The sequence below is a fragment of the Temnothorax americanus genome, unplaced genomic scaffold (genome assembly GCF_048541705.1).
Source record: "Temnothorax americanus isolate GAGA-0224 unplaced genomic scaffold, ASM4854170v1 Scaffold35, whole genome shotgun sequence".
Classification (NCBI taxonomy): Eukaryota; Metazoa; Arthropoda; class Insecta; order Hymenoptera; family Formicidae; genus Temnothorax; species Temnothorax americanus.
In genome coordinates this window covers 2,041,717-2,113,805 of record NW_027509496.1, presented here as the reverse complement: position 1 = coordinate 2,113,805, position 72,089 = coordinate 2,041,717, and the positions used below count along the sequence as shown (strand labels likewise).

The window sequence follows — 72,089 nt, the reverse complement described above, 5'->3', positions numbered from 1 at the left end:
GAAACAAAGTATAAATAAAACCAGTAATACATATAAAGAAAAATGTTATTTATTTTAAAATATTTTTAGTTTCAACGTGGAAACCTTGAAATGACATTATATTGCGTTAAACTTATTGAGCTCTTTGTACAGTGCAACCAAGTAAAAAACGTTGGAATTACTTGAAATTCTTATCAGAAAAATGTAGCAATATGTCATTTCAAGGTTTTCACGCTGAAAGATCAAGAATTACAACACAATATAGGGGCACGCTTCCGCCACGCAGCTCGGTATACACTTGTAACAGCTGATACATAAAAAAAAAGGATTTGATTTTAAAATATCTTTAGTTTCAACGTTGGAACCTTGAAATGAGATTATATTGCGTACTTGAGCTCTTTGTACAGTGCAACCAAGTAATAAATTTTGAAATTACTCGAAATTCTTATCAGAAAAATGTAGCAATATGTCATTTCAAGGTTTCCACGCTGAAAATAAAGATCAAGAATTATAATGCAATATAAAGGCACAATACCGCCACGCAGCTCGGTATACACTTGTAACAGCTGATACATAAAAAAAAGGATTTTATTTTAAAATATCTTTAGTTTCAACGTGGAAACCTTGAAATGAGATTATATTGCGTACTTGAGCTCTTTGTACAGTGCAACCAAGTAAAAAACGTTGGAATTACTTGAAATTCTTATCAGAAAAATCGAGCAATATGTCATTTCAAGGTTTCCACGCTGAAACCAAAGATCAAGAATTACAATGCAATATAAAGGCACGCTTCCGCCACGCAGCTCGGTATACACTTGTAACAGCTGATACATAAAAAAAAAAGATTTCTTTTTAAAATATCTTTAGTTTCAACGTGGAAACCTTGAAATGAGATTATATTGCGTACTTGAGCTCTTTGTACAGTGTTTGAGATCGCAAACGCAGCATCGCGACAAAGTAGCATCGCGTTCGGCTGCATGTCAGCACTTGCACGCTTGCAATAAATTTCGTGCTCATATTTTATACGGTGAAAGTAACTAATGTTCGCGTGAAATCGTCGCATGAAATTTGGCAAGGAAACGTTCGGTATAGCATGGATCTTTCGAGATTCGCTTTTCAGAAACTTTAACATTGCCATCAATAATAAAGTCAAACAACAACGCTAGAACAAAGGAAAGATCCATGCTATACACAAAGCACTCGAAAACAGGTGACGACCCCGTCGGGTCGCCACGTGAAATCGGTGACGTCGGCCCCATGACGCGGGCCTCCGACGGCCAATCACCCTCCCGAAATTCTAGGAAACCCGCAGGGAGGGAGTTTCGCCTCGGAGATGTTAAAAGGACCGTCCTCGCGCCGCGGAATCGATTTCGCTCGCAGATCATAGAAAACCCGCTTTCGCACTCCGCTTTGCACACCGCTGTTCCGCGTTTCGAACGTTTTCGCCGCATCGCTAACCGTTGCTTCTGTGCGCGCTCCACGGCTTCCTTTGAAAAAAAGGGAAAAACTGTATAGACCTGTACATATTAGACTTTATTAAATATATTTGTTTATTTTGCTATTCGATACTTGTGCCTTGTTTTTGTGGTCGTCTCGTTACCTCGCGCTATCTCGCGCAACCGCGTGCTCTCGAACATTTCTGGTCCTTCGAGCCGGATAATACCGGCAACCGCGACTTCGGGAGTGCATCCTCGACGAGTGACCGCCAAGATGAGCATGGATCAGAGCGCCTTGCTGAACAGCCAGTACGACATCCACGGCCGCATCTCCCGCGCCATGGACAACCTCCGAAAGCTGGGTGCAGACAAGCTCAACCTCGGCACGGTGAGCACTCGCATCCGCATTCTCGACGACCTGTGGGCCAAATTTGAGTCAAATCACGACCTCATTCGGGCATGCTACGGGCAACTCTACAGCGAGAGTGAGTACGCAAAAAATGACTTTGTCGACACCGTTGAAAACACTTACGCGCATCAACGCGGTTTGCTTCTCGGGCTCGAAAGCAAACTCAAACCCGCGTCGCTTAGAGTGCCGGTTGGAACGGAGCAAAGCAGCGATCACGCTCCCAAAACGTCACTGCCGCGTATTCAGTTGCGGAACTTTTCGGGCGCGTATGAGGAGTGGCCGTCGTTTCGAGACCTCTTCAAGTCGGTCATCGGTGAGAATTCGTCGATTTCGAACGTTGAGCGGCTCCATTACCTCCGATCGTGTCTGCGAGGGCCCGCTGAAAAATTAGTGAGCTCATTAACGGTGACCGGGGACAATTACGACCGCGCGTGGGCTATTCTTAATAAACATTTTGAGAACAAGCGGGAGTTGATACGCTCCAACTTCGCCACGTTTACCGCCGTGGCGAAAATGAAAGGAGAAACCGCTGACGAGCTGAGCCGCATCCATAACGCCGTCACCACCGCAGTCAATGCGCAGGAGAGCATCGGGAGGCCCATAAAGTCCCACGGAATGGACCTCTTCAACCACCTGGTTGTTGAGCTCTTCGATCAGCGTACGCGACTCGAGTGGGAATCGTTTGTCTCGGACTCCGTCGAGCCGCCGGAACACGAGAAGCTCACGGACTTCATGTCGAAGCGCATCCTCACGCTAAACGCCGCGAGACCGAAACCCGCCGCGAAAGCTTCCGATTCCACTCGGTCCGCGAAGACCCACGTCGCGAAACAAGGGTCGAAAGACAGCTCCGATCCGCAGTGCGCCCTGTGCAAGGGGAAACACTCGCTGATGACGTGCAGCGATTTCAAAGCCAAGTCCGCAACCGAGCGAAAGACGGTTGTAGAGTCCAGTCGGCTGTGTTTTAATTGCCTTGGCAACCACACCGTCGCGAAGTGCCAATCGTCGAAAAACTGCTTCACGTGTAAGGCTCGGCATCACACGATGCTTCACGAAGCCTACGTTCCCGCGTCGCCGTCTACCGAGGTCAGCGCGCTGTCCGCCGTGCGCTCTGCTGACGACCGCAAGGCGATCCTCCTCGCAACCGCGCGAGTGACCATCGCCGACCGCCATGGAGACCCTCACCCTGTGCGAGCCCTCATCGACCAAGGGTCTGAGGTCTCAATTGTCGCCGAATCTCTCGTGCAGCGCTTGCACCTGCAACGATCTCGCTCCGCCGTGTCGATTTTCGGAATCGGTGGGTCGAAATCCGGGTCAACCCGCGGGAAGGTGACGGTGAGCCTTACGTCCGTGACGACCGGAGCCACGATTACCGCCGTCGCGTTCGTGCTGCCCCGTCTTTCTCTCTACCAAGGCTCGGCGACGAAGAGCCCCGCCACGTGGCCCCATCTCAAAGGGCTGCCTCTAGCCGATGCGCAGTTTTCGGCTGGAGACCCGGTCGAGCTACTTCTCGGAGCAGAAGTGTGCTCCACCATCCTCGAAGAGGGCATTCGAAAGGGCGGACCGCACGCTCCGATCGCGCAGAAGACGGCCTTCGGGTGGATTCTCTCCGGTGGCTGCGGTGCCTCAGCCCTCCACACGCGCGGCAGCTTCCTTGCGACGGCCGACCACGAGTTGGCCGATCTCGTGCGCCGCTTCTGGGAGCAAGAAGCGGAGCCTTCCGCTCCCGCCGCCCTCACGCCTGACGAACAGAAGTGCGAGGACTTCTACGGGAAAACGCACTCTCGCACGGAGACGGGGAGGTACGTGGTTCGATTGCCGTTCTCCAAGGAGCCGACAAAGTTGTCGGAGACACGCCGGCCAGCTGAACGCCTGCTCACCGCAATGGAGCGGAAATGCGAGAGGGACCCCCGGTTCGGCGAGCTCTACCGCCAGTTCATGCGGGAATACGAGGAGCTGAAACACATGGAGTTAGCTTCCGGTTCTCCAGACTGCAAAATCATGCCCGAGTGCTACCTACCTCACCATGGTGTGCTCCGAGAATCGAGCACCTCCACCAAGCTCAGGGTGGTATTCAACGGGTCGCAGCTGACGACGTCCGGCGAGTCGCTAAACCAACACCTCCTCGTGGGCGCCAACCTGCTGCCCGTTCTAGCCGATGTCCTGATGCGCTGGCGGTGGCACCGCTACGCCTTCGTCACGGACATCGAAAAGATGTACCGGCAGATCCTCATCCACCCGGACGACAGGAAATACCAGAGCATACTCTGGCGTTGCACCCTCCGCGACCGCGTGTGCGTGTTCTGGCTCCTGACGGTGACGTACGGTCTCGCGTGCGCGCCCTTCTTGGCCATCCGAACGCTAAAACAGCTGGCCCACGACGAACAATCGCGCTATCCGCAGGGAGCAATCACTTTGCGCGAGGACACTTACGTGGACGACGTTGTCTCGGGCGCGAACACTTTGTCACTCGCGGTCGCGAAACAAACCGAGCTCCGCGGGTTGTGCACGGCGGGCGGGTTCCCGCTTCGAAAGTGGGCCGCGAACGACGAGGAAGTGCTGTCGGGAATTCCTCCCGAGCACCGACTTCGCCATGAACCGCACTCGTGGGAAAGCGAAAGTTTTTCTACCCTCGGACTGTTGTGGCACCCGACCGAAGACACATTCGCGTTCGCGATTCACCCGCGCACTGTCACGTCGTTCACAAAAAGACGCGTTCTCTCGGAGACGGCACGTCTCTTCGATCCTCTGGGATGGCTGGCTCCCGTTGTGATTCGCGCGAAAATTTTGATTCAGTCCGCGTGGTTACAGCGGCTGGATTGGGACGATCCACTTCCCGCCGCCGACGCGGACTGCTGGAGGCTCTTCCTCGAGGAACTGCCTCTCCTATCTCAACTGCGCGTGAACCGCTGGCTTGGCAGCGGAGACGAGAGCGCGCTGGTTGAGCTGCACGGCTTTGCCGACGCGTCCGAGCGAGGATACGCCGCGGCCGTGTATCTCCGAATCACTCGAGGCGGCTCCGTGGCACTCCACTTGCTGGCCGCGAAAAACAAGGTGGCACCGGTCAAGCTGGTGACACTACCACGCCTCGAACTCACTGCCGCCGCCTTGCTCACTTCTCTCGCGTGTCACACTCGATCAACGTTACGTTTGTTCGCAGCACCCATTTTTCTCTGGTCAGATTCGAAGGTGACACTGCACTGGATCCGGGGGCACGCCTCCCGCTGGAAGACTTACGTGGCGAACCGCGTGGCCCACATCCAGCAGAAGCTGCCGGATGCTCAATGGCAACATGTCCCCGGGCGGGACAACCCTGCGGACTGCGCCTCCAGAGGGATCACTCCAGGTGAACTGCTGGACCACCCCCTGTGGTGGACCGGACCCGCCTGGCTTCGCGAGGACCGATCTCTGTGGCCGAGCGAGGACCCTGCGATGCCCGACGCCGATCTGCCCGAACAGAGAGTCGCGGCACACGTCGCCACCGAGAAAATCGAGGAAGAACCCGAGATGCTTCTCAGATTTTCCTCGCTGCACCGGCTTCTACGAGTCACAGCTTGGTGCTCCCGCTGGCGACGCACCGCTTCCCGCACCACCACACTCACGTTGCGATCGGACGAGATCGACGACGCACTGATTCTCTGGCTCCGTGTCGTGCAGGCACGGCACTTCGCCTCCGAGATCACGGCACTTTCGGCAAACCGCACAGTGTCACACCGAAGTTCATTGACGAGCCTGAGTCCGTTCCTGGATGACAACGGGGTTCTGAGAGTCGGAGGCCGCCTCAAGCATGCCATGCTTTCAACCGATGAGCGACATCCGATGATCGCACCTCCGTCCTCGTGGCTCACTCGGCTGCTCGTTGAGTCGTGCCACCGTCGAACTCTGCACGGAGGAGTGCAGCTCACCCTCGGCTTGCTCCGCCTCCGCTTCTGGATCCCTCGAGGCCGCTCAGTTGTCAAACAGCGGCTGCATCGCTGCATCACCTGCACCCGCTGGCGAGCCGCGGCACCGCAACCGCCGATGGGCGACCTCCCGAGGGGCCGAGTCACTCCGGCGCGCCCATTCCTCCGAACCGGCTTGGACTACGCCGGCCCGATCCTCATCCGCACGAGCAAAGGCCGCGGACACCGAGCGCACAAGGCGTTCATAGCCGTGTTCGTGTGCCTCTGCACCAAGGCGGTGCATCTGGACGTCGTCTCGGACTACACGACGGAAGCCTTCCTCGCCGCCTTCCGTCGCTTCATCTCCCGTCGGGGCCTCTGCGAGGAGCTGTACTCGGATTGCGGCACCAATTTCGTGGGAGCCGACCGAGTCCTGCGAGAGCTCTTCCGAGCATCATCCGCCGACGGCCGCCGCCTTGCCCACGTCGCTGCCACGGAAGGCGTCAAATGGCATTTTAACCCGCCGGCTGCACCACACTTCGGCGGATTGTGGGAGGCTGCCGTCAAGTCGACGAAGTTCCATCTCCGTCGGGTCATTGGGGAGACCACGCTCACCTTTGAGGAAATGAGCACCCTCCTCGCTCAGGTCGAAGCCTGCCTGAATTCCAGGCCGCTGCAGGCTTTGTCCGACGATCCGGACGACATATCCGCCCTCACGCCAGGGCACTTCCTGATCGGCGCTCCTCTTCTGGCCGTGCCCGAGCCCGCCTTGAATGACGTCGCCGGGAGCTCACTCTCACGGTGGCAACACCTCCAAAAGATGCGCGATCACTTTTGGTCACGGTGGTCGCACGAGTACATCAACGGGATGACATCTCGCCCAAAATGGACCAAACCCGAGGACGCACCTGCCGTCGGCTCTCTGTGCTTGGTACGCGCCGAGAGCACACCACCGAGTCGATGGCCACTGGCCCGCATCATTCGAGTGCACCCCGGCGACGATGGCATTGTTCGCGTGGCGACAATCCGCACCTCAACGTCAGAGCTCGTGCGACCACTGTGCAAACTCGTGCTTCTCCCCGGGACGGAGGACCAGCCGCCGCCGACGGATGCGTGAGCTCGCCGACACTCGCTGTCACTTTATTGTTTTATCGGCCTTCAGCCTTCAATTCTTCACATTTATGTCACGTATTCGTCCGTTTCGGCCCTCTGCCCAAGTTAAATCACGCAAGCGCTCATTTCTGTTCTCCGACTCGACTCGACGATTTGTGCAACACACGAAATCACTTTCGCGCATCACTTCACTTCACTTCGCGTTTCGCACGTTACCGAATTCGCGTTACGCACATATCGCGACTGTTTATGTGTCTCGCTCGGGATCGACGCGCGTTGTGACACTGCGCAGGCGCACCACGCCGCCGGCGCTCGCCTGCACCACGTGCCAGAATCGCGTGCGAGCAAATCGACCGCATATCGATTTTCAACCGCGACGTCGGGCGCCTCATCGAGCGAGCCATCGACCATACCGGCCTGTTTCGTCAGGCATGACGAGGCGGGCGGGATGTTTGAGATCGCAAACGCAGCATCGCGACAAAGTAGCATCGCGTTCGGCTGCATGTCAGCACTTGCACGCTTGCAATAAATTTCGTGCTCATATTTTATACGGTGAAAGTAACTAATGTTCGCGTGAAATCGTCGCATGAAATTTGGCAAGGAAACGTTCGGTATAGCATGGATCTTTCGAGATTCGCTTTTCAGAAACTTTAACATTGCCATCAATAATAAAGTCAAACAACAACGCTAGAACAAAGGAAAGATCCATGCTATACACAAAGCACTCGAAAACAGGTGACGACCCCGTCGGGTCGCCACGTGAAATCGGTGACGTCGGCCCCATGACGCGGGCCTCCGACGGCCAATCACCCTCCCGAAATTCTAGGAAACCCGCAGGGAGGGAGTTTCGCCTCGGAGATGTTAAAAGGACCGTCCTCGCGCCGCGGAATCGATTTCGCTCGCAGATCATAGAAAACCCGCTTTCGCACTCCGCTTTGCACACCGCTGTTCCGCGTTTCGAACGTTTTCGCCGCATCGCTAACCGTTGCTTCTGTGCGCGCTCCACGGCTTCCTTTGAAAAAAGGGGAAAAACTGTATAGACCTGTACATATTAGACTTTATTAAATATATTTGTTTATTTTGCTATTCGATACTTGTGCCTTGTTTTTGTGGTCGTCTCGTTACCTCGCGCTATCTCGCGCAACCGCGTGCTCTCGAACATACAGTGCAACCAAGTAAAAAACGTTGGAATTACTTGAAATTCTTATCAGAAAAATCGAGCAATATGTCATTTCAAGGTTTCCACGCTGAAAGATCAAGAATTACAACACAATATAGGGGCACGCTTCCGCCACGCAGCTCGGTATACACTTGTAACAGCTGATACATAAAAAAAAAAAGATTTGATTTTAAAATATCTTGTTTCAACGTGGAAACCTTGAAATGAGATTATAATGCGTACTTGAGCTCTTTGTACAGTGCAACCAAGTAATAAATTTTGAAATTACTCAAAATTCTTATCAGAAAAATCGAGCAATATGTCATTTCAAGGTTTCCACGCTGAAACTAAAGATCAAGAATTATAATGCAATATAAAGGCACAATACCGCCACGCAGCTCGGTATACACTTATAACAACTGATACATATAAAAAAAGGATTCGATTTTAAAATATCTTTAGTTTCAACGTGGAAACCTTGAAATGAAATTATAATGCGTACTTGAGCTCTTTGTACAGTGCAACCAAGTAATAAATTTTGAAATTACTCGAAATTCTTATCAGAAAAATCGAGCAATATAATTTCATTTCAAGGTTTCCACGCTGAAACTAAAGATCAAGAATTACAACGTATAGGGGCATACTCCTGGCACGAATGTCGGTATATTTCCTGTCGTGTTCATGTATCCCGGTGGCGTGTATCCCGGTGGTGTGTATCCCGGAAGGGTGTATCCCAGGTGCGAGTATCCCGGGTGCGTGTATCCCGGGTGCGTGTATCCCGGGTGCGTGTATCCCGGGTGCGTGTATTCTGGATGTGTGTATACCGGCAGCGTGTACGCTATCGGGGGCATGTGCACTGGTGGCACAGGCGGTGGCGTATATATATTATATGTTGGTGGCGGCGGCGGTGGTGCGTACGCTGGCGGCGGCGGCGGCGGCGGTGGTGTGTACGTTGGTGGTGGCGGCGGCGGTGGTGCGTACGTTGGTGGCGGCGGCGATGTTGTGTACGTTGGTGACGGCGGCGGTGGTGCGTACGCTGGTGGCGGCGGCGGTGATGTGTACGCTGATGGCTGCTGCGGCGTGTACCTCGGGTCTTTCCTCCCCCTCCGCTCCCTCTGCATCGCCCGACGCACCACACTATTTACCAACTGAAAAATAAAAATACATATAAATATATAAATATAAAATACGCGCGTAAAATAAGAAATATACAATATACTCGCGTATATTGTATACTCCTTTGTGGAAAGAATACTCAAACATTGAGGGCAAACGATCGCGCGGATAAAGGTCGATTCAGACATAACCGTGCCGTACCCGCACCGTGCACGGACAGAACAATTAGACAAGGATGGAGACAATAGGAATCCTTGTCTAATTTTTCTGTCCGTGCACGGTACGGGTACGGCACGGTTATGTCTGAATCGACCTTTACTCGGCGATCGAACGGGCAAACGAGCGCGCGGACAACCCGGCGATCGACGGGCGCGCGGATAATCCGGCGATCGAACTGGCAAACAAGCGCGTGGATAACCTGGCGAACGAATATCGCTTACCTTGCGTAGCGGCGGCGGCATCCCCAATGTTGACGACGGCCCTTGCGACGGCCTCATCGCCGTTGCTGTCGGCCCTGCCGATGTTGACGACGGCATGGTCATTGCCGTCGCCATCCCTGCCCATATTGACGACGGTATCATCGCCGTCGCTATCGGCATCCCTGCCGATATTGATGACGGTATCATCGCCGTCGCTGTCGGCGTCCCTGCCGAAATTGACGACGGCGTCATCGTCGTCGCTGTCGGGATCCCTGCCGAAGTTGACGACGGCGCCATCGCCGTCGCCATCCCTGCCGATATCGACGACGGCGTCCCTGCCGAAGTTGACGACGGCGTCATCGCCGTCGCTGTCGGCATCCTTGATATTGACGGCGACGGCGACGATACCGTCGTCAAGATCGGCAGGGATGTCGTCGCCGTCGTTATAGCACCTTCGCTTCTTGCTGTAACAAAAAAAATACGATTTACTTTTCTGTAATGTTCTGTAATTATATATATATATGGTTTATATGTGAATTATAATTTTCTTACCTTTCTTACGTGTATATCGGCTCGACCAGGCTCGACATTGCGTCCGTCCGTCCGTCCGTCCATCCGTGCCGGCGATCACTGCACAACTACGAACTACGAACATATCACTATCGCCTTCTCCACGTGCTTGGCCGCTTGGAAACAGGCAGCGTCTCGATACTCGAAACAAAAAGCGAAATCTACCGTCCTACCCACATGTCGGTTGAAAACAAATAAATATCTCGAAATTTTTTTTAAAACGTATTCTTTATTCTCTTATAATGAAACGAGATAGTATTTATAAGAAATGATATAAATAATAAAGAATAAGAAGTAAAAAAAAGAATATTCTATTATTTTAAATAATGCTTTTCCCTAATAATAAAAGATCGAAAGAGTATATATAATTTGTTTAAAAATAATGCAGAGCGATTATATTCCTAATAACATATTACATAATAAAATCAGACAGTGATAAATACTATATCGTTTCATTGTAAGAGAATAAAAAATACAAATTTTTGCATTGAAAAAAATTATATAGTTTTTTACGATTAAAGTTAATTACAAGGAGGGGATGTGTAATGGACTAATCACCGATTTTTATTCTCTCGCATTTGCAAGAATCTACATCGAAAATAAATCTATCCGTGTCGATCAGCTGAGTCAGAGCGAGAAGGAGGGAATAATATTCTCTCTTTCGCTCGCTCACTCGGCACGTTGAACTTGAACGCGGTCGCAGTGTTTGTAAATACACAGGATCGGTGGCATGCGGTAGCGTAGAAGAATAAAAGTAATATCTTTTTGTATAAATTTTACTTTTATTTCACAATTGTTGTATACGCGTGTCTAAATATGTGCTAAAGATTTATTTCACGTAGAAAATAAATACATAGATAATGTATTGTTTTCTACGTGAAATAAATATTTGCACGTATTTAGACACGCGTATATTTCAATGTATTTGCAACGATTGTGAAATAAAAGTAATATTTATATAAAAATATTACTTCCACACGCTACCGTATACTATATACTATCGAATCCGATAACAAGTGCGGCCGCGGCTAAGTTCGGCGCGCCGAACGAGCGAGCGAGAGAATATCATTCTTTCCTTCTCGCTCTAACTCATTGTCAGCTGATGCGATCGACGTCGTATATACTCTCCATCTAGTCCTACGCGTATCCTAATATTAAATTACAGGAATATTTGTGTACATATATAGGCATTCTCGCTTAAATTTTCATGTTTGGATCCTGACCTACTTCAATGAGTTTGATAATTTTTTTAGAGAAATGTTCTGAAAAGGAGAAGACACGTATTTCTTTGTTTTGGCCTACGATCAATATATCCGGCCGTGTAATTATTGTGAAAACAGCATTTTTCGGTAACTGTTTTGTTTAAAACGATGTTGAAATGACTGAGATAAAATTTGTCATATTTAATATGATGTATATATTCTTTTTAATTTCTAAAGTTGTGTTATACGAAGAGGAAATAATCGTTTTCCATACAGTTCCTCATTTAAAATAAAAAACAAACTTTTAAAAAATTAAATTGGAAATAACGAAATTTTTTTCAAGCTGTTGGTTGGAGCATGGCAAGATTTTTTTCCGAGAAGTTCTACCTAATTGAAATTTTCATAATAACCTGATTTCGGGGCTCTACTCGGACTAAAAGAGTCAAAATGTATCTATTAGTAGCAGATTTATATATCTTGATATTATATTGTTACGCATTAAAAAACATATTTTTCGGTATTATATTTCATTGTCCATTACAATTTTTCTATACAATGTACAAAGCCTGTACTACGTTTTATAACTAATTCTATTGGAGGTAATTCCGAAAAATAATATCTTTGTGTTTGTCGCACAATGTACATATTAGTTGCAGATGTAGAAAACAAGTAGAGTAACAAGAAATATATATATCTCGCCAAGAAACATAGTGCTGAATAATTTAGTTTTACAATGCGAATCACAAAAATTTCAATTAGCGGTTATATCTGCAACTCATGTGCACGCTGTAAGAGATAGAGAAAAAGATATTCTTTTTCGGAAAATATACCTTCATTAAATGAAATTAATTATAAAACGTAGTACAGGCTTTGTATAGAAAAATCGTAATAAACAATAATATATTATACAGAAAAATGTGTTTCTCTCTAATGCGTAACAATACAGTATCAAGATATATAATATTAATCTGCTACTGATAGATTCATTTTGACTATTTTAATCCGAGTAATGCCCCGAATTCAGATTATTACAAAAATTTATTTACCATTGTATTTTCTTTAACATTTTTCTTTATAACAACTTTAGACTGTCCATAAATATTACGAAATATATATCAAGAGACACGCGGTAGTGTCTCGTGCCACGTACACGCGAAGCGAGACCGCACCGTGACTCTTTTACGCTACGCGTATATATATATACACATCATTTGCGACATTTGCGAGAAAACTTCATTCCATCCTGTGTAGTGCGTTGAATTATTCAATTTTTTAGAGATAAAATACGTCTTTACAAAGACGGCGGGAAGGGGAAGGATAATGTTGGACGGAGTCCACACGCCTAGCACTTAGGATGCTATCCCACAACTGCTCCACTACTAAGTTAATCGATCCGATCTCCCATTATACCCTAAATTCCTACAATAAAAATCTAGTGAATGTTTCTTAGTATAGACTAAAAAAAAAAAAGTTTTTTAAATACAATTTCTCGCGGAGATATGCCTATTTCAAGTTATGCGAAATTCTGATGTGAATTTAATGTTGTGATAATTATGTTGTTCAGTGTAATATTGAAAAATCTGGATATTGTCGTTCGTGATTCGGAAGAAGTAGAACCTCTGAAAAATAAGAATGCAGTCCTTTGCGTAACTTTTTGAATTGAAAATGTATACAAATTTTTATCTCTATAGTTAGTACTAATAATTGTAATAATATTATATCAGAAGCGTCTGTTCTGACGGTATTGGTTGCATGACTTGCATGTGAAATCTTAGTTTTAAACAAATGCCAGAAGCGTCTATTTTGACGGGACTGATTTATATGTATAAATACCAGAAGCATCTAATCCGACGGTACTGGTTGCATGTAAAATAGTAATTAAAAATAAATGCCAGAAACGTCTACTCTGACGGTACTGGTTGCACGTAAAGTAGCAATTGGAAACAATTCCCAGAAGCGTCTATTTTGACGGGACTGGTTAATATGTATAAATACCAGAAGCATATAATCCGACGGTACTGGTTGCATGTAAAATAGTAATTAAAAATAAATGCCAGAAACGTCTACTCTGACGGTACTGGTTGCACGTAAAGTAGCAATTGGAAACAATTCCTAAAAGCGTCTATTTTGACGGGACTGGTTGATATGTATAAATACCAGAAGCATCTAATCCGACGGTACCGGTTGCATGTAAAATAGTAATTAAAAATAAATGCCAGAAACGTCTACTCTGACGGTACTGGTTGCACGTAAAGTAGCAATTGGAAACAATTCCTAAAAGCGTCTATTTTGACGGGACTGGTTGATATGTATAAATACCAGAAGCATCTAATCCGACGGTACTGGTTGCATGTAAAATAGTAATTAAAAATAAATGCCAGAAACGTCTACTCTAATGGTACTGGTTGCACGTGAAGTAGCAATTGGAAACAATTCCCAGAAGCGTCTATTTTGACGGGACTGGTTTCAATGAAAATCAGGAGCATCTGCTCTGACAGTATTGGTTATAATAAATTCCCAAGGCATTTATTTGAAATATATAATAATGAAGTAGTAAAGGACTGTTGTAATTTTTCAGAGGTTCATGTTTTACGATTAGTACACATCAATCAATATTTTATAAAATGTTTCTTTATTTATTATTGTGTATATTAATGTATATTATTTTTTGCAGGCGACAAGCACGAGAGAGGCTACGCGAAGGAGTAAGTGTAGGCACTGAGGGTACAAAGGAATCTACCAATGTCCGGAAATCAGTGGAATCACTGATTACTCCCGGTACGATGGATGTAAAGCTTTGTACCCAAGAAACGTGCCCGGATGTAGCATTAAAATCCCCAGGTATGTACGAAAATGTCCAATATTGCAAAGATGACGATGTGGATGATCTTGTCATCGACAATAAAGGCATAGATATAAATCGTATCCAAGAGCATGAGCCTGAAAGGCGACAGTTACTACAGATGCTACGCGAAGGAGAAAGTGTAGGCACTGAGGGTACGAAGGAATCTACCAATGTCCGGAAATCAGTAGAATCACTGATTACTCCCGGTACGATGGATATAGAGCTTCGTACCCAAGAAACGTGCCCGGATGTAACATTAAAATCCCCAGGTATGTACGAAAATGTCCAATATTGCGAAGATGACGATTTGGATGACCTTGTCATCGACAATAAAGGCATGGATATAAATAGTATCCAAGAGCATGAGCTTGAAGGTCGTCGCATTATGGACATTTCTTTTTTCTTGAAAGAAATGCATAGAACATTTGATGATCATGCGCGAGGAATAGAGTGCCTATTTAAAGATTGGAAACTCGTAACTTCTCGTCGCTGTGGGTTTCTCACGCAATTCTTCTTCAAATGTCAAATGTGCTATTTTAAAACCAGTATTTGGTCGGAACCCATACAATCCGAAGAATTGTTAGATATTAATAAAGCTGCTGTAGCTGGAACAGTCACAGTTGGAACTGGTTATGCCCAACTGGAAGAGCAATGTGCAGCCATGAACATTCCTTGCATGACTGAAATGACATACATTAAATATCGCGAAAATTTAGAAGATGATTTTACACAAACGGCCTTGAAAAATATGAAAATGGCAGGTGAGGTTGAAAAACAACTCGCTATAGAAAACAATGAAACAATAAATGGTATTCCGTATATAACAGTTGTTGCGGATGGCAGTTGGATGAAGAGATCGTACGGCAAAGCCTACGATTCACCTTCCGGTGTAGGTGCCATAATCGGTCACCGTACAAAAAAAGTGCTCTTCGTTGGCATCCGCAACAAATATTGCACGGTATGCGACGTAGCGGAGCGAAAAAATTGTGAACCGAAAGCTCATAAATGCTACAGAAATTTTGATCGCTACGCAAGCTCCACAAGTATGGAGAGCGATGCCATTGCGGAAGGTTTTAACAGTAGCCTCGAAATGCATGGATTGATATATAAAACAGTTATCGCCGATGGCGACAGCAATGAATATCAATCTATACTCCACAATAATCCGTATCGGGAAATGATGACAACGGTAAAAAAAATAGAATGTACCAATCATCTGCTTCGTAATTTGTGCAGAAAATTACAAAACGTGGCTGAAACAACACAACCAAAAACGCAACAGAAGCGTGGTTTTGTACAGCTGAGAAAAGTTATAAAGAGTAACATTTTACAAATACGAAAAGAGGTAATGGAAGCAGCTTCTTCACGAAGAGAAGAAAACCAACCTCATCATTTGAAGGCTATGGAATTAAGAAAAGATATATTGAACATTCTTAGCCATATATTTGGTGAGCATAAACGGTGTAAAGAACGCGGTCGTAAATGCGAAGATGACCGTGAAACGGAGAAAAACCTCGTACCGTTTCTGAAACTGCACGGTCTGTACCAAAAAATTGAGAGTGCTATGATGTATCTAAGCGCTCATTCCGAGAGCTTGCTGTTTAATATGACGAATAATCCTGCAGAATTGTTTAATTCGGTAATCTGCAAAGAAATTGGCGGAAAGCGCATTCATTTTGGCAAACGAGGCTCTTATAATGCTAGAATTGCGGGATCAATTCTGCAATACAATACGCAGCAAGTCCTTACACAACTGCATGAAAGCTTGGGTAAAACAGTTCCTCCTGTTGTCGAGAAACTGGAGACGCGACGACAAATAAAAGTTGCGAGAAACAGAGAATCTCGACAAATAGATGGAAGGCATAAGAGACTCAAGCGAGAATCAGGAACAGATCGCCATTATGGGCCACAATCGCAAAAACCAGATCTTCCAGATCATATATTTCAACAACTTCGGCAAAATCATTTTGAGAAGTTGTCTGAAAATGGAAAAAACTGGAAGCAGATTGAACGCGATACGATAGATCAACGTGAATCTGAGCTGTGGTTATCACTGAGCTGTGAAATGTTGACAGCATCCAATTTTGGAACCGTATGTCGAGACCAACAACGTCTTGCGTAACAACGGTAAAAAACATTTTGTTTCCTTCGTGCACTGATACTGCAGCCATGAAATATGGTCGCGATCGAGAAGAGATTGCTAGGAAAGAGTTAGCCGCAAAACTCAAGAAACAAATAAAACCTTGCGGATTGTTTATTGATGGTGAAAATCCATTCCTGGGTGCTTCTCCCGATGGGCTCATTGACGAAGATGGTCTGGTGGAGATTAAATGTCCTCATTCGGCTGAAAATTTAACAGTAGAAGAAGCCATAGAAAAAAATGTTTCCTTGAGGAACATTTTTGATAAAAAAAATCGTGACAATATGAATAAAAATCATCGATTTTTTTATCAAGTTCAAGGTCAATTAAACATAACGCAACGAGAATATTGCATTTTTGCCGTATGGACACCAAAAAGCATGAAAATAGTGCATGTAAATAGAGACAGTGCTTTTTGGGAAACTAATATGCTGCCTTTCTTAAAACGCTTCTATCACGAATGCATGCTTCCGGAAATATTGGATAGTCGCCATAACAGGCACATGTCAATAAGGATTCCAAGTTATATTATAGAAGCACAGGAAGCAAGTAAAAAATTAAGTAGTCGAAAAAGTATTGACCAAAATGCAGTAAAGAGCGAAAATGTCATTAATGAAAATAACGAAACGTTAAAATGTGACATTTCGCCGATAAAAACAGCAATTACCACTGCTATGATTGCTCAAGATATGGAGCAGGATGATGCAGGGTGTATCATGACGATACAGAGCGGTACGGCGGGTTGCCCATTCGAGCAGGCGCGCATGGTCCTTCACAATTGCGTTGACTTCGGTGCATCACCTATAATCACTCGCATATCTTTTTTACAATAAAATGGACTTTGTAGCGCCCGAAGTTGCAATACAATTGTGACGGATTTGCGTAGCAGTAACGTTAAAACAGAAGTCGAGATGACAATACAGGTTATGAAATAAATTTTATTAAGAAAACGAAAGACATTTTCTCTCTTACGAAAAAAGCTCGTACCATATATAGTCCATCATAATCATTATATATTATAATTTTATTACTTAAATTATTTTTTGCACACAATGTTTATGCACAGGACAAAAGTCAGCAATTAGTATATGTGTGCAAATTTAAATTATAAGTCGGCGAATAAATTTTATTCAATGTAAGTTTAAATAATGGCAGAAATTACCATTAACAAATTTTACAATATTCATTTTGTTAAATTAATAAATAATTTATTATTAAATTGATAATCAATTTAATATATCAATAATAATGAGCATTATATAATTTTTTATATAAATGATGCTGCTGCATCTTAAAAATCTTAATCTTAAACTCATAAACAAGAGGTTTATTAGTATAAAATATGATACATTTTAAATATGATGCTAATAAATAGTTTATATAAGCAAATTATTATAATATTTAATGAATACTTTTTAGTAATAAATTCCTTGTAGATTTAAATGAGATTCAGTAGCATTATTTACATAAAGATGTTTATTAGCATCAGTATATTGAATTAATTATTAATGTTAACGATGAAATATTAATAATCTGAAATAAATGTTGTTAGACATAAGATCCGCTGATAATCGTTTTTATCGTTATAAATAACGATGGAAACTGTTATCAACGGATCTCGTACCTAACAACACTTATTTCGGATTATTAATATATAGATATATTAGGGAGAAGGAGAGAAGGATGATAGGCCTCTCCGGCAGTTCTCTCGCACCCCCGACACTCCATTAACCGAATTTTACTGTTGGGCGCCAGACGCGTGAATTCGCGTCCGCGAAATCGCGAGAAACTAAAGAGAGAGACTCAAGGCGAAATAAGTCGGTGTGCGAGGAATCGGCTAGCTCGACCTATAAATAACAGAACGCGCCCTCAGAAAAAATTTCTAATAACGAGACAAAAAAATATTCTTGACATGTTTAATCTTATCACAACCTGAAGTAGTATAAAAATAAAACAATATTGAGATTAAAAATCAATAATTCTTATTCTCTTCTATTATAAAAAAAAGATTGTTTTTTGAGTTTTTTTTTCAATTTTTTCTACCCCCCCCCTATGCCATATATAATTCTTTAAAATTTGGTTGATTAGTTTTTTAGTTATATAAAAAACACAGTGTAGTGTTAAATGTTAATCCCCTTTTAAGAAGGTATGAAATCGATGTTTGAACTTTGCGAAGCTGATCGAGTGTCGAGCGTTTATTTTATAAATGACTGTATAAGTTACTGATTTTATTTAACAGTAGTACTTCATGGATGACAAAGAAATCTATTATAATTTTACAAACGTCGGTTAACTTTAAAAAAAAACCTTAGTTTACTCACTATTCATCTCTTTCTAAGGGGGACAGTTAGAACATCTCAAGTCTCAATAATTGAGACTTCAAAAAATGATGTTTTAAAATAATAAAAAAGTGTGCAAGTAGAAACTTGCACATTACTTTCTCATAGTTTTTATTCTATATTATTTGTTAGTTTAATACTCTACTATTATTATCTGCATGACTGCTATGATTTCGAAGTATTTGTGCGTTTAGTTTTCTACCAGTATTATCTTGCTCATCAACGACGCTTTCCGCGCGTTTACTAAATTAACGTAATTCTCCGCTTATTTCTGGCGTCCGCGTTACTGCCGTTCTTAAGGTGCGAATTCATGGGACGCTCGTTTCAGCGTATCGCGAAATCACGTGATTTCGCGCTGACGCTAGCGTCAAGCAAAGAAAGCTGGATTTTCTCAGCTTTAGCGTCAAAGCCAAAGCAGCGCGAAGACGCCGAAAATTTGACGCTGTTTTCCTTTTCATGACGTTCACGTGACGCCGACGTCACGTGTGGTCATGCGACCTTCTTGCCGCTGAAAATGAGCGTCGAGCGTCAGCATGAAAAGGCACCTTTATTGTTCAAAACTTGACGCCCGTGTTATCAGCTATCTATTTGCTTTTCCTGATTAATGAAAGCCGAAATGGCCGCATTGTTTTCCGAAAGTTATTCTACAATAAATGTTCCTTTTCATTTGTTAGCTGACTGAGTTAATGATTTGCGTGTCACTCCGCCGAACATCGCGTTGCCCTTAATCAACCCCGCCACCCTCAGAAAAGATTTCTAGATACAACGCTATTACTCTTAAATCTATCATAAAATAGGATCGAAATAGGGCCAATTATATTTAGTATTGAAACAACAATATTTTAATCTTAAATAGAAAATTTCTTAAGGTTAGAATAAAATATTCTTGATACTATCCCTCTAACTTTCTCAGAAAGATGCAGATAGAACTTTGTGACAATCCTATAATATTCTTGATTCAATAATAGACAAATCTGAAAAAAAATCTTATTCTATTCTTGCAAAAAAAAAATTTGTAGATTGTTAGGAATCTATTATATTATTTTTTTAAGATCCTTTTTGTGATAGAATAAAATAAAAGTATTTATAAACAAAAACAGCTATTATTTTGTAACGTTTTATTATTTTGTTTTTATACAAAACGTATGATTTTCGATTGTTTTTATGATTTATGATGTGTCGGGGGTGCGAGAGAACTGCCGGAGAGGCCTATCATCCTTCTCTCCTTCTCCCTAATATATCTATATATTAATAATCCGAAATAAGTGTTGTTAGGTACGAGATCCGTTGATAACAGTTTCCATCGTTATTTATAATGATAAAAACGATTATCAGCGGATCTTATGTCTAACAACATTTATTTCAGATTATTAATATTTCATCGTTAACATTAATAATTAATTCAATATACTGATGCTAATAAGCATCTTTATGTAAATAATGCTACTGAATCTCATTTAAATCTACAAGGAATTTATTACTAAAAAGTATTCATTAAATATTATAATAATTTGCTTATATAAACTATTTATTAGCATCATATTTAAAATGTATCATATTTTATACTAATAAACCTCTTGTTTATGAGTTTAAGATTAAGATTTTTAAGATGCAGCAGCATCATTTATATAAAAAATTATATAATGCTCATTATTATTGATATATTAAATTGATTATCAATTTAATAATAAATTATTTATTAATTTAACAAAATGAATATTGTAAGATTTGTTAATGGTGATTTCTGCCATTATTTAAACTTACATTGAATAAAATTTATTCGCCGACTTATAATTTAAATTTGCACACATATACTAATTGCTGACTTTTGTCCTGTGCATAAACATTGTGTGCAAAAAATAATTTAAGTAATAAAATTATAATATATAATGATTATGATGGACTATGGTACGAGCTTTTTTCGTAAGAGAGAAAATGTCTTTCGTTTTCTTAATAAAATTTATTTTATAACCTGTATTGTCATCTCGACTTCTGTGTTAACGTTACTGCTACGCAAATCCGTCACAATTGTATTGCAACTTCGGGCGCTACAAAGTCCATTTTAATGCAAAAAGATATGCGAGTGATTATAGGTGATGCATCGAAGTCAACGCAATTGTGAACGACCATGCGCGCCTGCTCGAATGGGCAACCCGCCGTATTGCTCTGTATCGTCATGATATTGGTACAAGCTACAAGCAAGATATAACTGAAGAGGATAAGGCAAGACGAATAATAAATTTAGATAAAGTTATTATACCTATTTCTATTGTGAGAGAGAATGTCTTGTCTGGCAACGAACTAACGGACGAATCAATAGATGAATTTTTACGCATTGTGAGACAAAGTACTCCTTTTGAAACGCAAAGTAGTCAGTATCAAGGATTGCCTGATTATATTGACGCTAGTAAAAGCGATAAAAGCTTACAAATAATTGGAGGAAAAAATCAATACTTTGCAGAGGGAATTGAACACTGGCGATGTATATTTTGTGATGGCACCAAACTGTTCGTATATGACAGTATACCTGGCTGTACATACGACAGATTGGTGCTCAAGGAAAAAGAATATATAAAGCGTCGATATCCAAAAATAAGACAAAGTGATATTATTTTTGAGAAAGTCGATGCACAACCAGACGGTACAAGTTGCGGAATTTACGCCGCAGCTTTTGCCACAACTAAATACAAACATAAAATAAAAATAAATGTCAGAAGCGTCTATTCGGACGGTACTGATTGTAATAAAAATCAGATACGTTTATTCTGACGGTACTGAAAATTAATGCCAGAAGCGTCTGTTGTAACGTTACTGATTTTTACAAATGTATTATTTGTAAATAAAAATCGGAGAGACGAAAGAAAGATATTGGTTGCGTTCTCACGGAAATGGGCGTTGGAGGGGCCCATAATACGAAAATAAAATAAAATTAAATGTCAGAAGCGTCTATTCGGACGGTATATGATTGTAATAAAAATCAGATACGTTTATTCTGACGGTACTGACAAAATTAATACCAGAAGCGTCTGTTGTAACGTTACTGATTTTTACAAATGTATCATTTGTAAATAAAAATCGGAGAGACGAAAGAAAGATATTGGTTGCGTTCTCACGGAAATGGGCGTTGGAGGGGCCCATTTTATATTCTCAATATTCAAAATCACAATATATATATATATATATATATATATATATATATATATATATATATGGGGCATTTCACGCCAATTCGCAAGGGGTCAAACTTCGACCTTTTTATTTTTGATGGCTGCTCGTTTTTTAACAGGTCTTTACGAGTACTATACCCCTGTAAGATCGTTTCTAAAATAAATGTAGCGTTTCCGAAATAGAGCCTGCGCAAAATGAGGACTGCAAAATTTTTAATGAATTTTTTCGCCTATTAGACAACGTCTAATAAAAAATTCATTGAACATAAAATACGTTTTGTAGATCATAGTTTAAAAAAAAATTACTCCAAATTTCTATAATAATAATTTTAAACTAATAAAGTAAAAAAACACAAAAATTTGAATATCTCGAGAAAACCTTATTTTCTATATTTTTGAAATTTATAGGGAATATTCTAGGGAGTATTAGAAAAATTTTAAGACTGGTCGAAAGTTGCGCAGAATTTTTGGGAATTTTTTATAAATTTGTTTGTGAAGCAGTAGTAATACTTGACTCACAAAAGTGTATAGTTAAAAACACGTTTCAGACAATTCTGAATCGATTTAGATATACTTTTTTTTTAGTGATTGACGTTACTCATTGATAAATAAAATGAGTGAATTGTATCTTCTATACACGCCGGTAAAATTTTTTTACTAAATCATGATGAAGATCTCGGCATAGCACACGACAATTGCGATGAATAGTGTGGAAAAGGCGAAAAAAATAGATTTATGAGGAAATTTTATTCAATAAGTACATTTATTTAAGAACATATTATTTATTATTTTATTATTTTGTGCTTAGTATAATTATTCAAAAATAAATAATCTTTAACAAATAATTTATAATTTGTACTTGGTATGACGCAATGGACACGTTGAGTTTGAGGTATTCCTTTCGTTTGATCGTACCGACCTATCAAAAATTCGGCGGCGATTTCATAACTTTTTTTGTCCCAATACTAGAAATCGCCGCCGAATTATTGACAGGTTGGTACGATCAAACGAAAAGAATACTTCAGACTCAACGTGTCTACTGCGTCATACCAAGTAAAAATTATAAATTATTCGATTTTCGAATAATTATACTAAGCACAAAATAATAAAATAATAAATAATATGTTCTTAAATAACTGTACTTATTGAATTAAATTTCCTCATAAATCTATTTTTTTCGCCTTTTCCACACTATTCATCGCAATTGTCGTGTGCTATGCCGAGATCTTCATCATGATTTAGTAAAAAAATTTTACCGGCGTGTACAGAAGATACAATTCACTCATTTTATTTGTCAATGAGTAACGTCAATCACTAGAAAAAAGTATATCTAAATCGATTCAGAATTGTCTGAAACGTGTTTTTAACTGTACACTTTTGTGAGTCAAGTATTACTACTGCCTCACAAAAAAATCTATAAGAAATTCCCAAAAATTCTGCGCAACTTTGGACCAATCTTAAAATTTTTCTAATACTCCCTAGAATATTCCCTATAAATTTCAAAAAAATAGAAAATGAGGTTTTCGAGATATTCAAATTTTTGTGTTTTTTTACTTTATTAGTTTAAAATTATTATTATAAAAATTTGGAGTAATTTTTTTTTTTAACTATGATCTACAGAGCGTATTTTATGTTCAATGAATTTTTTTCTTAAACGTTGTCTAATAGGCGAAAAAATTCATTAAAAATTTTACAGTCCTCATTTTGCGCAGGCTCTATTTCGGAAACGCTACATTTATTATAGAAACGATCTTACAGGGGTATAGTACTCATAAAGACCTGTTAAAAAACGAGCAGCCATAAAAAATAAAAAGGTCGAAGTTTGACCCCTTGCGAATTGGCGTGGAATGCCCCATATATACTTTCGGTCAAATAACAATATCGATAACACCGAGAGTATATGATATTGTAAGAGCGTATGATATTGTAAGAGCATATATACATAATGCACAAATACATATGTTCATGTACAGGATGTCCAATTTTAATCTTTTTACGCAATTATTTTTTGAAGTAATTGTTTTTCAAAAAAATTTTTTAAATAAAACTTACTTTGTTTCAAAGGAGATATCTTACTACAGACACAGGTCTTGTCTAAGTAAAGGTGCATCTAAAATGGTGATGTTAATTTTTTAAAATAAAAATCCTTATTTTTTATTGTTTCGTCTTTTTCTACTAATTAATCTGAGCAAGTTTTGCTGAAAACATATTTATATTTGTCTAATACTTTTTGAGATAGGAGAATTCGTTAAACTGTTTAATAACTTACGATAACTCGATAATTGTTTGTCGGAGAGAAAAGTGATACAGGAGTTTTTGAGTGCCCCAACTTTTGTAGACACTTATGTATGTCGTTACATAAGTTGTACAATAATATTCTATTTTTCGGCACTGTTACAACAGCATATTCCTAAGACCAAATCAAGTCAAAAAGTCCTGTACTACTTTTTTCTCCCACAAATAATTATCGAAATATCACAAGATATTGAAGAATACGAATTTTTCTGAAAAAGTATTAGGCAAATAAAATAATTTTTCCAGTAAAAATTGTTCCAATTAGTAGGAAAAAATGGCACAATAAAAAATAGATTTATTTAAAAAAATTAACTACCTTGAAATCTCAGAGGCATTTTCACTTAGACAAAACCTGTGTCTATAATAAAATGTCTCCTTTGAAACAAAGTAAGTTTTATTTAAAATATTTTTTCAAAAAAAGTTTGGGGGATAATTGCGTGAGAAAATGGAAATGGAACACTCCGTATACAATGTACACATGTACTCTCATACATATACGTCATAGACGCTATAATTGTGTGTACGTACATATGTGTGTCAGAGAGCGACAAACAAATTTCATTTTTTATTTATTAACAAAATTAGCAATAACAACAAATTATATTTTTATTAAATTAACATGTTAGTAATTTGTCACAAAACATTACTAATTACACAAAAAGTAAATAACTTATTAGAAAATGGAAAATTTGTCCGAAAAAAAATTTTAATTACGTGTAAATTAGTATTTAGGCAAAATAAATTACTACTTATTTTATAAATAATTAGAAGAAAATAATTACTATTTTTTTATAATAAATTAATTTTAGGTAAATATTAAAAAATTATATATTTTAAAAATTATTAATTGGTTCAATGTAACTAATTAAATTATTGCATTTATAAACGTGGTTTAAAAATAATTATAAAAATGTTATATATGTTTATACAAGATATCCGTCTATAAATGTCCGAACAAATATCTCGAAAAAATATAGAAGATATGAAAAAACAAGTTTTAGAAAAAAAGTTGTAGGATATCAAGGGAAACAAATAATGATGAAACCATGTTTCGAAAAAATTGAATTTATAAGGTCACATAAAGCCATCGGCATATAGAGAATTGTATAATTTTTTTTATAATATAATTTTTCTAATTATTCTACATATAAAAGCATTAAAGAAAAGTAGGTAGTTATAAAAAAATTAATAAATTACGAGATATTTTCTATTTTATTCTAGTATATTTTGACATAAAATAATAAATATTTTGTAAATTATTTATTTTTTGTTAACTGTATCTCAACACTTTTATGTACAGAATAATAAGATGAATCAATTGATGTAAAGATAACACATTGTTGCTTATCAAAAAAGACTTAATTGTATATTGCAAATTGCGTATTTTTTTGCAAAACAACGTATTTTTTTTACACCAGTTGATTTATCTTATTATTTTGTACATAAAAGTGTAAAGTACAGGTTACAAAGAATAAATAGTTTACAAAATATTTTTTATTTTATGTCAAAATATTTTATATTTTATATCAATGTGCCAGAATAAAATACGAAATATCTCGTAAAGTATTAATTTATTTATAACTCAACCTAAATACTTTTATATATAGAATAATTAGAAGAATCGTATTATGAAAAAATTAAACAATTTCATTTAAAAAAATAACGATATTTATTTGACCAAAAATTGATTTTTTCGAAAATTGGTTTTATCATTATTTGTCCCCCTTCATATCCTACAACTTTTGTCTAAAACGTTTTTCAATATCTTTTATATTTTTCGAGATATTTGCTCGGACATTTATATAGACGGACACCCAGTATATATATATATATATATATATATATATATATATAAGAAAAATAGTACACGGGAAACTCTTTAGCGCAAATCAGACGATTATGTATGCGTGTATCAATGGCTGCGTTCGAGGAGCTTGCTATTAGCGCTATTGCATCATTCTATCTTGATCACTCATCAGGTGTACAACAAAGATAGAATAAGCAAATGGCGCTAATAGCGCACTCCCCGAATCTAGCTTATACACGTATATGCCGCGGGACATCGTTCCTGACGGTGCGTGACATACACGCCACGCACTTGTGTGCGGCACGAGAGTCATCTAGCTGTCACACACATGCTATCGAGGCCGTCGACACATTGCATGTGTGCGATGTCTCATGTATTATCTACACATATAAGATAGAAAGGTAATGTAGAAAACGGATTAGAAATGTTGATATTATCGACATTTTTAGTTCCGCTACATTACCGACGTCGAGGAAGTTCGGCCTTCGCTATAGGATCCCCTTAACATGCCACAGTCATTTGCAGCCTCCATAAACGCATTTACCAGGTTTCTATTTATGTCATCAACATTACGATCTATAAAATCACATGACACCTTTTCAGACCATAAAATTTGTAACTAAAAACATCTCTTTTTGTGTGGGACCAAACTAATTTTTTACCTACAGCACTTTCATTTACAGGGCTAAAAGATTCTTTATACCTTTGCTCGCAAAAAACAGTCAAATAAACCGGAAAGTGGTCAGAAAGGAAATTATTATCATGGACGCGCATGTCACGAATCCATGGGAGACCTGGGGCCGTATTCTGTTCCGCTAAAATCCGCTTACCGACAATTGTCGGTGTCGTTGCGCAGCTTTTAACACAATAAGAAAAACCTGCGCAACGACACTTATCGAACCGACAGTTGTCGGTAGGCAGGAACGGAATACGGGCCCAGGTACATACGTCTATTAAGCTGACACAGCCAATTCAGCACAATCGATTAAAATTTATACAGAAATTTAGTGCTTTTTTGTTGCTAATTTGTTGCTCAATTCCCAATTTTGTTGCTCCAGCCGTTTCGGAGAAAATAGTGGAGTAGCTAAAGATTAAATACTACTACCCTCAGGTACAAATCCGGGGGTCGGGGGGGGGCGTTCCCCGCGGGGGGAACGCCATAAGAGATGGGCGAGGGGGATCCGGGAGGAGCAGCTGGTGGGGGGGACGAGGAGTGGGGGAAATTCACTTCTGGCCTTGGGTATTCTGGAGGGGGACGGGGGAAGGGGGGGAACCGCGTTACCGACGGTGCGCGAGGAGGGAGCGTCGTCGATCGCGGCGAGGCGCGTACTGTCGCGTCGCCCGCTTTTCTCTGTCCTAACGGGCCGGACGTGGTTTTCCGGCCCCCCGTTTCCCAAACGGCGAAAATCGCGAGTCGTCCTCCCGCGAGGGGGAGCGTCGATCGCGCGCTTCTTTGTCTCAACGGGCCGGACGCGGTTTTCTGACCAGCCTCGTTGTATCGAGAGAGACTGAGAGAGACGATACCGCTCTCTTCGTTCACCCGAACCGTACGTTTCGCGAATAATTTTTTTATCGCGCGTCCGAACTCGTTCAAGGTCGCTGTCGTCACATCCTCCTTTTGTTTTTCTTGAACGATGCGGCGAGCGGTTCTTTTTTCGAAAAAGGAGCGAACGTGTTCAAGGTCGTTCTATTTTTTAGACGTGTCGCGTGAGGCGAAGGGTGAGCGTGTGAAAACTCGTTTGAACGTGTTCAAGGTCGTTCTTTTCGCGGGATCTCGATTACCTTTCTTTGTTCTTCATCGTTTCGGTTCGAAGGTTGTTTCAATCCGTCTCTTTACGCATCGCGGATGACGCAATCGCGGTGATCGTGTGGTAAGCGGAGTCGGGGATCGCATCGAGATATGTTAGGTACAGATCTGGAAGGAGGGGAAAAGAAAGAGAGAGAACACGCAGATGAGATTTCCGCGCAAGGGGTACTTATTTATTGCGACAAAATAAAAAATACATATGTCGATGTGTGTTTACATTTTTTTTGTGTATATATTATATATTTTGTAAATATGCGTCGTGACATTAGGATTTGAAACAGAGCGCAGCGATCTCACAGTCGACGATGTTGCTGGGGTCGAAAAATTCACTCTTCCGTATCGCATGCTTGACCGAAGTTCCCGTCTTACACGCGTTGTGGGCAATCTCCCGATAGCGCGAATATTTCGCGTCCACCTCCTCGGTTGCAGCGCCCAGCGCTGAGACGACACACTTGACGCAAAATTGTAAATCGTACAGCGAGTGCACGGTGGTGATCGACATCACCAGACGAGCCGCGTTGGGTAGCTCTATACGCAAGATCGATAGGTTGTTTATCGATCCGAATCGCAGCGTCAGGTCTCCGATCGATATCGGCGAGGGGGAGCGGGTTCCGGGCTCGACGAGGTTGGATTGCAGACTCTCCAATAAGTCGCGTTTGCGCTCGATCAGTCCTTTCCACATATCGAGCGTCAGACAGATCTCCTTGCCTTGCTTGTCTCCTAGAGCGATATCCACGTACGAAGGCGATGGTACACCGTACCGCAGCGACTTAATCGTGACACCAATGGTTAAGTATTTGTAGCCAGTCGTCGTCAGCGGATAACGCGTCGTCAGGATGCGCACCGGAGCCACGACGATGATTTCGCAAAAAACGTCGTTGGGGGGTGAGCTGGGAACGCGACGTCCGACGATGATAATTATGATCATGATGACGATCGTCCGTCGATTCTATCCTTCGTCTCTTGCCGTTTTCGTTCACCTCCAAATCCGTCTCGGGCGCGCGAGGAGAAAGATCCCTCGGCGCGGGTCGATCGGTCAGCGTCGAGAACATTTCCACTACGCGCTATGTCGTTTGTTTTCCAATTTTTTCCCGACGCGTCGTATTCGGCTGACGATGCGATACTGATGCTTTGGGTGCGACATATCGTGGTATAAGTACGAAAGTTCCGCACTTATATCGCGCGACGTGTGGTGTGGTGTGGTGTGATGTAGTGCGGGGATCAGCGCGGTTCCCCTACCCCCTTTGGTCGGAAAGCCGAACGCCGTCCTCGTCGTCGTCGTCCGAATCACCCGTCGGTGACGTTAAATCGCTGACGCGCACGAATCGATCGAAAAGATCGCGCAACTGTTTCAACAAATCGTCCTTAGGGCAGACGATATTCAGTATCCGCAGATCGAATTTTCCAGCCGCCGTGACGGTCTTCGTAAATTCGTTGAATCTGTAGTACTGCGTCCGAGTGGTGAAGTACAGATTGCCGTCGATGTATCGGAAGATACATACCGGACGTCACGCCGATCGGTATTCCGGGAAACGTTGCCTCGAGAGGCTTTAATCTGACAACTCTGTGATGGTCACATTCATTTATCTCGCCCACCGAGTCGCCGTTGAACAGCACGAAGGAACGTCCTCTGTGGGTGTTCACCGCTCCGTTGATCTTTGTCTTTGCGGGAAATCCGAGTTCCTGCAGGGTTTTCGGCTAATTTGGCCGCAGAGTAAGTTCCGGATATTGAACCAAGTACACCAAATTATCCACGAACACCACGACATCGCCGGACGGCGATTGATAGGCGGCGGTCACGCGCGTGTAATTGTCGTGAAGAAAGCTCATGTGATTCGACAGGGCCAGAGGTCCGTTGTACGTCCTACCGTCCAGAGCGAACGACCAAACGTAATGCCTGTACGAGATGAACATTCGATTTTCCACGATCAATATCGCGTTCACGCGATCAAGGGCGCACAGATCCGGCGACGGCGGTGGCGGCGGTGGCGCCGGCGTTTGCGGGGGATCGTTCGCCAATTTCTCGCCGTACAAACGTTGAATGTCGACGATGTCGTATTTGTCGAGCTTGACCGGGTACTGCTTGTCGGGCGTGAACGCGAACATCACCGAAGTCCTGCGCTTGTTGTGCAGCAATCCGAGAGAGTTACCGATCTCGTGCGTCAGCGTGTAATGAAGGGAGAACTTATCCGAGGGATTCCTATTGACGAAAATGTGCCACGGCTCGTCTCCGTCGACGTGCACCTCGGAGACGAAACCCGGCCTCTCGTCCATCGGGAGAGACGCGTGGGCGAGCACGCCGCCGGGGCCGTCAAATTTGTCCGTGCAATTTGGGCCGTTCACCTCGACGTTTATGTTACCGTGATGCAGGCGTCGCCAAGATATCACAATGTCGGGATTCAATCTGGAGCGTTCGAACGTCAATGCCGAATGCTGCGACCACACGTCGAACGCGGCCTGCGCCGTGCTCAATTCGCTCTTGGTGGCTAGGTAAAAATCCCACGTCAGGTGCGTCTTCGGCCATTTTGATAGACTCGCTCTCGTTCCGTGCCTGAGGATATCTCGGAAACCGCATCGCGATTTACCCATCATCTCCAGCGTTTTGTCGTTGAGCGTTCCATCGCCGGGCAGATCGTAGTACTTCTGAAAATCCTCGATGGCTCTGCGAAGAACGTCGTATCGTCTCTGAGCCGGAACCGCGTCCACATCTTTGGTCAGGTATCCGTATTTCTGCAGGTAATCGAACGCGAGCTCGTAATTTTCCTCGGTGACATTGACGCATCTCACGGTGATGAGACACGCGGTCAACGCGATTACGCGCGCGAGCCACATCGTCGAGAGCGAGAGAGAGACGGTGGAACCGCGATGACGGCGCGTTGCGGTTTGAGCGCGATCGCGACGAGCGGACCGGACGCGCGATGTCGATAGCGCGGACAGGTGGCGGCGGGGGTCTTGGGTGGGAAGAAAATGCGTCAAATCCGGCGGACGACAAAAATTTTATTTTTATCGTGGATTACTCGCACCGCAATGTCCTCCTTTTGTCGATGCGCTTTCTGGGCGCGGATAGGTGCGGCGGCGGGGTTTCGGGTGGGAAAAATGCGTCAAATCCGGCGGACGAGTCGGTTTGATGAAACGCATTTTTTCTCAATGCAAAAAATGCTATTTTTAGTATATTTTTTCACCGCAATATCTTTTTTTTACAATATATAAAGAACGCGAGATTAGACCTGGGTGTAGTCCATCTGCATCGGTTATCACACGTTTTTATATACGGATAGTGCTTGAAATGGAGAAACTCGACGACATTAGTACCGCGTGTGAATTACTTCAAATTCACGCAGCATCCCTCACGAGAGTAGCGGAAAAATTTCGCGAAGCGATAAGACAGCTGCAGCTGCGGCTGCAGCGCATTTCTGAGAACGTACCGCCATGCTTGCAGTTGGCAGTGCGCATTGACGAGGAATTCCTCGTATTGGATAGAACGTAAGTAGATTTGTTGAATACAAATATGAACAGTTTTTATATTCATTAACGATATGTAATAATTATATTTGATAATTATATTTGATAATTTTATTCAATAATTATGTTAAAATTTATGGTAGAACCCTCATCGCCTTGCTTGCGAGAAAGTTGCGCAACCAGATACGGGTCTTTGTGTCGAAAATGCGCGCGCTGCACAGGGATATAGCGCGTTTAGCGTCGTCGACAAGCGAGGAGCCGTCGGATGTGGGACGGAGGACGGTGCGCGAGAGAAAGAGGGACGAGGACGGTGACGAGGGGCGTCGCGCCGATAACATTGAGGACGACGTGATAGACATCGAAGACGTTCCGAAGGGTATGCCCTCCTCAAAGAAGTGAATGAAAACCGAATAAACATAATGAATATAAACAATTATATGTATAAAAAAATATATAATACTATGAAGTGAATGAAAACCGAATAAACATAATGAATATTGTTTAGGATTAAGGTAAAATCAGGTGGCAGGGCGCTGTCGCGAAAATAATGGCCCCTGGCGCAAGCACAAACAACCCTCGGGCTTGACTCGACTTTATCCGAGATCACCCGAGTATCGCGCTGACCGTTTCGACAGCGCGATTGCAAAACGCGCACGCGTTCTCCTAAATATGTATACCGCGCAACGCGTTACATCGCGGATCCATGTGATTCGCCCTTCGTGAGGCCCATACCCCCGCCGACGGTCTCCTATCGGGACGAAGGATAATCGATATCGATCCGCGCTCTCTTCTGTTCTCTGCCGCGAAAAGAGACACATCGAGCCGGGCGTTCGCATTGTGCCGGGAGGGGTCTCGACCGCCAGTGCGTGAAATCCGTAATCAAGTTTCATCGCGAGCCGCATCCGTGAGATCGCCGCGTGAAACATCTCGAATCGCTCTTTCACTCGTGCCGCGAAGAGTGAGCCGTTTTCCGACTGCGAGGAGTTCGGTATTGGAGGACGCGAGAAGCCCTGTGCGAGGGGTAGTTTCGAGCGTACAAGTGTCGTCGCGAGTGGCATTAGTCGTCGCGCAATATCTCTCGTCATACGAGAGCGACGAAATTTGTCGCCCGCAATCGAATGGGCAACGCGCACAAACGGATCACGTGATCACCGCGTGCGGTACCGTGATCCTCATCTAAAAGAACGTACAGACGGCGAACGAGACCGTCACATGCAGTCAGCCCGGGTATAGTGATTACGACAAGTGTTGTGATAACCGAGCATCAGTGCAAGCGAGCACTTCTCAATAACTTAGCGCAGGGAGTTCGATCCCGATATCGACCCCTCTCTCGCGGCCATTTTGTCGTGCCGCGCCGTTCGTGAACACGGACCATCAGCGTGAATGTAAAGCGTATAGTGATTGTGTAAAACGCGAACTCACTATCGCGTACCCGAGACAAAAAGAAAGCCTGAGCATCTTGCACCTCGTGACCGCGGTCGCTCGTCTGCTTCGCGCCAAGATATCCGTTGACCGCGAGCAAGATCTCCGGACGCGAGGGCGGTCATCTACCGCTCTACAAGATTTCCGTTTCGCGAGCCACGCAGACAGAAGGAGCGACTCAAGATTTCCGTCCCGCCATCCCGCGAATGCTCCGGGTGCTCGGGTGCGTGAGTGCGATAAGTACTCTATGTGCAATAAAGTGTGTTTGTCAGAATAACCCGGCGAGCGTTTTTTGAACCCTCTTTTCGCTACCTCCTTGGTTCTTGCCCCGCGCCCTGGACAGGGTGGTCCCGGCATACTTCGTGTCTTGAGGGTACCTCGGTCGCGCACGAAACAAATATAAACAATTATATGTATAAAAAATATATAATACTATTAAGAGGAATAAAAAGTTCATTATTTATAAAAGTGTTATTTATATTTATACAATACGTAAGAAAAAAATAGAAAAAATAAAAGATAAAAAACATTATTAGAACAACTCACGTTATCGCTCGTAACCGCACCTTGCGTTATCGCTCACACCTCGCGCTCGTACTCACACCTCGCGCGCTGGAGCGGCTCGGCGTTATCGCTCGTCGGGTCATTCGCGCTGAAGCGTCTCCGCGTTTATCGCTCCTTCTCGTCTCACTCTCTCGTCAATCGTTCGCCGTCTCTGTTTGTTCAATTAAGAGGTACCGCGACCGGCCATTCTTACGCATTCGGCGGCACGCAGTGTTTATCGCGTTCTCGCGACCGACCATTTTTGCGCACTCGGTAGCTCGTAATGTACACTGTGGAATAGGCGCGTGTGAAGAGGAACGACATCGTTCGTTGATCTTTTTTTCATTCTTTCGTTTATTTAACTTAATATAGACGGATACACATTGAATAGAAAATGATTAAATACAATACAGATAGATGAATGCAACGTAGAGAAAAAATGAGTAATACGAAAAAATACAAATATGTTATACGAAAAAATACAAATATGTTATACGAGTAATACGATAAAAAAATACAATTGTGTTATACGAGTAATATAAAAACAAAATACAATTATGTCAAACGAGTAATATAATTTTTTTTACAAATTCACGAAGTCGATGCTGGACAGACATTCGCGTCGCTCGATCCACCGGTCGCGCAGCTTCAGCACGTTCTCTATCGCGCAACACCGTTAATGACGTCCGCAGTGAAACGCGCGATCGGGGCGAAGGAACTCCAGGCGATCGACGTCGTCGTACTCGTCGTCGATGGACGTGATCGTCGCGTTGAGGTCGCGAACGGCGTCGCCGAGAATTTCCTCCAGCCACCTCTTCTTTTCGAGCCCCTTCACGTAGATTCGCACGCCGGGCATCTCTTCTTTCTCCCACGTTTCTTCCAGGCCGTCGCACACCGCGCGTCGAATTATCGTCCTCGCCAGACGGTAGTCCACGTCCCCGTCCTCCCAACGGAGGCCGTGGTGATTCGCCATCAGCCAGCTGGCCCTTTCCTTCTCGGCCCTCGTCAGCAGATCCCAACTCATCAGGGCGCGAAACACGTGATGGGCGAGTACGCGCGTCTCGCTTCGCAGCACGGCCACCTCCTTCGTGAAGAATTTCTCGCCTACCACAAAGCCCTGCAGGTCGACGAAGATCGTCGTCGTTGTCGTTGTCGCCGCGGCCATCGAGTCGACGTGTGTTGAAAAAAAAAAAACAGTAAAGATGTGCTTAAACCGCTCGTTCCTAACGGTCTGAGGAACGATGAAAAGATCCTCGATTTTTATATGTGCCTCGTTTCCGGGAAATGGTTTTTTTCTACAACCGCATTTTTATATGTGCCTCGTTTTCGGGAAATGGTTTTTTCTACAACCGCATTTTTCCGTTAGATAATTTTGCGCACAACGTTGGTCAGCGGACTGTACTCGATGACGCGATCGTGAACGATGAGACAAAAGGCGGTGGTTTTCGGCGGGACGTTTTCCTTGCATTTGAATTCGATGCGCACGTCCACGGTGGCGCTCTTCACCGATTCGTTTTGACGGGAACAGTCGATCACCACGAGCGGAGCTACCCTCGCGAATTCGCGCGGGGATAAGAGCGCGTTGTCGCGACCGTCCCCGTAGTACGCTCCTCGAAATTTCGCGTACATCTCGTACAGCACGGCGAACTTGTCGCTTTCGAAATCCGCGTTCACGTCGTCGTAGGGATAGAATTCCGAGTTGAGATACAATTTCACGTTGGTGAGCGTGCAATGATCGAATCTCGAGGCGTCCTCCGTGAATTCGTTTCGCCGTCCGGTCTGCAGCGCGAATATGACGTATCGCGGCTTCTCCAATTGCGGCGCGGCTTTCACGGCCCACGAATGCTTAGTCGTGCTCTGCAGCAAGGGAAATTCGTACAGATCCCAAGAGCGAAAGCCCACGCTCAGAAATCGTCCGCTCTCCAACGTTCGCAGTAGCGATAACTTAGTCACGTCGTTCAACGATACGTGCGGCATACGCCATTGCACCTTCATTAGCGTAATTTTAGGATCCTTGGCTGGATCTCTCGGCACGTTTATCCTCGGATCTACGACGCAATTGACGTCGTGACGAGCGCGTATCAGGATAATCTCGTGTTTCGCGTTTATCACCACGCGTCTGTAGTGCTCGCAGAAACCCAACAGATCTTTCAAATATACGCAAAAGGTGAAATCACCGGATGCGCTGTTCAGATTCGATTCGTTCGTCGGATAACTCATCCATCCGGCGTTCTGCAGTCTTCTAGATTGTTCGGGGGTCAGCAACACGTAGTTCTTTATGGTGCTGGTTACTCCGACGTTTCTACACCGATCGATCTCCACGCCGTCGAGTTCGTAGCGAATTACGTCGAACATAAACGCGACGCAGTTGTGAACCAATTTCGCGTATTGCCTTTGATCATCTTTCCCCGCCGACGTCGTCGCGCCGTCGTCATGAATAAGGCGTCCCTCGACGTACAGAAAACTGTCGCACGGCAGCGTATACAGATCCTGCTGCTGTATGGGTATTCGTATCTCGTCGTTGTACCCGAACGTTGTGCTGACGTACGGGTTATACGTATGAATCTCGATTCCGACGATGCGGTCGTCGAAGATCGGTTCACCGCCGATACTCAGTATGTCGACCATTATTTTTTCCCTTGATATAGAAACGACGCGACGGCGAGGAGTTTCTCATGGCGAGACCCAACGATCATAGGAACTTGACGTTGGCGCTGCTGAGAACGGCTCTCCTTTCTCCTCCTCCGCCAGCTCTTTTCTTCCCTTCACCACCGATCTCGTCGTAGAGCGGGCTAGCTCACTCATTCGTGCTCGATCCGTTCAAAACGAGCATCCCTTTCTCTTCAGGTTGCGCACACATACACGCACGCACTAACTGCGACGACGTACGTGCAGTCTGATCGTTATCTCCTCACCACGAAAGTCGATCAGCCGATCGTTCTGATCCACGACTCGCACCGTGATAGGTAACGTTTCGCGCGACGATCGGGAGGTAAATGATCTGCGTCGGAGTCTCCGACAGTTTATATCCCGGCGGCACTTTCGGCGCGAATTCGTGGATCACGTGCACCGAGCGTCCGTTGCTGTACGCTCCCGCGGTGATGTTGCATTCGATGCGAATCACGTTAACGCTCATGACGTCAACGGGTCTGTCGGAAACGTACTATTTGTTTGGTTTTAGAATGCGATCGCGCGAGAAACCCAAAAGAGAACCGATGCTGTTGGGTTTTGTAAAATTCACTCTGTAGGCGCACTTTATCTCGCTCCTCATGGTATTCTCGTTGGCGCGAAGAGCGAGTATCGTTCCATCACCACCGTCTTCGTTCTTGCCGTCGTCCTCGTATATGCCGTAACTACCGTCACTGTCGTCATCGTCGTCGTCGTCCTTCTCCGTTCGGTTTTTTCTCCTACCCGTTCGGCGCCAACGGTCTGCGTTTCTTTTCCTCCTTTATCCATCCCTTTTTTTGTCTCACGTTCGCGATGAAGAAGAGCGGCGCGCAGATATCTGCTCACGGCTCACAGCTCGTACGACCCTTCCGGAACAACAATCTTCCGGTCGTCCTCGCCGAAGTAGAATCGATTATTCGCGGACGTAACGTTCGGTATCGAATTGTACGTCTCGAAAGTCGTTAAACCCAGCTCATATTCGCCGTCGCTCAGGTCCAAAGCGGGAAAGTGACTCGCCGTGAGAACGCTGCTGGTTCCAGATAACGTGAGCGTCAGCGACATCGCGGGAGAACGTCGATCGTTCGCCACTCCCCCAATCGATCTCGCGAAGAAATCGCAGGCACAGCTGTCCGCAGATTCTCTGATCGAACGTCTGAAACGTTCGATGATTGTAGGTTACGATTGCGCTATCGCCGCCACCTAGATATCGCGCGAGATCCCTTGGCGGACGAAGATTTCCGAACGCGTCGAAGTAGATCGCCGCGTTTCTCCTTTTCGCGTAAGCGACCCAATGCGTGCCGGGACCCGCCGCGTCGTCGAGATTCACGATGCCGCACTCCGCGTGTCGCATCCTCGTCGGCAGAGCGTCGTGCATAAACACTCCACGGAAGAACGGTATGCGCAGGCGACGGGCCGCTCGATTAAGCTGCTCGTTCGTCGTGACGCCGTACGGCGGCAGGCGCGCTAACGTCGTTCTCTCTTTCCGCGAAATTTTTTTGGTAATTATGCAGTATAGGGGAAGCACCTCCGATGACCTTGACCTTGACATATGTTGTCAAGGTAACCCTCCTGAGTGACCTTCAGAAGGTTTTAGCCGTCGCTCGCTATTCGTTAAAAAGTTATTAACAAAAAAAGTTTCGAAAATATAGCAGCTATTTTGAGTATTGGAAGGCATAAATAACTAATATATACGTGTGTGTACCCTGCTTTAAAAAAAATCACAACTTCTATAAAGCAGGACATACACACATGTGTGTGTGCCCTGCTTTATAGAAGTTGTGATTTTCTTTAAAACAGGGCACACACACGTATATATTAGTTTTTTATGCCTTCCAATACTCAAAATAGTTGCTATATTTTCCAAATTTTTTTGTTAATAATTTGTTGTGTTAGTTATTCTATATAATTATCAATAATTTTATAAAGTATTATAATGTATATTTTATTCATTGATTATTTCAGTTATGGGATACATAATAGACATTGTTTCAAAAAAAGCGTCTATTTGTTCGTTAAAATCAAATGCTCGTTTGAACATGAATTCCGCTAAATAATGGTTGAAGTGATATTCTCTAAGGCCATAATAAGGAATAACTCCACGAATATCTCTCCATACTCGTTCAATGTTCTGTGTATGAACACCCGTATGTGAATCAACAAAATTTTCCGTATGATTCACTGTATAATGTTGGTATATGTTCTTATCGATTAGTTGATAAGCTTTCCAACAATCACTATAAATTATTGATCCAGGAGCAATATACTTTTGAATCAATGGCAGTAATATTTCTGCTTTACGGGATTCAACTGGCACAACAAACATTTTTTTTGTATTACGTTGTACACCACCGAAAAGCCATTGTCCTGTGATTAGTCGTCCGCGATGATATTTACGACGTCCAAATTTAGCCTCATCGATTTCTACAACGATATTTGGACCGCCAATTTGCTCCTCATTACGCAACAGCCATTGTGCCAAAAGCTATATAAAAATACGTGTCATTTACTATTTCAAAGATCATTATAATAGCAGCATTAATGTAGAAAATAAAAAAATATACTTCTCGACAAAAATTTATCCAATCAACTGCCGTGTGGGCTGCAATAGCCAGTTCTCCTTGTAAAAATAACTGTCGTGGAGAATTTAATAGCAGAAAATAACAAATTAAACGACAAATTTTTGGCAGATTTATTGTAGCTTTTTCAAACTACGTATTCGTTAGAGCACTGATTTTAAAATTGCACATTTTTCTCACTCGTTTTCTACCACGGATTTGTTTGTAGTACATACTACTGCAATGAATAACGAGTGATTGCTGTTCCGTGTTTAAGTGCACAATTGTGTTGCACCGAGGACACTTTATTCGATCACGAATAACTTTTTTCTCTGCCAGATATTTAATTAACTCTTCGTAATTATGCGTTAAGTGAAGAAACTCATGAAATAACATAGTGAAACGAAAATTAGAATTACTGTATTGTTCTGATAATCACTGACAACTGAAAGAGACGTAGCGAAATATAAACACAGAATCATAAACAGTAATACTATCCCTACTCGTATTATACGAATTTATACTTCTATGTAAACATAGCTCTACGCGAGATTCCTTTTCAGATATATGTATATATATATATACTACTCAGTTACCGAAATAATTTCACGCTGTGAGGTTGATTTTATGTGGACAATAATTTATATAATATGGCATATTCAATAGACCAAATAAATAAAAATCCTTGGCTTGCGGCTCAAGATGTTGTTGGTGATGCGAAAACTTGGCCTAAATTTATAAGAAAAATGTTTTGGGACAAAAATTTCAAGGATCATAATCGGATGATTATAGTGAATTTTGCATATTTAAATGCAATTTCAGAAGATTTTCTACACGACATTTTAACTTTTACTTTGAAAAGAGCATACACAAACGAAAGAAAGCGCAATGTCAAAGATAGGTTTCTTTATTTAAATCACGAGGTAAGTCTTTTAATTTTTGATAACTATATTAAATATATGTATATTTATTAAATGTCTCATAAATTTGTAGGAATTTGGACGAGATCGACGTAGTCGTGTTTATAGTTATCACGTTTATTTCAAAGAAATGTTAGATTTAAATTTTGAACCACGTAAAAATTAATAATATGTATATTAAAAAAAGAATAATAAAAGATAATAATGTATTTACATACTGTTATTTCAATTAAATAATTAAAACAAAGAACAGTTTATGCTTTTGATTAAAGCAGGGAATACTTTATATTTATGCTTTCTAACATATACAATTGTATATATACTTTTCAATATACCAACTATTCTCTATTTTAGATAACTTTTCTTTCAGTATACCAACAATTCACTGTTTTAAATAATTTTCCTTCGTTCATACATGGACCTATTTCTACATAAATATCAGTCATTTATGTCTATTAGTACTCAAAATAATTGCTATATTTTCGAAACTTTTTTTGTTTATAACTTTTTAATGAAAAACGAGCGACGGCTAAAACCTTCTGAAGGTCACTCAGGAGGGTGACCTTGACAACATATGTCAAGGTCAAGGTCATCGGAGGTGCTTCCCCTATACTGCATAATTACCATTTTTTTTGGACTTTTCTCACGCCACCTCGGCGCTTCTTATAGTTTTCGTTTTTCCATACCCATGCCCAGTTTCGTCTTTGCTTTCATAGCCGCCCATACGGTTGCCGCGGCGAGTCTCTCACCGACCGTGGAATCCTTCGCGGTGACGCGCTCGCGCGCCCTCTTGGCGAGCAATCGATCGGCGACGTGTCGTTCGGCGAGCTCGCCGCTTCGGGGATCGGGAGTACGCGACGTCGTGCTCTCGACACGCCGCGTCCAACGGATTTATACCTTTTTCACCGCGCGCTAGTCTTTTCGCCAGACGCGTACCGGGTCCGCAGAACTGATAGCCGGGTACGTGCAGTTCGAAGGGAAGAACGTTTATCGCGCGATCGAGCAGACCGGCGCCGCACGCGCGCCGCATTCGATCGCGGTTGCTGGGAGGATTTTCTTTTTACTTTAAAAATGTTAGTTTTTTCTCTTCTTATCCAGGTGAGTCGATGACTCACCGTTCGGGGTGAGCGCGCGGTTGCACTCGTAGCAGTCCTAATGAGCGGCGGTGGTCCGTCTATGTGCGTTCGCTGCCACGAACGATTGTAATGTTCCCTAAGTAGGTAAGGTAGGCCGGTTCTGGACCACATACCAAGGGCGAGGGGTGGTGAGAGGCTGGTGGGAACCGCGGGCGGGGGGAAACCGCGTTCGGGAGGCGAGGGGGTCCGCGTTTTTTCGGCGCCGCGGGGCGAGGGGGTCCGCGTTTTCCGGCGCCGCGGGGCGAGGGGGTCCGCGTTTTTTCGGCGCCGCGGGGCGAGGGGGTCCGCGTTTCGCCGCGCCGCGGGGCGACCGCGTTTTCGCCGCGGAGCAAGGCGAGGGGTCCGCGTTTTCCGGCGCCGCGGGGCGACCGCGTTTTCGCCGCGGAGTCCGCGTGACGTCACACGCTCCCGCTCGCGTTGTCTCTCCATCGTAGATGTTTCCCCCGTCCCCCGGTCGCGCGCGTCTTCTCGTTCGCGCGGTCTTTCTCTCCCGTTCGCGCGTTCTCGCTCACGATTGAGTATCTTTTCGTCGCCAACAATATTTAATCGTTCAGATCTTAATATTTAATTTATAAATATACATTTAAGTAAACAATAAACGAAGACAGCTTAACAAAAGGGAACGCTAAATAAAAAGAAAATTATTTTTAACCATATTATATACATTTATTTATCATGTAGCGCATTATACACAATAGTATCCAAAGCGTAGGCTAATAATTCGCAATCAATAATCGAATTTTTATCATAAATTTTACGCAAAATTGTTACTGCGTTACATTTATCGGTGATACAACTTTGACGTAAAGTTGTTACAAACTGTTTGAATTTTTCACTTACGCCGTGAACATTTTGACATAGTTGAAAATACACGTTCTCGACGCAATGTTCTAGTTCGAACAGAAAGAGTACTGTTGACGGTTTTATGTACAAGCTGGTGCCGCACGACGTCAATTTTACAATATCTGCGTCACGTATTTTAACAAGCTCCAGATCGCGAAACGTTAGCAATGATGGTGCCGATGACTGCACGAGTCGCTGTATATCTGCATGTTTTTCGATGAATGTCACCCACGTTGCATGTGGCAGAATTATCCGATTGCCTCGGTTATTGCCAATAAGTATATCCACAGAGGACAAAGGTCCCGCGCTGATTCCGACATCCAAAAATTTATACGCTGTTGACGTCAAGGCAAATCTTCTTCCCAAAATACGCGGCGTGTAGCGGGGTTTATCAAAACTGAAAAAATACAATTATATGTTCATAAAAGTTTTTTGCACAAGTATATATGAAAATTAGCGGTACTTACTCATTGTGCTGTTTCTCACACGTTTTGTCTTGAATCGGAACGTAGTAGTTCGCACCGTGAGTGTTCATCGTATCTGGAGGCTGTTTATTGCAAACTTATTCGAACCGTATCGAACTCTCGACTGCGTTCTAAAATTCTCGTAGACCATTTATACATACCCAAAATTGCAAATTTTGCAAAAATAACGCCAATGTACGGCTGCTGCATGGTGACCACCACCACAATCCACATATACGTTAAATGTGATATTTTTGTCAAGAACATTCGTGATGAGATCACCTCATCGGGCATCAAATATGATTTTTTTCAAGAGCATACGTGTCTCACGATGATTTCATCAAACACATGCAAAACTGCAAATATTGCAATTTCGGATAAGTTAGTGGAGCGTTATTGTTTTGAAGAACATGTCGCGACGTGTCTCGCGATGATTTCATCGAACACGTGCAAAACTGCAAAATTTGCAATTTCGCATAATTCAATGGAGCGTTATTGTTTTGAAGAACATGTCGCGACATGTCTTGCGATGATTTCATCGAACACGTGCAAAACTGCAAATTTTGCAAATAGCGCCGATGTACGGCTGCTGAGATGAAATTAGATACGATAAGCAAACGATGCATCTTTAGTAGAATATAAAATGACGAATCTAGAGAATACGCTCAATAGTCGAGAACTGGAAGTCGCGAGTGCAACAAATGGCGTTAGCAAGAGGATCGTGCAAAAACATGGAGCAAGAGTTGTTGGAGCAATCCACCCTGTTAAATTCAAGGGAAGACTTTGCCACGTGGGAGCAACGATGTGACAAGTTTATCAAATCATTGGAAGAACAAAGCCGAATTAAACGACCGCGATTATCGATCGGCCTCAAACAGTTATTGGTCGCATGTATCGCAAGACTCGAAGGTTTGAAAGACTTGGTACGTCAACGTTTCGTACATGTGGGTGCGGGATACAGTGCGAGTGAGACAAGACTCAGATGGCGCGAGATAGATCCAGCTTTTGAAAGCCGTATATTGACTGGTGCGGTGATAAATTCCAAACACATCGACCCTCGTCAATTTCTTATAAATGCGAGAGAAATTGTACTCAGTCATGTGCGGAACGTCATGCAGCGCTATGACAATGTAAAAATTAACACAGTGTTTAATGGTGAATTTGTTGCCGGTGACAAACGCGCAAATAAAAGTATTGCAACGAAAAACTATGAACTCTTTCGTGAGTCCGATCTGCATGAGTGGTACAAGAGACACGTCATCGAGCCTACTTTAGCAAAGCTGGAGGAATTCCAGGAACGTGATAGCGGATGGGCGTTGTCGTTTGATCTTCGGCTCTTCGTCTTCCCACGCCGTTTCATTCTCAATCTTTGACACGTCAGATTCTTTGTCAGCTACGGTGTTTTCGACAATCTGCCTTAGAGGTTCGATGACGGGTTTAAAGTGTCTCTCCAACGCAATATCTTTCTCCATTTTATCAGTTTTCAAGACGTGATATTTTTTGCGAATTGGATTGCTCGTTTTCGCCATATCTTTTACGATCCTCTTGCGCTCTCTAATCTTCTCGCTGCTGTCCATGTTGCGCTAACGTTGTTCAATCGACGCGTCGACAACAACTAACCACGTTTTGGTATCGCAAAGTCGTTAAATCCTTTTCTGTATCGACCATTCGAAATCATCGTAAGACATATCTGTGTTTACGTGATCGTTGTATACGTGTTTCAGATTGGTACCATCCTGTTTAAACATAATCAATAAATTCGCGTTGTCGCGTATAAGATGCTTCGGTATCTTTGCATACGTCTGACAAAGATATAGAAGGAATCAACGTCCGCGTGCCGGCCCATTGCAAAGTATTCTCTTATCGAATCCTGTTTGTCGCATGCCACGTCATCAAAGATAAAAATAGAATTCGGGAGCGCCTCGCTCGGCGGAATGACGTCACTGTTATTCGAGAATGTAAAGTAACCAATCTCTTCTATCGGTGTTAATATACTCTCCAAATATTGATATTTCGGTTGTTGCAACGATTTCGAGTACACGTACACGTTCTCGAAACGCACACCGTGCGGACTTTCCAGCAAACTTATCAAGACGTTTGTCTTGCCGCAATTCGACGGACCGCAGATGATACCGCGTATAGAAATCGGTAGCATTCCTCCTTGTTTGCGTACCTCTTTTGTTAACGGCATCCTATCGTCAATGTTTGTCACTTTGATCGTCCGCGATTGTCGTACGAACCGCATTTTATCTCCCCTCCACAACAAATGAAAAACAGTATCGAGAAAGCAGACCTATTTATAGAGGCGCGTAGAGCTGATATGCTCAGTCGTTAAAATGTTTCTGCTTATGTAGGATAACAGCGATATTTACGATTTAACCGCCGAGCAGTTGAAGTATATACCAAATCATTCTACTAGGAAAGTTTTATAATTACATAGATTATTTGTGGGATAAGCTGCCCAAACATATCAAGACAGATTCGGAGGTTCAGCAATATCTTCGCTGTTTGATACATTATAATTTGCCGTGTCAGCAAACGCACATCGACGGTCCGCCGCCGCTGATAAAGAATTGCGGCGAATGTCACTGAAGATAGGTCGAGGTCTGCTGAATCGCGCGATAAACGCGCTTCCGATCGAATTACATATCCCCGGCTATCAATTTTGCGGTCCGGGAACTCGCTTAGAAACACGATTGGCAAGAGGTGATCGAGGTATTAATCCATTGGACGCGGCGTGTCGCGAGCACGACATAGCCTACTCGCGTAGCAAAGATCTCGCAGAACGACACGTGGCAGACAATATACTCGCCGCGAAAGCGCGAAAACGTGTCACCGCGAATGGTTCGACTCTCGGAGAGAGAGCTGCGGCTACAGCCGTCTGGGCAGCCATGAAGGCTAAGACGAAACTCGGTATGGGTTTGAAAACGAAGAAAAAGAAGAAGACCAAGCGAATACTTCCGGTAGCGAAACGCGGTGGTATCCTGCCGATTCTACCGTTGTTGGGGGTTCTCGGTTCGTTGGTCGGCGGAGCGGCGGGAGTTGCAAAGGCCGTGAACGATAACAAAGCCGCGCGGCGTCAGCTGGAAGAGATGCAACGTCACAATCGCGCCATGGAAGGTCACGGACTTTATCTCGCTCCATACAAACGCGGACAGGGGGTCTCGAAAAAAAAAAACGTCGAAGAAACGCTAAAAATTCCCAAGGGTGTAACTACCAACGTACAACTGCAACAATTGGCAAAACGTATGCACGTTCCATATTTTAGAGGTATTTTTATGCGCGACTCGTTACCGATCGGCGATGTACGTTGAAACGAGAGCGGTATCGTGAATTTGGATAATGCTGAGGGACCGGGTACTCACTGTGTGGCGTACGCGAAGAGGGGAAGTCGTGCCATATATTTCGACAGTTTTGGCAATCTTCGACCGCCGAGAGAATTGGCGCAGTATCTGAAGAACAGTGTGATAGAGTACAATCGCACGCCTTATCAGCGATACAATCAGAGCAATTGTGGACAACTGTGTCTGCAGTTTTTACGGTTGGTTGACAATCAATTTAAAGACCGGCGTTGCGCTGTTTGATCTCAGTATTCATTCAAACATGTCACTGACATTTACGCTCACCGGCAAGAGCAGCATCTTCGCGGTAAGCTACTTTCCCGCCGTGGATTTGAGCGATGGCGATTACGAGCTCGGTCTGACAGATTTTGAAACCTATCACACGATACCGAATGTAAATTCGTCGAACAATAAATTCTACTATGGCGACGATGACAAGGAGATTACCGTTCCCGAAGGATCGTACGAACTGCGTGATATAGACGTGTATCTGAGACGCGCCCTTTTATGGGTCCAATCCGATAATGTCTCGACAAACGAAGATGGAGAGCACCTATTGATTATTATTTGGGCTAATAACAATACGATGAAGAGCGAGATCAAATGTGCTTATCGGATAAATTTCACAAAACCGAACAACATTGGATCGCAGCTGGGATTTTCAGCAAATTGCGTGCTGGAGCCGCGACAATGGTATGAATCGAATGTTCCTATAAATATCATCAACGTAAACATCATTCGCATAGAGTGCAACGTAACCGCGGATGCGTACAGCAACGACAAGTACGTGCACACGATACACGAGTTTTCACCGAGTGTGCCTCCAGGAAATAAGATATCGGAAACGCCGGCACGAATCATTTACCTTCCGATCATCGTACGGAGCATTTCGGACTTGACGCTTCGCGTCGTGGATCAGGACGGTCGATTGATTGATTTTCTCGGAGAAGAGATCACCATTAGACTGCATGCACGAAAACAACAGCGGTAACGTGAGATGCTCGTATTGAACGAAGCTGAGCAGGTGCGACAGACGAGAAACAAAAAGACAATTCGATCGCCAAAGAAGAAACTCACTGCGTCGAACATTGAATTTTTGAAATCATTGGGTTTCGTCGTACGAAATGGCTAATATCTTAAACATTAGAGGTGAACCAATCTTTGACGACAGCGTCGTCAAGATTGAGACACACACGTACAATCCGTACGCCAACACAACGTTTGGACATAACGATGAGATAAGAATACCCATACAACAGCAGGATTTATACACGTTGCCGTGTGAAAGTTTTCTTTACGTTGAAGGAAGATTGACGATAAAGAGAAGGAATGACGAGTCTCAGGCAACGCTTGCAAATAATTGTGCGGCGTTTATGTTTGATGAAATTCGATACGAGCTCAACGGTGTGGAGATTGATCGCAACAGAAACGTTAGAATAACCAGTACCATCAAGAACTACGTATCGCTATCGTATAACGATTCTCAAATCTTGCGGAATGCTGGATGGGACGTTACATCGAGCATACCTGAAGGATACTTCAACTTTTGCGTACCGCTCAAGATGTTGCTAGGCTTTTGCGAGGATTACAAACGTGTCGTTGTTAACGCTCGTCACGAATTAATTTTGATACGAGCGCGTAGCGATAACAATTGCATTGTAGGAAATCCGGCGACGGAGCCGGAAATTGAATTGTTTAAAGTACAGTGGAGAATGCCTCACGTCACATTAAACGAGATCAATAAGCTATCCATGCTACGGGCTTTGGAAAGCGGACGATATCTTAGTGTTAGTTTCCGTTCGTGGGATCTGTACGAGTACCCAATGTTGCAGAGCACGACCAACCATTCGTGGGCCGTCAAAACGGCGATTCAGCTGGAGAAGCCGCGGTACGTTATCTTTGCGCTGCAGACCGGCCGCAAGAATATCATGTCGCAAGATGTTAGCGTGTTCGATGACTGTAACTTGACCAATGTGAAACTTTATCTAAACTCTGAATTTTATCCGTACGATGACTTGAATCTAGATTTTGGCAAAAATCGATACGCCGTCTTTTTTGATATGTACGCGCGTTTTCGTAAAGCTTATTACGGATACGACAGCTTCGATACGCTTTGCAGCGTGTATACATTCCTAACGGAAGGACCTTTTGTCATCATTGATTGTCGCGCTCGCGACAAAACGAATCTGTCAAGAGCGCCACCGTGGATGTGCGAATAGAATTTGACTGTAAAGAGAATGTACCGGCAAATACTACAGCCTATTGTCTCATCTTGCATGATCGTGTAATCGAATATTGTCCGTTGTCGAACGTAGTGCGCAAAATCATGTAAATTGCGATATCAGCAGATATTGCGATATACGAGATACATATGTAGCGCGATGAGATACAAATTGCTTCGTCGTTTCGTTATGATCGTACCAACGTTTGTCGATCTGCAAGGATTCACCGTCGGGATGAAACTTGTCGTAAAGGAGGTGGCGGTTCTGAGAAACGGGACCGTTTTGACACATTACATTTTTACATGTCCCATGCCATGGAGTCTCCTCGCGAAATCCAACAGATCATGCGCTTCCTGGTTGATTGTGAATCACCATGGACTACGATGGGAGGACGGAAACGTGTCCTACAGCATGGCGAAACATCTAATTACGTCGGCTGTACTTGGAGAGGGCAACGAGACGTCGACTCTTGTGTACGTCAAGGGATGCCAGAAACGAGAATGGCTGGTGGATCTGCTTGAGAATAAAGCGAGAAGACATTTAAAAATTGAGACTTTGGATGCAGATTACGAAGATATCGAATCTTTAAATAATCTAGATGTTACTAATACTGTAATATGCGGAAAACATGTTAAGAATTGCGCATTACAAAATGTATTAAAAATATTTAACTGGTGGTCGCGACACCAGAAAAAATTATGATTTTTTTGAAATAAACTATATATGTATATATAAACGTTTTATTTTCTTTTCCCACATACTTTGTAGTATAATATAGATGTTTTAGCTGTTCAAGAGCCTGTTTTTAGTTGTTTAAAAGAAGTTTGATAACGGTTCAATAGCAGTTATACAGATCGCAGTTATGCAGATCGTTGTTATATAGATAACTGTTTTGTTTGATAGCTGTTTAAAAGCTGTTTTTAGTTGTTTAAAAGAAGTTTGATAGCGGTTCAATAGCAGTTATACTGATCGCTGTTACACAGATAACTGTTTTAGTTGTTTGATAGCTGTTTAAAAAGCTGTTTTTAGTTGTTTAAAAGAAGTTTGATAGCGGTTCAATAGCAGTTATACAGATCGCAGTTATACAGATCGCAGTTATACAGATCGCAGTTATACAGATCACTGTTATACTGATCGCTGTTATACTGATAATTGTTTTAGTTGTTTGATAGCTGTTTAAAAGCTGTTTTTAGTTGTTTAAAAAAAGTTTGATAGCGGTTCAAGAGCTGTTTTAGTTGTTTGATAGCTGTTCAATACCTGTTTGATAGCTGTTTCATAGCGGTTCTATATCTGTTTGATAGCTGTTTGATCGCTGTTATACTGATAATTGTTTTAGTTGTTTGATAGCTGTTTAAAAGCTGTTTTTAGTTGTTTAAAAAAAGTTTGATAGCGGTTCAAGAGCTGTTTTAGTTGTTTGATAGCTGTTCAATACCTGTTTGATAGCTGTTTCATAGCGGTTCAATATCTGTTTGATAGCTGTTTGATCGCGGTTCAATAACAGTTTTACAGATCAAATCATCGAAAGTCAATGGCGCGATATCGTTTTTGAGAACATACGTGTCTCGCGGTGACATCATTGCACACGTGCAAAACTGCACATCGCAGATTTTTCGGAAGGTGCAATTGTATGGATGCTAAGATGAAATTAGATATGATAAAAAACGATGTAACAATTGTGAGATGTAGAAGGATGAATATGAATGTACGCTCAGTAGTCGAGGACTAAAAGTAAGAGTCGGTTGGCATACTTGATAGTGCGGTTTATACAACAATTGATTCGCCATCTTAAGCTGTATATCAAAACCCACCGATATGAGCGAGTACGCAAAACTTTGCAAACCAGTGTTCTATCTTGAAGGGAAACCGATCGTGAAAATCAACGATCCATTCATGAGGAATGGGGATCCGCGGACCGTCGATGTAACGAGATATCAGATCCGTCGGGAAATCGGAATCGCCGATCTCCGATCGCATCGGAAGTTTCTCGAATTTTATGAATGTCGTGAAATACTAATGTGGCAGGATTTTGATGATCATGAAATGTTTAAAAGAGACATTGTATAAAGCGAAAAGAGAGGCCGCATATATATGTGTTTGTAGATTTTTTCCTGGGAAGCATCCGTCGCGAAATCGGAATCGCCGATCGCCAATCGAACTGGATGTTTCTCTATTATCAAATATATTGGAAAAGAATAGAAGACGGTCGAGAAGACGGTAGAGAATATAACGTCTAATTGATTTAGACGCGTTAGTGCAACACCGCGGTTTCATCATTAAAGTAAAAAATGGATTTCGAAAAATTGCAGTTTGAAGGACATGATATGGAAGTTGAACCAAACGATGAAGAATTGGAAGTGTCTGGAGAAATATTTTAAGTGTATATTATCTAAAATTAAGAAACTTATACTGCTATGAGATTAACAATAAGTGTAACAATAAGTGTAACAATAAGTGTAACAATAAAAAGACAATCAATGTTGTGTCACACACAGTGCGGAAGGTGACTCAAGAGCCAGGGGTTTTAGGTTGAAATCAAGCGGTGGTAAGCAATTTTTTTATTTGTAGTTTTTGTATAATTTCTGAACGAGAACGCGAACGGGGGAGAGAGAGACCGCGCGAATGAGAAGACGCGCGCGAACGGGGGCCGGGAGCGAGCGAGAACGTGCAAGGGAGAGATAACGCGAACGGGAGCGAGAGAGACCGCGCGAACGAGAAGACGCGCGCAACCGGGGGACGGGGGAAACATCTACGACGGAGAGACAACGCGAGCGGGAGCGTGTGACGTCACGCGGACTCCGCGGCGCGGCGAAACGCGGACCCCCTCGCCCCGCTCCGCGGCGAAAACGCGGTCGCCCCGCGGCGCCGGAAAACGCGGACCCCCTCGCCCCGCGGCGCCGGAAAACGCGGACCCCTCGCCCCGCGGCGCCGGAAAACGCGGACCCCTCGCCCCGCGGCGCCCAAGAACGCAGTTCCCCCTTCCCCCTATCCCGCGGCGCATTAAAAAACGCGATTCCCCCTTCCCCTCCCCAGCGGCGCCCAAGAACGCGGTTCCCCCTCTCCCCTCCCCCCGCGGCGCCCAAAAACGCGGTTTCCCCTCCCCCCGCCCGCGGTCTTCCCCGCCCGCGGTTCCCCTCCCGCCCGCGGTTTCTCCCAGCCCCTCACCACCCCTCGCCATTGGTATGTGGTCCAAAACCGGCCTACCTTACCTACTTCCCTACACGGGCGATATCTCTGCACCTCGGGATCCGCTTTTATGTGTTCCGGTAAACGGTCCCACAACAGATGCACGAATTTCTCAAAATTACGCAACAGAACGATCTTTGGAACGAATTCCAACTCCTCGGCCGTTAGATTGAGAATACGATGCACGCGCAAACGATTCGTTGCTTTCAGATTAATTTTTTTTGTACGGATGCGACGACACGCTCGCGCTACTTATACCTACGCGCGAGGCGTTCGCGCACGCGCGACGAAACGACGCGACGTCAGCGCTCCCCTTCTTTTTCGAGGAGCTCATCGCGAACGAATCGAGCAAGCGCGCGCCTGCGGAAAAGACCGAAAGAGAAAGAAAGAGCGAAAAAAATGCGATTCGTGCGACAGTCGGTGACGATAAGGGTTTCAAATCTGGATCGCAAAACGCTGACGAGGTCGGGCACCGTCGAGAGAGAAAACGGAGAATCGCGCAGGCACGGTCTTCTCCTGCCGAACGTCGTGCGCTGCATCATTTGCGGGCCCTCCAATTGCGGTAAGACAAACGTTCTGCTGAGTCTGCTGGAACAACCGCACGGTCTTCGTTTCGAGAACGTATACGTGTACTCGAAATCTCTGCAACAACCGAAGTATCGATACCTCGAACGATTGTTCGAACCTATGGACAAGATCAGCTATCGCGCGTTTTCCGACAATCGCGACGTCGTTCCGCCCGACGAGGCGCTTCCCGACTCAGTCTTCGTCTTCGATGACGTGGCCTGCGACAAGCAGGACCGTATGAGGGAGTACTTCTCTATGGGTCGACATTCGAATATCAATTGTTTCTATCTCTGTCAAACGTACGCTAAAATACCGAAACATCTCGTGCGTGATAACGCAAATTTGTTGATCTTGTTTAGGCAGGACGGCACCAATCTGCGACACGTGTATGACGATCACGTGAACATCGATATGTCGTACGACGAGTTTCGCGCGTTCTGTCGCGAGTGTTGGCGACGCACCTACGGTTTTGCTGTGATAGACAAGGACAGCGCGTTGCGAGGCGGACGGTATAGACGGGGGTTCCACGACTTAGCAGTGCTGTAGAGCCGATCAGTGCGCTTCGCCGAACGACGCGAGCATGAGCGCGATCGCGGGGGAGAGGACGGCGCGTGAGATAGCCAAGACGCGCGCCTTGATTCGTAGGAAGTACGCCGCTTTCAGGGCCGGGAAAATGGAGAGCAAGATCGCTCTGGAAAAGAGGTGAGCCTATCGTCAAACCTCTGAAACGGCTCGCCGACGATGTGGAACGTAGGGGTAAAGAACCGGGCAGGTATGACGACGACGACGGCTTTGCGCTGACGAAAAAAATTAAAACGAAGGGGGCGAGGAAGGACAGCGAGAACGACGACTACGACAATAGTGGCGCCGACTTGCAAGGCGAATACGAGGAGGACGACGACGACGACGTATTTACGCCAATAAGAACAACAACGACCGGGGGGAAAAAAAAGTCGCGTCTGGCACGGTTGAGTTCGGCAACCGCGACGACGACGACGATGACGAGCTCCACGCCGATCCACACCGATTCGGTCCAGTTTTTACCCAGAGAACGCGAGATCGTCTCGGAAACGACGACTCCACCTTCCGCGCTAGAGACGTCCGTTAGAAAGTCTCTCAGCACGGTGGAAGGTCGCGACTTTCTGCACAGCCAACTAGGACCGTTAGGCCGGGAATATCGCTCTTCTGAGCGGTGAGAGAAAAAAGGACATCGACAACGTCTACGGAGTGTATCTCGGCGAAAACGGCACGATGCTGGGCAACAAGCGATTCGACGTTGCCGCGGACGATTCCGTGATCGTCGACGGTGTGCGGTACAAGGGCACGCGCGGCCTGTACGAGTTGATCTTCATACGAGCTCCCGACGCTAAGGCCTATACGGACAGAGACAAACGAACGTATAGGAGTATACTTTTCGCTACCAGCGCTCACAAACGCGATCGCGGCGCCGGCAAGAACGTCATGGGCAACAAGGGACACAAGTACAAAAATATAATAGCGCCGCTAATACTTCCGTCTCGCAAAGTCGGGACTACAAAGGGCGCCGGCTTACCGTCGGCCATGCGACTGACCGACAACGCGATCGATTACGTTCACTGGGACGATCCCAACAAGCTGGTCAATCGACTTCGGCTGCTGGACGCTTCTCGTCGGGCCGGCAACGACGCTCACGACAACGAAATTCTGTCGATAATTGAGGAACTCCGCGAGGCCGGTCTCGTCATAAATTGATCGGTCGCGCAGATCGCGACGGCAGTACGAATCGCGGCGCGCTCCCGGCGTCTCCTCGCGCGCGATGTCCGTGAACAAATTCGGCATGTCTCTGACGAATCGGAGCAACGGTGACGGTGCGTCCACGGTGAGATTGCGCTCCTCGATCGAATCCCTGCGCAATTACACGCGCAACAACGCGCTCTTCGTGAGCGAGGATTCCTACGACGCGAGGGAGCGCAAGATACGGCGGGTAGCCGCGCCGGAGGACAGCGACGACGCGGCGAACAAGACCTACGTCGATGTCTGGATCGCGTATGCCAAGTTCGATGTGATAAAAAATGTCAAAGGTGAAATAGCGACGCTGAGGAACAACGCGCTCAGTTTGAACGAGGATTCCTACGACGCGAAGGAGCGCAAAATACGGCGTGTAGTCGATCCGCAGATCGAGACCGACGCGACGAACAAGAGATACGTCGATTTGGTGATCTATCAACTGCAGAACAGCGCGCTCCGTTTGAATCGGGATTCCTACGACGCGAGGGGGCGCAAGATACGACGCGTGGCCACGCCGGAGAACGGCACAGACGCGGTGAACAGGAGCTACGTGGAGGGCGCGATTGAACGACTGAGGGGCGTGGTGAACGAGGAAATCAAGAAGAGCTCCGCCGATCAGAATTTCACAGGCGTCATTGTGACGAACGCGACCCAAGGTCTGAGAGACGACATCGTGACGTTGCGAAACGACGCGCTCCGCCTGCGCGAGAATTCCTACGACGCGTCGGAGCGCAGGATACAGCGAGTGGCCGCGCCGGAGGACGACGGCGACGCGACGAATAGGAGCTTTGTCGAGGGAGCGATCGCCGAAGCCAAGAAGAACTCGAGAGACCTGATAAGAGAATTTAGAAGCCAGTTCCTCGATGTAAAAAAGACCGTGGAAAAGCACGACGAGAAGATCGCCAAAATTCAGGGTATTTTGAACCTTCTTCAACAATGAGCACTGAGAAACGAAGACTCGTAGAGGAACTGCACGCGCCGGCAAGGAAGAACTTTCCCCGTCGCCGCGTCGTGGTGCGCGGTTACGACGATCTGTGGCAAGCCGACGTGGTCGAGATGCGTCCCTATTCGCGCCAGAACGCGGGTCACAATTACATTCTGACGGTCATCGACGTGCTGAGCAAGTACGCCTGGGCGATCTCGCTCAAGACCAAGAGCGGAAAGGAGGTCGCAAAGGCACTCCGAAAGATCTTTTGCGAGGACGCGCGATGCCCTGAGAATCTGCAGACGGACAAGGGAAAGGAATTCTACAACGCCGACGTGCGCGAGATCCTCGACGCGCGCAAGGTGAATCACTACTTCACGTATTCGGTGATGAAAGCGTCGGTGGTGGAGAGATTCAATCGCACGTTGAAGAACGACATGTGGAAGCTCTTCACGCTTCAGGGATCGTACAGATGGATCGACTCGCTGCCGAGCCTCCTGTCGAATTAAAATCGTCGCAGACACAGAACGATTGGAATGCGTCCGGCGGACGTGACGCCCACCGTCGCCAAAAGGCTGCTGCGCACGGTGTACAGTCGCGCGAAGATCGCCGCGCCGGCGAGGTTTCGAGTCGACGACCCGGTGCGCGTGAGCAAATTCAAGACGATCTTCGAGAAGGGCTACACACCCAATTGGACCACCGAGATCTTTCGCATAGCCAGAGTGCAAAGGACCAATCCCGTCACGTATCTGCTGAGGGACATTCGCGGGGAGGCGATAGCCGGAGGATTCTACGAGCACGAGTTGCTGCGCGTCTCCGATCCCGACGTATATCTCGTGGAAAAGGTCCTGCGTAAGCGCGGCAATCGAGTGTACGTGAAATGGTTGGGAATGGACAGTTCGCACAATTCGTGGATAGATAAGGCATCTGTATTGTAACAAAAAATAATTAGACACACAACGTGTACTTTATTATTAATAAAAACAGTATACACATTCATCGGTATTTTTTTTTACGTATTGATCTTACAATAATACAATTTTAGGAAACGTATGTTATTGTTTTATTTTTTTTTTACAACGGTATTCCGTAATGTTCCCAGGGAAGCGTTTCCACGTTGTCCAACCTCACGCATCGCTTGTCGTCGTGCGGACTGAGCAAGTTTCTGCTCCGATACGGTATAAACGTCGTGCAGGCACGAGCGTATGCACGACTGGCGCGTTTTCAGCTCGCGCGCGTTTTGCAGGCACGCCACGTAATCCTCGAACGTGATCCTTTTCGCGACTACGTTTTTCTTGACGCCCTTTATTCTCTTGGTGTCGTCGCATTCGAGTACCTTGTAAGCGTACATCTTCGCTCTGAGGCCCACGAACTCCACCATGATCGCGCCGTTGTTCTCGTCCTTCATTAAACCGGGCACCTTCTTGTTGACGCGCGGCATACCGTGCGCGTTATTCTCCGCGTAATCGCTCGTGTCGAATCTGTCTAAGTCGCGTCTCATAAGCTCGTACGCGTTTTTGCACTCCAGCGAATAGATCAGACTGTCGGTATCGGTGTAAAGAATTCGACCCCGGTCGCGATAGAGCGGCGCCATGTAGTCGTAGTGAAACTCGTAGAGGCGCGTCTTGGATATCTCGAGAATACACATTCCCACGTAGACCGGCTTGTTGAATTTCACCTCGAGCCTTTGCAGCTCGATCGCAACGAGATTCTCCGAGAAGACGCTCTTGCTGTGAAAGTTCGGTCTGGCGATCATCGCCTCCGCGCCGTACCTGCCCTCCCATCGCGTCACGAGACGCACGTCCGCAGTCGACGCTGTGAGTGGCGTATAGAAATAGTGTAGGCATCTGCGAAGTAACGTCATATATTAAATAACATCTCTCCGTTCCCTTGTTCCTCATTTTTTTTTACTTACCGATCGCAAACGTGCTTCGCGCAGCGGCTCACGGTCAATTGCAATCAACAATCGTGATAGATTCTTTATCCAGACGAAATGACCCCCGTTGACGACGCCACGCAACGTATCGCGCAGATACAGGAGATTTACGTGTCTATCCCTCTTATCGTCGGTTAACCGCAGAGGCACGATCGCGTTGTCGTTGGCGCCCCGTCCGTACTTATCTTTCTTTTCAATCTTTTCCCGAGTGGTGAACACATTGATCGATACGTCATTCTGACGTTCGAACTTTTCGATGTGTTTCAGATCTATGGGGAACTTTATCCCGTCGAGATTCAGCACCGTCGCGCAATCGGGATACGAGCCACATCGTTCCGCGTGCCGCTCGGCGGGATACAGATTTTTAAGTATTAAGTAATATTTATAAAATTACATTAGAGTATTATGTAACAGGTGAAATACATCGTTCCGTTCCGCTCATCAAAGCTGGCTGTGATATGAATCGATAGCACCACATCACAACCACTCTGATGGGAGGAACAGTCGATTTTATTCAATCAGCCTTCCGTGAGAGACGTGCATCAGTTAATGGATTCCGTCCGCCTCGCGGACGTCCGCGGCGAGCAACTCGTCGCACTCGTTCCACATCGCATCCAGAAGGGTTCGCCCTCGGGAACGTTGAATCTCACTCGAGCGAAGAGACGACGAGACCTGTAGGTTTGAATCCTACGTATCACCTCTCCTCCGTACAACGTCTTACAATAAAGATAATACTCGACGGGTTGGCAGCGCATATAATCGTTCGCCCTAGCGGAGTTTGCCACCGTCGTCTCTATCCACTCTCGCTCGCGAATACTTCGCGCTCCGATTTCCCTTCGCAGATGATGGGTAGCCAGATTCCATCGCGCGTCTTCTCTCACCACCGCGGCACCGACGCGCGCGCGTTTGACGACGACGACGACGCGTCGACCCTCGCCGATTCGTCGTCCGATTTGGACGAAAACTTTGGCATGGGCTCGCGACAGAACAGGTCGACGTCCGATTCCGCGGACGAGTGATCGCTGCGATCGTTCATTTCTCAAATACGTGTCGCTGATGCTACCATTGCACCATTAACATGTCGAAATCTAAATACACATCTCCATCTACAGTCCGCCAAAAAAATGTTTCGGCGTAATTATAAGAATCGAGAAAACTCCGTTGAGATCGGAGATCGGCGATTCCGTTTTAAATTAAATATCTGACTAATTTGCAATTTTAGAGTATGTTTTTAAGGAGAAATAGCTTTGGGGGTAGTTTCCAGGATTTAAAAATAAAATTACAAAATCGGGAATGGAGCAACAAATTAGCAACAAAAAAGCACTAAAAGAATATGTCTTTTTTTTTATTTAACACAATTTTTTAAATGACTGTGCTAACTTTAAACATAAGTTAGCACAGCCACTATTTTCTCCAAAACGGCTGGAGCAACAAAATTGGGAATTGAGCAACAAATTAGCAACAAAGAGCACTAAATTTCTGTATAAATTTTAATCAATTGTGCTAAATTGGCTGTGTCAGTTTAATAGACGTCAGGTATTGCACCATACTAGATCAACCACATTACATCCTCTTGAACTCGCATAGGTGAACTGCGCTGGATGGTCCTGTTGTACCGCTCTACCATTAATAAGTACGAACCCGTTTGATTGCATAAAGTCCTACAACAAAGTGCCTCTAGCATTTTTCGACCCATCCAGCGAAGCTCTAATAGAATAAAGATATGTGTTTTTAAATTGCCTACAATATCGTTTGGAGCAATCCTCGTGTTAAATTCACCTCCAATAATAAAGGCATCGGTGCCATAGGTTACAAGTAACTCATCCAAAACCGACTGTAGTAAGTCCAAGGTGACTATAAAGTCTATGTCCGGCTTAAAATATACCGATCCCACAATCGCGCAGCCACCTTCAACTCTGATTATAGACATTAATGCAGAGGCCTTCCTTCTTTTTTTCTTTTTCTTTTTCTTTTTTTTTTATAATCGGTATTACGTTTCAGTAAACATTCGAACTCACATTTTCAATCAGTAATCCAAACATCTTAATTCCGTCCTGTAAGATCTGATTTTTTATTTCAGTTTATTTATTTTCTATTCTATCTTCAAGAGAGACAGGTTACTGATTTGGTTTGCTTTTATTTCAACTAATATAAAAATTTCTCTAATTAAAATACTCACAATTTCTTTCACGTCAACGTATTTTCTTTTTTTATAAAGATAACTACACATAATAAAGACAAAATTGACTTCAAAAGAACTCTCTTTCTGTCGGTCACCTATCTAACAATAAGAATTCTAGACATACCTGCCGTGTTTGTCATTACTTTTTAAACATAATTAAAAATTAAACAAAAAATTAAATAATTAAAAATAAATATTAGACAGAAAGTAAAAAAAGTTTTTATATATAGGCACCTATATACAGGCATTATACTAATTATAATTGTGTATTCAGCAGAAAGCTGCTTTGCAACTGCAGTTGTAAAATTTGTGAATTTGATTGGAGTATTACTCTTAGTTTCGGCCAAAATTAAAAGCATACACCAATCACATTCACAAGTTTTACAACAATTGCAAAGTAGTTTTCTCTGCTGAACACAGTTTTTTATTACTTGCGTTATATGTATGAGCCGCTATTTGCTGCGCGTGCGCAAACAACCCGGCAACCGAGCAACGACTTGAATATTTCGTTGAGCACCGACGGCGCCAAACAGCAGTGCTGCAATTGGATATAAGTCTGTGATCAAAACTTTGGAAGGCTGTTAATAGACTAAAATAAGGTAGAGAATAACGTAAGTCGCGAAAGGCTATTTATTTTCTAGTCTTTTACGTCTTACGTTTTTTTATGTATGCTTTACTTTATGTCCACGCTACGACAGACGTCTCGTTCTTTGTCATCAGCCGAACGCTGCCCTTGCGGCAACCCAATGCAAAATATTATCCATGTAATATTTAATTGCGGATTATACTTTAGTAAAGCCTTTTATTTAGTCAAATACATTGAGGAAACTTTTCCTCAATCTCCAAGAGATATTCTTCCATTTTTAAATAATCCCCCTCGTCAATTCATCCGTCTTCTCCTCGCAACTTGCAAGTCTATGGATCTCCCCCCCCTTAGAAAGAGTTTAATCGGAGGATCATGTTAATCGGAGACGGTGAATCGGCCCATATCTGCAGTGAGGAAATAATAATCAATATCGAGTCGAAATCGATTTATTCTGAGTCGAAAAGTCATCGAAAGTTGTGCCATAAATCAATCAAAATCGATGAATATTTCAATTACTTTTCGATATACGTTTTCGACGTCAATTATACGTCAATTCGATGGGTCATTTCTCGCTGGGATATAATCATATATTTACTAATATAAACTAATACGAATTAGTATGAACAAATAAAAGGTTTTTTTCCCCGGGCAATTGGCGCAATTTAGAGATTTTATTTGTTTTTTGAGATACATGTCACTTGGGTTAAGTTAGGTAACACAATTATGTGATATAATAATTTTGTTGCAAAGAAATTAAAGCTACTACCACACTTAGGTTGGATTTTTGGATTTACAACATTGCGCGTGTACTTGGCACCTTTTTTTACCTTTTTTGAAAAAGGTATCAAAAACCAGATCACGCACGTACTAACGCAGACATTTTTAAAAAAAAGTGTATTTTTCGACGTTTTAGAACATTCTGAACACATTGGCATAGAAAGCTAAAAAAAAACTTTTTTTTCGGTTTTGTCCCTTATTTCATATAATTCTTTAAAATTTGGGTGATTAGACTTAACTTTATACGTGATCAAATTTTCATATACGAGGTTTACGAAAACAAAGCTTCTTCTATGAGGAAGAAAAATTGATTTAGGCTTATAGTCAGTAGGAAAATAGTCAATTTTTATTTGCATGAGTCACAAATAAATTTTTCTGTCTCAGTGTTGGCATAGTTTCATGGCACCATTTCCAGCTTTGGTAATTATACATATTGATGTAGTTTTACGCGTGTTCGCTTCCGTAGGTAAAGTAGTATGCAAGTATGCCGAAGACTCTCTAGCGTCGAACGAGACTGATCGAGCGACGATTGATCTACGCGAACAGTTCAGTAACTCTAACGCAGCCACTGCAAGCAGCTAGTCACGTATAGAAATATATAAGCGTTGTATCTTTCTCAAACATATATCAAGAGTGTTAATTTGCAATCAACAATTCGGTTTCGAGCACTCATTATTCCTGACTCCTCTTCTTACAGTCGTCTGCGTCAACAATACAGAAAGAGAGCAACCTCACCAATTTCAATGATTTTAACATATGCTGTCAAAGACGTGATCCTGAGTAACTTCTTTTTATAACTTAATCGGCGGTCATTGCTTATTTAAAAGTTATGAATAAAAAAAGTTTGAGAAAACAAGTTTTATTTCAGTGCTAAAGGAAGTAATTTACTGATATGTGTGTATAGACAGTGTACACATGTAGGCGGGGGTAGGTGGGGGTGGACCTCGGTTCGCGTGGAAAGTTGAAAACCTGAATCGTACAATGATAGACCTTGTTTTGCCTTATAAACAGGCCGGGGTGGGATGGGGTGAATCTCGCTTCAATCTAATTAAAGGTTTATCATTGTACGGTTTAGGTTTTCAATTTTCCACGCGAACCGAGGTCCACCCCCATCCATCGCTGCTTGCAGGGGAGAGGCCTCTCCCCCGCCTACATGTGTACTATCTATGGCCTATGCACACATATCAGCAAATTACTTTCTTTAGCACTGACACAATTTTGTTTATAACTTTTAAATAAGCAATAACCGCCGATTAAGTTATAAGGAAAAGTTACTCAGGATCACGTCCTTGACGACATATGTCAAGGTCATTGAAATCGGTTGAAGTTGCCCTCTTTCTGTATAATTACCTAGTTACTAATTGTAAGTCTCTCAATGACAACGCTATATGTACTCGGTAAAAATCAGAGGAAGGCCGTTTAATCCGGTGGGGTCGTTTTATACATTTCTTTTATTTGGTTGGCGTATTTTTTTTTCTTGTAAAGACTTTTTGTTAGGTTTTACATTAGCTGTACTTTCTCTAATAGACTGGAAAATTTCATTTTTTACTTTATCTCTAACATAGAGCTTAGTTTGTTATGTATCGGATGATTTGTTATATAATTAGTATAATAATTCAATTTTTAATTAGTTTTTGTATACTTGTTTATTGTATATGAAGAAAATATATAATTAATCATATTGTTATTATCACATTTTATTAATATATTTTTAAATAAAGCTTGCATTGATAAGTGCACTTTGCATTAGCTTAAAACACGATAAGTATTCAACAAATTAGAATAAAAATATTACTTGTAAATAAAGTCTTTTAGGTGATAAATTGCACGAGCTTGCGTTAGAACTGATAAGTATCGTGCATTTACATAAACACAGTCGAGTTTCTCTTAAAAATAGAAATTGTATCATGATATTGCGGTAAAAAACAATTTTATACTTAAACTGTACTCATAGTACTTTGGTATTAGCGATCGTAAACATGCAACCTTTTTTTTGGTTTTATTACAATATGTTGCTATCGTCTACATTCATATTTGTGTTGATATTTCTAATAAATGTCAATCTTCAATTTTGTCAAGGTAACCATTTAAGTTTTAAGCTAAATTTAAATTACGTGCATTAATGTTTGAAAATAAGATGTATTCATTAAACATATTAAGAAATTCCGGTTTTGGACATAAAAGTTTTAGAATAAAGTTATCATAAATATTCATTTGTCGATCATTTTGCCAGGGTACTTTTATATACAAAATAATGTATAAAATTAAAGTGTATAAAGGCTCTCTTGAATAAATTACATAAATAAAAAGAGACAATAAAAGTCAGGCGCAGTAATGGTCCTGCAAACTTGGCACACCATACCTATAAACCTCAAAATTTTTTCAGAGTTCTGACTTTCTTTTGAATAGTTCTAGAGTTCTATATAAGCATTTTAAATAGTTCCGATAATTAAATAAAAAAAAATCAAATTTGAAAATATGGTGCGCTAAGTTCACGCAGCGCACCAAATCATGAAAATGTTTGTTTTACAATAGTTCTACAGTTCTATATCAAATATACCAATAGTTCTAACAATTTGAAGCAAAAAATCGATTTCTGAAAATCCAGTGTCCAAACTGTAACACCTGTCTAAGAAAGATAACAGTTCCGACCGGATCGTATTTTTTCGACTTTTTCATATAGTTTTGCAAAAAATTTTAATCACTTCCCAGTAATGCAATTATTTTAAAAATAAAAACCATATTTAACATATAAGAAATTTTCAAGAAAACCGCATTTACGGGTTTTTAGGTGAGGCGCTGGCCGATTTTCGACAGTTCTATAAATTTTATGATAATTATCTTGTAGATTTGAACGTATTCCAACATTTTCTGAAGAGTTCTATTGATGAAAATTATGTGAATATTTTTTAAATAATTTTTTCTCCCGAAAAAGCCGCATTTACGAGCTTCTAGGTGAGGCGCTGGCCGATTTTCGACAGTTCTATGAATTTTATGACAATTATCTTGTAGATTGGACGTATTCCATCATTTTCCGAAGAGTTCTATTGATAAAAATTATGTGAACATTTTTTAAATAATTTTTTGTCTCGAGAAAGCCGCATTTACGAGCTTCTAGGTGAGGCGCTAGCCAATTTTCGACAGTTCTGTGAGTTTTATTATAATTATCTTGTAGTTTTGAACGTATTTCAACATTTTCCGAAGTGTTCTGGCGATAAAAATTATGTGAATATTTTTTAAATAATTTTTTGTCCCGAGAAAGCCGTATTTACGGGTTTTTAGGTGAGGCGCTGGCCGATTTTCGACAGTTCTATAAATTTTATGATAATTATCTTGTAGATTTGAACGTATTCCAACATTTTCTGAAGAGTTCTGGCGATAAAAATTATGTGAATATTTTTTAAATAATTTTTTTTCCCAAAAAAGCCGCATTTACGATTTTCTAGGTGAAGCGCTGGCCGATTTTTGAAAGTTCTGTGAATTTTATGATAATTAACTTGTAGTTTTGAACGTATTTTAACATTTTTCAAAGAGTTCTGGCGATAAGATTTATGTGATTATTTTTTAAATAATTTTTTCTTCCGAGAAAGCCGCATTTATACGGGTTTCTAGGTGAGGCGCTGGCCGATTTTTGACAGTTCTGTGAGTTCTAATACAATTCGTCTGCAGTTCTGAACGTGCTTTAATGTTTTTAACATTTAAGAATTAATTTTTATTATTAGAAAATTTGTTTACGCGTTGTTATTAATCTGAGATAAGAGTGGCATTCCCTGAGTTCTACAAAAATGTCATAACTTTTCCGACAATTCTGCTTAGAGTTTCGAGTATCATTTTTGTTCCCACACTTAGCGATACCAGAACCACGACGAGGACGTGATGGGGATTAGTTCCATTTTTGTTTTTTTGGGGGGGTTTTTAAGTTTTTAAGTTTTTTTGTTTTTTATTGTATTTTTTAATTTGTTATTAACTATTTTTTTTATTATTTTATATTTATCGTTTTTATCTTTTATTTTTATTTTTGTATTTTGTTTTACATTGCCTTCTTTTATTATTATTATTATATTATTGCATATATCTTTTTAACTTTATTGCCTGATGTAAATAAGAACGTGCGGAATTATTTCGAAAGTGGATTGTAGTTGTGTTCGTTTACGTGATAAGTCATCATATTCATACCACTTCAAACCTATGTATACAATCGCTGTATATAGTGCCCTGCTCTAGAGTTTGCTCTAGTCGGTCCAATGTATCTGATTGCCCCAATGAAATTATAATATATTCCCTTAACTTCAGCGCGTTTACTTATTGTGTTGAGTTCCATGCAACCTAAGGGCAATTTTGCTGAATTTGATGGAACATAATTTTTGTCTGTCAGAATGCTCATATCGATAAGAACATGAGGGCCATATATCAATTTATAATCTTGCGTTTGTTTACAATTTTTGTAGATATAATTTGTATTGATCGCACTATTTATTGCGTCTTGCATATGGCCTGGTCCGTTTTGAAGGATTATATCGACATTAATATTCAAGAACGTAAAATTGCGTTCGCTGGTTTTTTTACAAGCATAGCAACAAAGAGATCTTGTGTAGCTCGGATGTAAAATGTATTCCACAAGATGAGCAGCATTGCAGTTTGCATCTAAAGTTTGCAATTGTCGTGTGTACTGCGACATTTTAAGAATTGGAACATTGCGTAAAATTCGAGCTCTCTCAACTTTAGCTGCTGCGGTCATTTTGCCATCCGTTAAAAGCTTTTAAGCTAATTTTGTAATTTTGCTGTCAATTACACAGGTTGCTTCTTTATAAGAGAGATTTGTTGCTATTGCACTTATTTTAGCTTATAGTAACGAGTCAAAAGCACATGTGTTTTTTACAATAATTTTAATCCCGTCGCAATGCACTGGTTCGCATAGATTCCCATTAGGCATCAGAGGTATACCTACTGCAGCGCCGTTCGGCAAAAAGTCCCAATCGGTGCAGGCATCCAAGTAATTAATTTCTTTCGGTATTTTCCATTATTGTCAATATTTCTTTTTCGATTATTTGCATCGGTTTTATCCTCTCCCCGCCAGTTTTCTTTATTATTCAATTCATTTTCACTTTCGCGAGATACAACAAATGTGTTTCTTTCTTTCTGTGGCTCTTCTTTTAATGGAGTGGAGGTTTTAGCATAGCATGCGTTAAATTCCGATTCGGATGGAAGAGTGGAAGTGTTACTGCTCAATTTTGTACTTTTTTGAAGACACGGTAAATGACGTAGATGTTTCAGTTGTCTTAATTTTATTATTAGTACAAGATTCACTTATTTCTAGTTCATTTAATGAAAATTGTTGTTTTGTAATATCATTTATTGTAACCTGTACATTATCTTTCGTCGTTGTATTCGGTGATGTTTTATTAGACGTGATGTACGTTGAACTTCGTTCTTTTTCTTTTTCTTCGATGGATCCAGATTGAACTGTGGAGTCTGATTGTGTTGTTGTAATTTCAGGGTTTAAAATTATATTATTCTTCACTTTATTGTGCTCGGCGTATGCTAATCTTAACTTTCCATCGAGATAGTTAAGATGTTCCATCACAAACTTATCCATTCTCATTGGTAGCCTGCCTTTGAAAACTACGTTTTTTAAATTAGAAAACGTTCCTTCAACTGGCGACGATTTAGCCACTGTACCGCCTCGTTTGAAATGCGGACGCTTTATACCAGTTCACAGAGGTACAAAAATCATTAAATCTTTTAATTTAGATGCAGCAGTTGGATTGTGTAAAGCATTGAGTACCTCACCATCAACAGATTGTTCTGCCAATTCTTGAGCAGTGATGAATATTCCGTGTGCCCACGTTTTCCAGCAAGATATTCCATCGTCAGATGCTGAAATTGTTTCGTAGTCTTTTTTCTCTACTTTGTCATCATTCTTTAGTACATCATTGACAAGCACCCCTTGTTTAATAATACTGTTAAAATGCCGCAAACATAGTTCTGAAGGTACTGGATCGTTTGAATTATTGACGCCGATTTTTTTACTTAAGGCTACTGTCAAAATACATTTTAATAGGTAAGTAATATCCTGCACATTGGACATTTGATATATTTGAGCAATAGACCTGATGTAAAATTGGCGAACTTTTGCTGCTTTCTTACGTAAACAATTCCATTTTGCAATCATTGCTACTAGGTGACTAACATCAAGTCGTAAAAAACATGCTGGAATTTTTGTATTGCAATTGTCGAGCGATAAGTCTGCTTCCATAAAACGAATTTGAAAACATTTTTGTAAATTATGTTTTAAATCGACACAGTTCGCAAATGTTCTTGCTAGAGCAACTAAGATAGCTCTACCAAAATCAGACGTTACAATTCGTGGTACACAAGCACCCGATCTTATAAATTCAGACAAAAAATATGTAATTAACGATGCATCTTGCTTCGATGATACCATCTGAAAAACCAGTATACTTGGATTATCACTATCTTCGAATGCAAGAACACATTGATATAAAAATATATGCGCAGATGTTATATCGCCATACACAATTAACTTTTTAGCCACACTACCTGTGGCATCAACTGTCATGTAGCTATTCAAAAAACGGTGTCCTAATTTGTACATTTCTAATTGCTCCTTAGACCAGTACATGCAAAAGAAAGGATCCATTCCTATTGCATGTATTGAACTAACTTGTTCTTCATATTTGGCAACGCGTAAATTAATTACTGGATTCGTACTCTCTAAGCCAAGGCGTTTGTCTACTTCTTGTTGCTTCGCTTTGCGTAGAACGTGTTCATGTGGCATATTTGGCGGTATTTTGTCACCAAACTTCATCAGCAATTTTGCTTTTTTAGCTTGCCAAACCGATGCACAGGCAAGCCGTGGTGGAGTGATATACCCTCTGCCAGAGATCCCCTCCACGCGCACTGCCAGTGATCCCCTCCAAAAGATTCAGTCAAATGTGGCTACGTCGCGACTTTCCTATGTCTCCGCCGTGGCGCTGCCAGAGCTCGTGGAGGGGATCGAGCTCGTGGAGGGGATCACCGGCAGTGCGCGTGGAGGAGATCTCTGGCAGAGGGTATATCACTCTACCACGGCTTGCCTGTGCTCTTGCCTGCGCTATCCTCTCCACGCGATCTGGCAGCGCCACGGCGGAGACATTGGAAGGTCGCGACGTAGCCACATTTGACTATCTCTTTTGGAACGTGCTTTCGATCGTTTGCATTAATATTCGATATTTGATTTCCTCTTACGGCTAACTGTTGCTATTAGGCAATCACTGTACCGTTATATGTAATTATACAGTATACAATTTTTGTTATTGCCTGCATTAATTGTAATCTGTATTGTCTTAAATTCTCTTATTTCAGTGCATATGTAACATAGTAGAAACAACAAAAATGTATGACAAAGAGATATTGTTACAAATCTTAACAAATTCATCTTTTTGGACAATCGATTCAAGCGGGAAGGTTTTACCTCCACGTGATGCAGTTTATGTCAAAATTTCAGATGAAATGAGAAGTAAAGAAAGCGACATTACCCCGAAACACGTGTACACTATATTAAATGAAAATCGAGGAATCTTCCTGTCGGAAGTTTTACGCGTTTATAATATTGACGATAACAAAAGACAAATTGTACGTCATGGCAAATTAACTAACGCATCTCATTTTGATTGTGAGTCACAGACTGAACAGAAGATATCGTCATCATACAAAATAATAGTATCCGCTGAGAAATGGAAAGCAATGAAACCGGAATCCCTTATTTACGGCGATAAACGATACGTGACGCTAAAGAAACGTGTATGGTCACATATTATAGCAGAAAACATTTATTCTCAAACTGATATTCCATGTGCCATTACGTTTAAAAGTGGTAGAGTTTATAAACGTCCATCTGCTCAATGCTATGTGCACATTAAAAGACATTGTAATGAATGCGGTGCTATAATAGATGGTAAAATGTTCTCAAAACCTGTTGCACATAAGGATTGTGTTTTTGAATTTTTGGTAACAGATTTTGATACAAAAATTACCTACAAACGAAAAAGACCTCTGGCGGGATACTTACGCCAGAAAGTTGCCGCTCACCTCGTTGATGCTAATAAACCTGCATCGGTTTGGCAAACTGAACAAGCAAAATTGCTGATGAAATTTGGTGACAAAATACCGCCAAATATGCCACATGAACACGTTCTACGCAAAACGAAGCAACAAGAAATAGACAAACGCCTTGGCTTAGAGAGTACGAATCCAGTAATTAACTTACGCGTTGCCAAATATGAAGTACAGGTTGGTTCAATACATGCAATAGGAATGGATCCTTTCTTTTGCATGTACTTGTCTAAGGAGCAATTAGAAATGTACAAATTAGGACACCGTTTTTTGGATAGCTACATGACAGTTGATGCTACATGTAGTGTGGCTAAAAAGTTAATTGTGTATGGCGATATAACATCTGCGCATATATTTTTATATCAATGTGTTTTTGCATTCGAGGATAGTGATAATCCAAGTATACTGGTTTTTCAGATGGTATCATCGAAGCAAGATGCATCGTTAATTACATATTTTTTGTCTGAATTTATAAGATCGGGTGCTCGTGTACCACGAATTGTAACGTCCGATTTCGGTACAGCTATCTTAGTTGCTCTAGCAAGAACATTTGCGAACTGTGTCAATTTAAAACATTATTTACAAAAATGTTTTCAAATTTGTTTTATGGAAGCAGACTTATCGCCCGACAGTTGCAATACAAAAATTCCAGCATGTTTTTTACGACTTGATGTTAGCCACCTAGTAGCAATGATTGCAAAATGGAATTGTTTACGTAAGAAAGCAGCAAAAGATCGCCAATTTTACATCAGGTCTATTGCTCAAATATATCAAATGTCCAATGTGCAGGATCTTACTTACCTGTTAAAATATATTTTGACAGTAGCCTTAAGTCAAAAAATCGGCGTCAATAATTCAAACGATCCAGTACCTTCAGAACTGTGTTTGCGGCATGTTAACAGTATTATTAAACAAGGCGTGCTTGTCAATGATGTACTAAAGAATGATGACGAAGTAGAGAAAGATGACTACGAAACAATTTCAGCATCTGACGATGGAATATCTTGCTGGAAAACGTGGGCACACGGAATATTCACCACTGCTCAAGAATTGGCAGGACAATCTGTTGATGGTGACGTACTCAATGCTTTACACAATCCAACTACTGCATCTAAATTAAAGATTTAATGACTTTTGTACCTCTGTGGACTGGTACCCAAGCAGCAAAGCAGAGCATCTTAACCAAACCAAAATCAGATTGCCCTAATTAAGTGAAGAATTACCAACTTTTGACATAAAAAATGTCTTAAAAATCAAATAGCGTTTGAAGTCTTAAGTACAGGTTGAAAATTACGTAGTTCAAACCTACAAAATGCCTTTAAAGTTTAATGACTTTAAAGTTATACAATAGGTTGTAAATGACTAAATTTTGATCAAAGGTATGCCTTCAAAGTCGATTCAACTTATAAGTCAAAATTAGACCCCCATTTGAAGGAAATGTGACCTGGTTGTATTACCTAATTTCAATTTCGTAGGCGATATGACTTAATTGGTCAGGATTACCTAATTTTTACCATATATAAGTCTTGTGTGTTTGACTTGACTAATAGGGAATATTTTAGGCGCGAAATAAACCTCGCGGCCGTACTACGAGTTAACTACAAAGTTGAGATTACCACGGAAAATGACCTATAAGAGAAATTGGTCCGATTTTAGGTCGAAATGCCCAGCAAAATTGCCTTGAGTGTTAGTTATTGGTCTTGGACCTTAAATTATTGAAAGTTACCATAACCTATCTATAATTATTGCACGTATCGATTCCTGTTTGCTGATAAATAATTATCCATTTTGTAAGACCTTTTGTAAGACGCATTATCAAAGAAAATAAAATTGTTCCTCATCGATAAATGAATAAATCGAGGTTAACGCCCGACACACACTAATATCTTCCTACTGTATTTTTCTCATTGTACAAGGCTTGCGATCGTTATGCTAGGAAACGCAAACACACGGGAATTAATTCGGCGCTCGTCACCCGGGGGGGATGAGATTTTTCAAGAAGTTACGAAGTACAGAAGAAACTCTCTATACTGTAATAAATAGAATAATCGAGACGATTCGCGCGAGCAACAGCGAATTTGCGAGATAGAGTCGTTACAGAACAAAACACGTTCGCACTCGACCGCGTCACACGGTGAACTCATGATCAATGTTTACGTTCGCGGCACAGCCGACCGGCATTTCTCGATATATCGATCCACAGATCTCGAAGCACGCCGTATTTCGAAGTCGATCTTTGAAGTCAATTTCACTTATAAATAGGGAAATCAGACTTATTAGTCAAAATGCCTTATTGATCGACAAGACGATTTTAAAGTCAACGACTTTAAAGTAAAAATGCCCTAATTAAGGAAATCTGCCCTCAAAATTTAGTATTTGGTTTTCACAGTAGGGAAATTCAACTTACAGGTCGAAATTCAGACGAAAACGTTAAATCAGCCATTATTATGAGAACCAGTATGTCCGCCATGATACATCAAAACGCTTTCTAAAAATATAGGCATTATAAAATAAATTATATTATATCTCTCAGAGTAACTAAGAATTGAAAAAAAATCTATTTTGCGATACTTTTCACGTTAGGTGCAAGATTAAAATACTTTTATTGTGCTAAATGCAAAAAATATTATTGCTAAATAATTAACGATTAATTAATAATTGCTTAAATTATTTATTTTTGACATCGCGTTGCTTTTAACGAAGTAAAATAAAATTCTGTACAGAAAATTTTCTTTCGCACTTATATTTCTGTTACATGTCACACGATATTCAGTTTCAAAACCGACGTGGTGGTGGACTCTATTAATATTTTACTCCAAGTTTCCATGGCTGGTTTGAACCATATGCTATGACTGTAGCATAGACCCGTCTTGGTAGAACTAATATGGAATACATATTTTTTCGTGATGTGCAGCGCTGCCATCTACTAGATGTCTCAAAGACAAAAGTTAGGTCAAAGAGAGGGCACAAATTGGTCAAAATTACCAAAATATTACCGATATTCGACCTTCTGATAGGTCCATTTCACCGAATCAGACTATGACTTATAAGGCGAAATGCCTTGCATTACCTAATTTCAACCGTAAAATTACTTCAACTTTATTCCCCACTTACCTTCTTTCGACGTCGATTCGACGTAAGTTGGGCTTGGTCGAACAGACTTTTGAACCTATCAGAAGGTCGAATAAACGTAATTTCGCCCTATTTTGCTGCTTGGGTATAATGCGTCCGCATTTCAAACGAGGCGGTACAGTGGCTAAATCGTCGCCAGTTAAAGAGACGTTATCTAATTTAAAAAACGTAGTTTTCAAAGGTAGGGTACCAATGAGAGTGGATAAGTTTGTGATGGAACATCCTAACTATCTCGATGGAAAGTTAAGATTAGCATACGCCGAGCACAATAAAGTGAAGAATATAATAATTTCAAACCCTGAAATTACAACACCACAATCAGACTCCACAGTTCAATCTGGATCCATCGAAGAAAAAGAAAAAGAACGAAGTTCAACGTGCATCACGTCTAATAAAACATCACCGAATACAACGACGAAAGATAATTGTACAGGTTACAATAAATGATATTACAAAACAACAATTTTCATTAAATGAACCAGAAATAAGTGAATCTTGTACTAATAATAAATCTAAGACAACTGAAACATCTACGTCATTTACCGTTTCTTCAAAAAAGTACAAAATTGAGCAGTAACACTTCCACTCTTCCATCCGAATCGGAATTTAACGCATGCTATGCTAAAACCTCCACTCCATTAAAAGAAGAGCCACAGAAAGAAAGAAACACATTTGTTGTATCTCGCGAAAGTGAAAATGAATTGAATATTAAAGAAAACTGGCGGGGAGAGGGTAAAACCGATGCAAATAAACGAAAAAGAAAGATTGACAATAATGGAAAATACCGAAAAAAAACTTAATTATTTGGATGCCTGCACCGTTTGGGACTCTTTGCCGAACGGCGCTGCAATAGGTATACCTCTAATGCCTAATGGGAATCTATGCGAACCAGTGCATTGCGACGGGTTAAAATTATTGTAAAAGACACATGTGCTTGACTCGTTACTACAAGCTAAAATGAGTGCAATAGCAACAAATCTTTCTTATAAAAAAGCAACCTGTGCAATTGACAGCAAAATTACAAAATTAGCTGAAAAACTTTTAACGGATGGCAAAGTGAACGCATCAGCTAAAGTTGAGAGAGCTCGAATTTTACGCAATGTTCTAATTCTTAAAATGTCGCAGTACACACGACAATTGCAAACTTTAGATGCAAACTGCAATGCTGCTCATCTTGCGGAATATATTTTACATCCGAGCTGCACAAGATCTCTTTGTTACAATGCTTGTAAAAAAACCAGCGAACGCAGTTTTACGTTCTTGAATATTATTGTCGATATAATCCTTCAAAACAGACCAGGCCATATGCAAGACGCAATAAATAGTGCGATCAATACAAATTATATCTGCAAAAATTGTAAACAAACGCAAGATTATAAATTGATATATGGCCCTCATGTTCTTATCGATATGAGCATTCTGACAGACAAAAATTATGTTTCATCAAATTCAGCAAAATCGCCCTTAGGTTGCATGGAGCTCAACGCAATAAGTAAACGCGTTGAAGTTGAGGGAATATATTATAATTTCATTGGGGCAATCAGATACATTGGACCGACTAGAGCAAACTCTAGAGCAGGGCACTATACAGCGATTGTATATATACATAGGTTTGAAGTGGTATGAATATGATGACTTATCACGTAAACGAACACAACTACAA

General features: G+C 42.5%; 7 protein-coding genes and 1 pseudogene across 7 annotated transcripts in view; 3 read left to right on the top strand and 5 right to left on the bottom strand.

The window, feature by feature from the left end:
- The first annotated feature begins 1,689 nt into the window (after positions 1-1,689).
- On the top strand, positions 1,690-6,819 carry LOC143901631 (uncharacterized). The gene has a single exon (XM_077414057.1). The coding sequence runs from the start codon at positions 1,690-1,692 to the stop codon at positions 6,817-6,819; it is 5,130 nt and encodes a 1,709-aa protein (XP_077270183.1).
- A 1,657-nt stretch (positions 6,820-8,476) lies between these two features.
- Positions 8,477-9,095, bottom strand: LOC143901630 (uncharacterized). Its single transcript, XM_077414056.1, has one exon. It carries the CDS (start codon positions 9,093-9,095, stop codon positions 8,598-8,600), a length of 498 nt encoding a protein of 165 aa, XP_077270182.1. The 3' UTR covers positions 8,477-8,597.
- A 20,284-nt stretch (positions 9,096-29,379) lies between these two features.
- On the bottom strand, positions 29,380-30,513 carry LOC143901629 (matrix metalloproteinase-18-like). The gene has a single exon (XM_077414055.1). It carries the CDS (start codon positions 30,511-30,513, stop codon positions 29,380-29,382), a length of 1,134 nt encoding a protein of 377 aa, XP_077270181.1.
- Positions 30,514-34,470: 3,957 nt separating this feature from the next.
- LOC143901628 (uncharacterized) lies at positions 34,471-35,736 on the bottom strand. The gene has a single exon (XM_077414054.1). The coding sequence runs from the start codon at positions 35,734-35,736 to the stop codon at positions 34,471-34,473; it is 1,266 nt and encodes a 421-aa protein (XP_077270180.1).
- A 1,613-nt stretch (positions 35,737-37,349) lies between these two features.
- On the bottom strand, positions 37,350-39,964 carry LOC143901627 (uncharacterized; annotated as a pseudogene).
- Positions 39,965-41,052: 1,088 nt separating this feature from the next.
- On the bottom strand, positions 41,053-41,634 carry LOC143901565 (uncharacterized; the record flags this gene model as incomplete). Its single annotated transcript, XM_077413998.1, has 1 exon — positions 41,053-41,634. A coding segment is annotated over one exon (582 nt), but the record flags the coding sequence as incomplete, so codon positions are not given.
- A 12,600-nt stretch (positions 41,635-54,234) lies between these two features.
- On the top strand, positions 54,235-54,636 carry LOC143901626 (uncharacterized). Its single transcript, XM_077414052.1, has one exon. The coding sequence runs from the start codon at positions 54,235-54,237 to the stop codon at positions 54,634-54,636; it is 402 nt and encodes a 133-aa protein (XP_077270178.1).
- A 6,479-nt stretch (positions 54,637-61,115) lies between these two features.
- LOC143901636 (uncharacterized) overlaps positions 61,116-72,089 on the top strand; it is a 226,935-nt gene continuing 215,961 nt past the window's right edge. Inside the window, exon 1 of the mRNA XM_077414064.1 lies at positions 61,116-61,258. Coding sequence (XP_077270190.1) covers positions 61,159-61,258 — 100 coding nt within the window. The 5' untranslated portion in view covers positions 61,116-61,158. The remainder of the gene's footprint in view (positions 61,259-72,089) is intronic.

Bases quoted from the DNA above. Each gene is read 5' to 3' on its own strand.
- LOC143901629 (XM_077414055.1), bottom strand. From the start codon at position 30,513: ATGTGGCTCGCGCGCGTAATCGCGTTGACCGCGTGTCTCATCACCGTG.
- LOC143901631 (XM_077414057.1), top strand. From the start codon at position 1,690: ATGAGCATGGATCAGAGCGCCTTGCTGAACAGCCAGTACGACATCCAC.
- LOC143901626 (XM_077414052.1), top strand. From the start codon at position 54,235: ATGCGTCCGGCGGACGTGACGCCCACCGTCGCCAAAAGGCTGCTGCGC.
- LOC143901630 (XM_077414056.1), bottom strand. From the start codon at position 9,095: ATGCAGAGGGAGCGGAGGGGGAGGAAAGACCCGAGGTACACGCCGCAG.
- LOC143901628 (XM_077414054.1), bottom strand. From the start codon at position 35,736: ATGGTCGACATACTGAGTATCGGCGGTGAACCGATCTTCGACGACCGC.